Source organism: Cottoperca gobio, chromosome 13 (genome assembly GCF_900634415.1).
Source record: "Cottoperca gobio chromosome 13, fCotGob3.1, whole genome shotgun sequence".
Taxonomy (NCBI): domain Eukaryota; kingdom Metazoa; phylum Chordata; class Actinopteri; order Perciformes; family Bovichtidae; genus Cottoperca; species Cottoperca gobio.
Genome location: NC_041367.1, coordinates 5,523,788 through 5,584,735, shown reverse-complemented (window position 1 = coordinate 5,584,735; position 60,948 = coordinate 5,523,788). Strand labels below are relative to the sequence as shown.

General features: G+C 41.1%; 5 protein-coding genes, 2 long non-coding RNA genes and 1 pseudogene across 7 annotated transcripts; 5 read left to right on the top strand and 3 right to left on the bottom strand.

Annotated features, from left to right (window-relative positions):
• The first annotated feature begins 522 nt into the window (after nucleotides 1-522).
• On the top strand, nucleotides 523-6,853 carry mmp20b (matrix metallopeptidase 20b (enamelysin)). The gene is made up of 10 exons (XM_029446281.1): nucleotides 523-657; nucleotides 1,303-1,541; nucleotides 2,172-2,320; nucleotides 2,610-2,732; nucleotides 2,818-2,979; nucleotides 3,078-3,255; nucleotides 5,192-5,325; nucleotides 5,412-5,568; nucleotides 6,130-6,233; nucleotides 6,730-6,853. The coding sequence occupies exons 1-10, from the start codon at nucleotides 523-525 to the stop codon at nucleotides 6,828-6,830; spliced, it is 1,482 nt and encodes a 493-aa protein (XP_029302141.1). The 3' UTR covers nucleotides 6,831-6,853.
• Nucleotides 6,854-7,321: 468 nt separating this feature from the next.
• Nucleotides 7,322-15,813, top strand: LOC115017756 (uncharacterized). Its single transcript, XM_029446442.1, has 21 exons — nucleotides 7,322-7,441; nucleotides 7,908-8,155; nucleotides 8,260-8,408; nucleotides 8,546-8,671; nucleotides 8,930-9,105; nucleotides 9,235-9,326; nucleotides 9,419-9,561; nucleotides 9,779-9,935; nucleotides 10,035-10,138; nucleotides 10,454-10,510; nucleotides 12,273-12,355; nucleotides 12,577-12,693; nucleotides 12,840-12,967; nucleotides 13,081-13,229; nucleotides 13,332-13,457; nucleotides 13,723-13,884; nucleotides 14,251-14,449; nucleotides 14,538-14,668; nucleotides 14,780-14,945; nucleotides 15,083-15,186; nucleotides 15,696-15,813. The coding sequence occupies exons 1-21, from the start codon at nucleotides 7,322-7,324 to the stop codon at nucleotides 15,797-15,799; spliced, it is 2,841 nt and encodes a 946-aa protein (XP_029302302.1). The 3' UTR covers nucleotides 15,800-15,813.
• Nucleotides 15,814-17,689: 1,876 nt separating this feature from the next.
• Nucleotides 17,690-23,762, top strand: tbrg1 (transforming growth factor beta regulator 1). Its single transcript, XM_029446915.1, is given in 16 exon segments — nucleotides 17,690-17,835; nucleotides 18,034-18,165; nucleotides 18,630-18,687; nucleotides 18,804-18,886; nucleotides 19,021-19,057; nucleotides 19,422-19,484; nucleotides 20,247-20,483; nucleotides 20,676-20,746; nucleotides 20,907-21,148; nucleotides 21,252-21,388; nucleotides 21,548-21,694; nucleotides 21,905-22,002; nucleotides 22,103-22,213; nucleotides 22,807-22,952; nucleotides 23,525-23,565; nucleotides 23,567-23,762. Coding segments are annotated over 15 exon segments (1,638 nt in total). The 5' UTR covers nucleotides 17,690-17,835; nucleotides 18,034-18,046; the 3' UTR covers nucleotides 23,615-23,762.
• A 419-nt stretch (nucleotides 23,763-24,181) lies between these two features.
• Nucleotides 24,182-32,787, bottom strand: LOC115018101 (sialate O-acetylesterase-like). Its single transcript, XM_029446916.1, has 10 exons — nucleotides 32,634-32,787; nucleotides 32,324-32,485; nucleotides 28,602-28,756; nucleotides 28,175-28,313; nucleotides 27,791-27,953; nucleotides 26,743-26,825; nucleotides 26,528-26,661; nucleotides 25,695-25,849; nucleotides 25,124-25,310; nucleotides 24,182-24,987 (listed from the first exon to the last, which is right to left on the bottom strand). The coding sequence occupies exons 1-10, from the start codon at nucleotides 32,689-32,691 to the stop codon at nucleotides 24,730-24,732; spliced, it is 1,494 nt and encodes a 497-aa protein (XP_029302776.1). The 5' UTR covers nucleotides 32,692-32,787; the 3' UTR covers nucleotides 24,182-24,729.
• Nucleotides 32,788-33,561: 774 nt separating this feature from the next.
• LOC115018310 (uncharacterized) lies at nucleotides 33,562-34,245 on the top strand. The gene is made up of 3 exons (XR_003833348.1): nucleotides 33,562-33,636; nucleotides 33,783-33,819; nucleotides 34,184-34,245. It is a non-coding gene; the product is annotated as an uncharacterized LOC115018310 (long non-coding RNA).
• Nucleotides 34,246-36,988: 2,743 nt separating this feature from the next.
• On the bottom strand, nucleotides 36,989-44,768 carry LOC115017755 (sialate O-acetylesterase-like; annotated as a pseudogene).
• A 774-nt stretch (nucleotides 44,769-45,542) lies between these two features.
• Nucleotides 45,543-46,226, top strand: LOC115018309 (uncharacterized). The gene is made up of 3 exons (XR_003833347.1): nucleotides 45,543-45,617; nucleotides 45,764-45,800; nucleotides 46,165-46,226. It is a non-coding gene; the product is annotated as an uncharacterized LOC115018309 (long non-coding RNA).
• Nucleotides 46,227-48,937: 2,711 nt separating this feature from the next.
• On the bottom strand, nucleotides 48,938-56,390 carry LOC115017878 (sialate O-acetylesterase-like). Its single transcript, XM_029446589.1, is given in 11 exon segments — nucleotides 48,938-49,534; nucleotides 49,668-49,724; nucleotides 49,726-49,855; nucleotides 50,294-50,448; nucleotides 51,101-51,234; nucleotides 51,316-51,398; nucleotides 52,029-52,191; nucleotides 52,413-52,551; nucleotides 52,737-52,891; nucleotides 55,928-56,089; nucleotides 56,238-56,390. Coding segments are annotated over 11 exon segments (1,494 nt in total). The 5' UTR covers nucleotides 56,296-56,390; the 3' UTR covers nucleotides 48,938-49,276.
• Between the last annotated feature and the right edge of the window lie 4,558 nt (nucleotides 56,391-60,948).

The window sequence follows — 60,948 nt, the reverse complement described above, 5'->3', positions numbered from 1 at the left end:
TTTTTTCACGGTGAAAATATAAACATGTTTGTGCCGAACACACTCATAGTTACAGTACTGAGCACATCTTGCAGAAATAATCCTCTTCTGTGCCGTGTGTTGCCTCATGTTGTAGTCTCACCACTTGCTTGTGACTGCACGTGAGTCAGCACACGTCCCTCTAAAACTCCCATTGTACATGTGTCTCAATCTTACGCACATCACTTTAATAATTATCAAAACTATCCTGTCCTGAATCTGCATTGAATAGAACGTGTTGAAATTGACGTTATCCTCATCATTGGAGCAAACATGTCACATGACCAAAGCTGTTCACATGTCATTTCTTTCTTTTCTCGTTTTGCAGTCCTTGGCTTTCTGCAAACCCCTCCCTAATTCCATAGTACTGTCTGAAGCTTCCCTTGGATTTGCAAGTGGTATGAGTCACAATGACCATTTAAAAGGCTTTCTCATTAACCAGAACATCCTTCTCCATGTGTTTAAACTAGGTCACTACAATCCATGTAGCGTTAAGTCTGTGAAATGTATGTCATGCTGCTTTCTTGCTGTGTCTTGGTCCTGCTCATGCCCGGTCCGTGTTTTACGGCGCCCACACTTATGCCGGAGCAAGAGAGCTCTCCTTCCACAGAACCACAGGTTGACTTGAAGCTGGCCACAGTAAGTGCATAATTGCATGAGCTGTGTTACAAAAGTTTGAGTTTTGACTGCGTTTTACTGAATCTCTTGTACATTGCCAAAAACAAATACATTTGAAGGTATTTCTATTGAAAGAAGGAACTTGCAACGATGTGTTCTCTCCCGTGTGTGGGTGTTGAGATGATGGTTTTATTTATTTTATTCTTGTGTGGGTGGGGGGGCGGAGGTAAGTAACTGCACTGCCCTGGGAGTTCTTGTATCTGTTCAATTGCATGATTTAGCAGATTTCTTTCAGCAGATATTTCTCCCTTCATGATTTACTTTCATAAATGTGTTTCTTTATAAGACATTCTGCATGGGAATGGATTGCCAATGTTGCTTGCAAAGTTTATTGTTGTGACGAATTTAGTTGTAATGAGAGACAATTGACAGTTGATGCTGGGTGCATATTTATACAATTGTGAATAAGTTATAAATTAACCTAATGTGCAATTCGATGGATGTTACAAAATATGACGATTTTGTGTAATCTACTGTAATGCATGCTGCAGAAAAACGGATCCACAAAGGGAATACAACTTTGTACCGTGGCTTTAATTGCCAGTTCATTTACCTGGCTCTTCAGTGCAACACGACATCTGATTTGGACCTCGGATTTACTCATAGGAATACCTCCAGCACTACTACAACCTGCAAATAGAGCCTATGGGGCGCATGAAGCGGAGCGGGCCCCCCTTTGCCTCCAAGGTGAAAGACATGCAGATATTCTTCGGGCTCAATGCAACAGGCGTGCTGGACTCAGACACACTGGAGATGATGAGGAGCCCTCGGTGTGGCGTTCCAGATGTGGAGGAGTACAGCCACGTCCAGGGGACACGATGGAACAAGAATGTCATCACCTACAGGTATGTGGTTTTTTTAATCACGTCTTTTTACTTATAAATTGGAGTAGAATTACAGCGTGAAAGATACATCTGTATATGAAAGATATGAGCATGTCTGCTTCGGACTGCACTGGACAAATCTATATATATATATATATATATATATATATATATATATATATATAATATAACCGTCTGGATGTCTGTAAATTGCAGACCTCGCCAATACGTGGGAAACATTTTGAGGCAGAAGGCAATAAAACCTTTGGCAGAAATAGGGAATAGCAGCTGTCACAAATCATTGTGGTTCAAATATTTTTGGGTTTGGGACTCCTGCGTCTGAGAGTTATTATGGGCTTGTTAGAGTGCCAAGGTTACCATACATGCTTGAATCCAATGTAACGCTGTCTGAAATGTCCTTATCCATTCTTTTGAGACACGCCTGCTGGATTACATGCACATTAGATGTATCATTAAAAAAGAAACTAAGACAGGCAGCTATTTTCAAAGACTATACACAGTATATAGTACATGTTGTCATCTATGTGTGATGTTGTGCGATCAGATGTATGAGATTGACATTTATATTTAGACACTGTGTCTTGACACTATGTTCGTCAACAACATGACATGTACTCACCGCTGTTGCAGAATTGGCAGGTACACCAGAGATTTGCCTCGCAACACTGTGGACTTTCTGCTTGAGTCAGCTTTCAGCGTTTGGGCCAGAGCCAGCAGTCTGACGTTTGTCAGGTCGCACACCCGCAACGCTGACATCATGGTGGAGTTTGTGACCTATGGTGGGTTTGTGTTCTTCACACAGGACAGGTATAGATCTGGTAGTACATTGAACAGCTCGAATCCCAGAACAAAAAAGAAAATGATATATGCCACGCACAATCTCATGGATAAACACATGGGGAGCTTGAGTAGTAATTTAACTGCTAACCATGACAGCGTCACCTGACAACTGATCGCTGTACTCGACAGACTCATTTAGACGACGTGAACAGAGGCCTGTAATTTTCTCTTGTCATTTTGTTCTCTGTGGGTTTCTGTTTCATGCTTGGCCTGGATTATATTGTAAAGAACACGGTGACTTTTATCCATTTGACGGACCCAGAGGCACACTGGCTCATGCTTTCGGACCAGGGCTGGGTGTTGGAGGGGACACGCACTTTGATGACGATGAGCACTGGACAGCAGGAGAGAACAGGTGCTGAACTCACACGGGCACTTGACAATGAATACTGAAATAATTGAATATTAATTTAGATGCCTTTTCTTTGTACTATTGCAGGTATTAATCTGTTTGTTGTGGCTGCACATGAATTTGGCCATGCGTTGGGCCTGAAGCACTCCAGGAATCCCGAGTCATTGATGTACCCGACCTACAAATCCTCCCGTTCAGCCGACCTATTATCCAGAGAGGACGTAGTAAATATCAACACACTTTACAGTAAACTTTCTATCTACATAAAACATATTGTACTTGAAGTACAGTAACATTGATGACGTATAGTTGCACTTTTTGAATCCTGATTGTTTTTATTCAAGTGGAATCTCATGTGTCTCCAGTCAGCGATCGTCCAAATGACTTTTCGAGGATCTCTCAGAACAACTTCCAGATGTCGGGCTCGTTGTTCCCTCAACTCATACGAAACAAATGTGCTTCGGATCTGACCTTTGACGCGGTGTCCACTCTTGGGGACGCCACCTTCTTCTTCAGAGAAAAGTATGTCTATGATTGTTCTTCCTGTCTTTAATGCACAGCTTGTATACATAAGAAGATACATTTCCTCTTGAGAAAAAGCAAAAATGTCAAAGGTCACCTTTTTGACCATCTAAATGTAGATGTGTAGATGATTCAGTCTCATACAGAAGGTTTACTAACATCCAATACATACAGTATATCTCAAAAGTGAGTACACCCTTTAGATTTTTGCAAATATTCTGTTATATCCTTTCAGGGGATAACATTATCCTACTGAAACTTTGATATAACTTAAAGTAGTCAGTGTGCTGCTTGAATAACAGTATAGATTTATTGTCCTTTGAAAATTACTCAGTACACAGCTGTTAATGTCTAAACAGCTGGCAACAAAAGTGAGTACACCCCATAGTGAACATGTCCTAATTGTGCCCAATGATGTTGTTTTCCCGCCCTGGTGTCATGTGACTCGTTAGTGTTACAAGGATTCAGGTGTAAATGATAAGCAGGGCTGTTAAATTTGGTGTTTTGGGCACAATTCTCTCTGAATGCTGGACAACATGGCACCTCATGGCAAGGAACTCTCTGAGCGGCTGAAAAAAAGGATTATTGCGCTTCACAAAGATGGCCTTGGCTATAAGAAGATTGCCAACACCATGAAAATGAGTTGCAGCACAGTGGCTAAGATCATACAGCGGTTTTCCAGGACAGGTTCCACTCGGAACAGGCCTCGCCAGGGTCGACCAAAGAAGTTGAGTCCACGTGCTCAGCGTCATATCCAGAGGTTGGTTTCCAAAAATAGACGTGCGAGTGCTTCCAGCATTGCTGCAGAGGTTGCAGAAGTGGGATGTCAGCCTGTCAGTGCCCAGACCATACGCCGCACACTGCATCAAATCGGTTTGTATGGCCGTCGCCCCAGACAGAAGCCCCTTCTGAAACCGATACATAAGAAAGCCCGCAAACAGTTTGCTGAAGACAATGAATCCAAGAACATGAGTTACTGGAACCATGTCCTGTGGTCTGATGAGACCAAAATAAACCTGTTTGGGTCAGATGGTGTCCGGCGTGTGTGGCGGCACCCTGGTGAGGAGTACCAAGACAAATGTGTTTTGCCTACAGTCAAGCATGGTGGTGGCAGCATCATGGTCTGGGGCTGCATGAGTGCTGCCGGCACTGGGGAGCTGCATTTCATTGAGGGACACATGAATTCCAATATATACTGTGACATCCTGCAGCAGAGCATGATCCCCTCTCTTCGGAAACTGGGAAGTAGGGCAGTTTTCCAACATGATAATGACCCTAAACACACCTCCAAGATGACAACGGCCTTGCTGAAGAAGCTGAAGGTTAAGGTGATGGACTGGCCAAGTATGTCTCCAGACCTAAACCCAATTGAGCACATGTGGGGCATCCTCAAGAGGAAGGTGGAGGAGTGCAAGGTGTCCAACATCCGTGCGCTCCGTGATGTCGTCGTGGAGGAGTGGAAGAAGATTCCAGAAGCAACCTGTGCAGCTCTGGTGAATTCCATGCCCAGGAGGGTTAAAGCAGTGCTAGATAACAATGGTGGTCACACAAAATATTGACACTTTGGGCACAATTTAGACATGTTCACTATGGGGTGTACTCACTTTTGTTGCCAGCTGTTTAGACATTAACAGCTGTGTACTGAGTAATTTTCAAAGGACAATAAATCTATACTGTTATTCAAGCAGCACACTGACTACTTTAAGTTATATCAAAGTTTCAGTAGGATAATGTTATCCCCTGAAAGGATATAACAGAATATTTGCAAAAATCTAAAGGGTGTACTCACTTTTGAGATATACTGTACATGTTATCGTCTTTTTGTCAAGTATCAATACATTTATAAGGTTTTGCATTCTTCCAACAGATGGATATTTAATTTTTTATATATAACCTTTAATGTTTCAACCTAACCTAACAATGTTTTTACCACAAGATACCTCTGGATTAAACATAATCAGCAATATGACATCAAAGAAGGTCCCATCACCAACTTTATGCCAAAGATTGAAACCAGCATAGATGCGGCGTTCTGGGTGCCTCGTAGATCCGCCGCTTACCTCATTCATGGTAACGGTTTTAAATAATTCAGTACGTGAAGGTAAATCATTTCCTCTTTGATTTATAAAAAACAACACAATCTTTGTTTTCAACAGAATCCATGTTCTGGACAGTGAAAGGCTCTCTTATAAGGGGGAAGCCTCGAGCACTCAGCCACTTTGGATTTCCAGTCTGGGTCCAGGACGTTGACGCAGCTGTGCACATAGTGAAAACAGGACGCACCCTTTTCTTTATGCATGATATTTACTGGAGGTGAGGCAACGACTGATCAACATGAATCCATTGGTTAACTTATTATGACTGTTATTACATATCAGTTATGCCAATTATCTAGTATTTTATAGACCTGTGACCAGTATGGGCTCAGGTCTCAGGTCATCTGAGGGGAGCTGTTGCGGTATTTATTTTGCAAACATTTGGGCACCATGTTCTTGTGACACAAATTAGAATCAGCCAAGACAACAATTCCCTCACTTAAAGGCACACTGCAGGACTGGATAATTTCCAATATCATGCATTAGCAAAAGCGTGCATGTGTGCACTACAGACTTAAATAATATTAAATAAAATCACGTTTCGTTTTGTAAGCATTAATATGCGACAACTTCTTTGAAAGTACGTTATATGTGGTATAACCCAGAGGGAGGGAAACATTGACTCGGATCTGACTGAAAAGATTTTGTTTGTCATTTGGACCTCACACACAGAGCAAAGGGCTCACCAGCCATGAACAAATGTTTTGTCTCAGTTTTGAAAGAGATGATCATGAGTCACGACTTCTGACGAACGTTGTTTACATCATGTGTTTTTCAGTTACAATGAAAACCGAAGGGTTATGGATTTTGGTTACCCAAAGTACATCAGCGAGGACTTTCCTGGAGTCAACACGACAATAAATGCAGCTGTTCATAAAGACGGTGAGCCATTATGCTTATTATTACTCATTGTGATGTAAGTTGTTTGTTCATCTCAGATCTAAAAGTGTTCCACAACAAGCCACGTAATATAAAGTTCATATCTTGATTGGGAAGTGGAGAAACCTTGTCTACAGTGAGGAGGTTGTATATTTCTGTCTGTAGCCTGAGGAGGCTTTTGAAGGTTGTATTATAATTAGTTGTGCAGGAATGCTAATTTACATGCAACATCAGCTGTTGCAATGTTGTTTTTACAGAACATGCAGTTCCTACCTACTATACCACTTAAGGACTTCATTTGATATACTTTCAGATTTCAACTGTGAGCAAAAGTGGATATTACAGTTCAGAAAGATACTCATCATCACCATCATCATCATCATCATTATTATGAGCAACAAACAGCACAAATATTCCAGAAAACACAAAATGATAAAGGATGAATATGCGAATCCCTTTGTTTGCATCTTGAACATATGATTTCTTCCCCTCATCTCAGGTTTTATCTACTTCTTTGACGGACCACAAGTCTACAAATACGACTACGCCCACAAACATGTTGTCGGAGTTGAGAAAGCAAATTCCTGGCTCGGATGTTGAAATACTGTAAATCCTCGAACATGCAGAAAGGAAATTACCTGAAAACCTTGAGTAAATTAAACATCGAGAAGAAAACTAAACACTGTGCTCTTTTCAGAGTTTTATTTATAGGTCATTTTTATTTGTCAAAATAAAATAATTATAATTCAAACCTGATAATATATGCGTGTGGTTTTTTATTTTATGTTTTTTATGCCTCACTAATGCCTACACGTTTTGACTTGACTGCAAAGAATCTACAAAACTCACAAATAACTGGTTCAGGTTCTGGTTCACGTCCCCGTTACAGACAGAAAGCCCAGACATATCATGTGAACGTTTCATTGGGAGGTTTTAACCACAAAAACCTCCAGAAAGATTGGGGGCAGGTAAACTACCAGCTGTTTAACTCCCAGGATTGTGCACTTTTGTGCCGTGTGATTGCCCAACAACCCCCGAGAGAATACTCCCATATAAAAAAGAGAAGCCTGGTGGAGATGTGCATTTAAAACATGGAGTTGCTCTGGCTGCGGATACACGCTTTGGGCTCTCTGATGTTAGCGGAAGTCTTATGGACTCTGCCCATCGATCAGGATCAGTGGCCGAGGCCTCAGGACGTGGAGCTGGCTGAGGTTTGTGGGCGGACGAGTTTATGTTAGACACAGATATCACAATGTTCACAGTCTTGCAGAATATTTTAAGTGAAACTATTTTAACCAAGTGTGTTTTTTATTTATTTGGTTCTATTAAAAAAGTGGTAGCTACAACATAATGCAGATGTTTTCTTACCTATAATACCTAAGAACAACCTAACCCTAACCCTAACCCTAACCATAATATACCTATATCTATTAATATATTTATCTGAACCAAATGTACTTTTTTTTACTTTAAAAAAAGCTGAACTACTTGTTAATTGGCTAACTGTCAATGCATTCTGTAGCATATTGTAGTTTTGTGCATCTAAAAACCCACCTTTAACCTCACATCAAACAGATTACATCGTATTCATAACCTGTACCATAGCAGAGACAAATCTATATAACACAGTTTGTTCAGAGACCTAAGCCTCCAAACCTGAACTCCTCTCAACAACAGGGCTACCTCACGAGGTTTTACAGCCTGAACCCCGGAGGCAGAGTGTCGGGAAGAAGGATCAGGTCCACGTCAGCCATGGAGGACAAGACCAGGGAAATGCAAAACTTCTTTGGTCTGAGAGAAACAGGTCGCCTGGACCTTCACACCCTGGATGTGATGAGGCAGCCTCGGTGTGGAGTTCCAGATGTGGAAAACTTCAGCTTTTACCCTGAAAAGCCTAAATGGAAGAACCACACCATCACATACACGTGAGATGTTGTTTTTACTCATTACTGTAATATTATTATATCATAAAATGCAACTGCAGCTGTAGAAGTTGCTCCTCCAACTGTCTCATGTGTGTGCACCGCAGGATTGCCAAATACACTCCGGACATGAAGAGAGAGGATGTAGAAAAGTCCTTTCGTTCAGCCCTGAAGATGTGGAGTGATGCAGCACCGCTGATGTTCATCAAAGTCAACCATGGCAAAGCTGATATAGTCTTCTCCTTTGCCCGCAGATGTAAATCTAAAATTCACTTCTGAAAAATGATTATGTTGGTTAAAAGAGAGTTCCCAATTATATTGGAAAGGATTAAAACATTAGATTCTAAAGACCTGTTTAATTCAAAGTGTGAATAAGCACCCTTTCTGTTGCAGCTCATGGAGATTTCTTTCCCTTTGATGGACCCCGGGGTGTGCTGGCTCATGCCTTTCAGCCCGGAGACGGGATAGGAGGAGACGTGCATTTTGATGAGGATGAAACATGGACGGCGGGGAGGCAAGGTTTGTCAGAATGAAACCCAAAGTACGATCCTAGAAGCTAAGAATAAGAAACCTTTTCAAACGCTGCAATCGTCGTCCTTTAGGGCTTCCTGTTGAGGATGATCAATATTTTCTTGCAAAGTAAAAGAACGCCTGAACAAAACAAAAGGTAAATTCTTAGTGGTGAAAGTTTAAGTGCGTAACTCAAGGTCTGTATTTGACGACAGAGGACTTGACGTTAGTATGGAGGAATAACACTTGTGTGTTGCTGTATTTCAGGTTACAGCCTGTTCGCTGTTGCAGCTCATGAGCTCGGTCACTCACTGGGTTTGACTCACTCAAAAGACCCCGCTGCCATCATGTACCCCAATTACAGATATCACAGCGGGACACAGCACTCTCTATCCAAAGATGATTTGCTTGGGATCCAAACGCTGTACGGTGAGGAGCACAAAGTACAAACGTGGAGTGATTATTTGCACAAGATGGAAATAAAATAAGCAGAGAATAGTGCACATAATGTACAATTCCATATTTAATATATTCTGTTCCAATGTTTCTTAGGAAAACAAGCAAGAAAAGAGGAAACACAAGCCGCCCCCATAAAGTGTGACCCCTTCTTTTCTTTTGATGCAGCAGTCATGATTAGAAATGAGATCGTTTTCTTTAAGAACAGGTACAAAACATGTGAAACTTGTTTTATATTAGTGCAAAATAGCTTCAATATGTTTTCAGCTGCAACTCGGTCTGCTTATTGTTTCAACCCAGGTACATGTGGATGAGAACAACACAGACAACCTATTGGAATCGCCTGCGAGAGAGCCACAGCAGCACATATTTACCCAGCATCAGTTCTCACGTGGACGCCGCTTATGACATCCCTGCCAAAGGCGTGGCGTACATATTCACTGGTAGAGTAATGGACAGTGGGCAAAGCATCACTTAGGCTTTGTCAGCATGACATGGCTAGATTTCCAGAGAGGGAAACACAGTTCTCCCAAATTACACCCTTGTGTAACTTAAGTGTTGCAGTTCATGCAAGAGGCTCATTGAGTTTGGCAGCACTTGTGGTATGTTGCTGTTTTTCATGGTGTCCCGAAATGCAGTGACACGGCTGTGTTTTTCCAGGTCATAAGTACTGGGTGGTTCAACAACTTAAAATGAAAAGTCGCGCCGGCTCCATCCATGAGTACGGCTTCTCCTCCAGAGTCAGGCAGGTTGACGCTGCCGTGCATGTGAGCGAATATGGGAAGACAGTCTTCTTCACAGGAGAGGTTTATTACAGGTATAAATTATTTTAATAATCTTGAACGATTATACATGGACATACTGACATTCCCACACTGATACAAGAACTCAATGCATTTGAATGGTCCAACATCAGGTACGATGAGAGCAAGAGGAGGATGGACCCCGGCTTCCCCCGACTCATCCAAACAGACTGGCCTGGAATCCCGAGAAGGGTCGACGCCGCCTTTAAATTAGACGGTAAACAAAAAGGAAAGAAAACTGTGACAGTTTATGGTCATGAACTTTGTATAACGTGGGCCTGAGCAGCATGACACAAATAGAAAACTACTGAAATAGAAGTTGTACTTTCTTGTTTAGGTGGCAGACGGGTGGGGTTTAACCGCACTGGACACTTTTATACTGAAACTACCGTTCATCCCAGTGTTAGAAGAATGTGTTAGTGCAACTAGACAATCTGGTGTTTACAGATTAACTTTGTTGTTCACATTTCATCTAATCTGCCCTGAAACAACACGAGGAAATAACACCTTTTATGTGATGCTCTGTTGACAGGTAACATCTTCCTCTTCAGTGGGACAAAGTCCTACCAGTATGACTTCAGACAAAAACGTGTGGCGAATATCATTTCAGCAAATTCTTGGCTAGGTTGTTGATACAATGGTGGGAAAGTTACTGAGAACACATCCCTTATATGTTTAAGAATACCTCTTATACATGCTAAACTGAGATAAGTATGGAACAACAGATTTATATTGTTGGGGCATGTCTGTACCTGTATGTAAATCTCTGACATCCCTCTTGGGCTGTTTATACACCGACATTTATACTCCTTATGTGCAAAGATGTACGGTACTGAAAACTTATATGAATATCAAATGAAAAGAATAATTGTGGACTTTGTTTTGGGATGTTTGTCTTCAGATGTGCATTACAAATGTACATTCACTACTGAATGCCACTTAAACCTCATGACTACATGCTGTTAGTGTTAACATAGCACATCACATTTGCTCGTCAAGGCGAGGGCGGAGGACGTGTTCAGATTCTTTAAAACACTCCACGACAATTAAAAGTCTTGCATTCAAAATTCAACTTGAGTATTAGTAGATAAATATCATTAACAAAATGCACTTAATAGTAAAATTACAGGTGCTCAGTATGCAGAATGCAAAATGGCCCCCGTCTGTGTTTTTCAGCATTTTTCTTAATTATACAACTGGATTGTTAAAGATGCGTCAACATGTTGATTCGGTGTTATAGCTGGTTTGGGTTGGAGTTTATTTTAACTGCTGTATGTACTATTGGGTTGTTTCATTTACTTTATAACAATGTGATATATTGTAGATGTTCAATAAAATGAAATACTACCATAAGTACAGTACTTAGGTAAACCACTATACCTCACTAGTTTGTTTTCTCTTTGTAAGCAATAAAAGGTGCATTTTTTATTACACAAAGAGACGTATACGTAGACAGGTAGGTGCAAATATTCAGTTTCTGTCGACTCAGTCAGTTGTAACATGAACCTAAGTGCCTAAAAGTTGGTGAGGTCTGTGCAAGGCGACTTTGGAAATATTGGCATCCCCAAAATGTCAGTGAGAAGTAGATCCAGCCTGAACTTTAGTGCTTATAAAATAAAGTCACATGACATGAAGTAACTGCACACATCCTGCTCTGTTTACCCAGCAAACTGGACTGTGGTCCCTGTACATCAAAGATTTAAAAACATGATACACGAGAACACATTTTCTTCACAGAGTTGCTGTTCAGGTGACAGTTTTATGTTTCATCTCATCACTTGGGATAAGCAAAAGTTTGCTTGTGTATGTTCCTGCGTTTTTGTTTTGCCAAAATTAAAATGGATAAACGAGGAACATCAGTGTAATCCAAATGAGACGCTCAACTGCAGCTCAGTGTTTGATTTTGGCTGATAAAACACACACATCTGCAGTATATTTACTCAATAATCGTGCCTAGTTTCCTGCACAGTGCACATCTGACAAATGATACAAACAGAAGGTAAATCATAAAGATGTGATGAAACGGTGTAAGGGGCACATGAACGCATCTCATTAAAAGAAAACACTAAGGTGACAACGGAACAAAAACACAATTAAACTGCTTCACAGACGTTTCATGAGTGAAGTTAAATTGATCTTATCATCTCCTCCCACTGTGTTATCAGAGGGGCCACTATTTACTCCCCGCCCCCCAGAGGGACTTGTCTTTATACTAGAATACACAAAGGGACACGGCGTACCCTCAGAACAATACGAACCTCAGGCTGTCAACGCTGCCCTTATTGGGGTCGAGTGAACGGACAGAAGAAAACATTTTAACAAGATGACTCTCGTTTACTTTTTTTGCATAGGGCTGCTGGGTTGTTTAGCCCTGTGTCACGCAGCACCTACCATTGCTCCAACTGTTTCACCAGAGGAGGAAGACTTGGCAGAGGTAATGTGGTATTAATATTCTGTATTAATATTGGAAACTAGGAACTGTCTGAAACAACCAGGCGATCGCAGGTAAACATCTCGTATTTAAAGACACTGTAGAGATCAGGGAAGTCAAAAAGTCTTTACATTCAGATTGTTTCGACAGGAAATAGACCCTGCCATAGTCAAATGAAATATGAATCACATGCAATAAAATCACGTTCCTTCTCCTGGTATCAGGGATACCTTTCTCGGTTCTACACTGATGTTGGGATGACAAACTCTTCACTGCGAAGAATGTCTAAGAGCTCCATCGACCAGGATCTACTGTCCATGCAGGCGTTCTTTGGCCTGGAGGTAATTACAAGAATGAAAGCTTTGATTTAATTATGACAACTAATAACTGACAAAAGGATTTATACTTGTGATCTTATGGCAAATGGCAAAATGCTAACTTTTTTTATAAGCTCTCATATGAAATGTATCATCATCTGACACACCAGGTGACTGGTGTCTTGAATAACGAGACTGTGGAGGTGATGAAGGCGCCCAGGTGTGGAGTGTCTGACATCAGCCGATATGGACACTTTTCTGGAAAACCCAAATGGGAGAAAAGGCTGATTACATACAAGTAACTGGAAATGACAAACTGTAGGAGCTGTAGTCACTTAGTTGCATGTTTGGCGGTTGAATATATATATAAAGATGATGATGATAACATACTGTTTAATATGATTTGACCAGGATCACTCAATACACTCCAGATCTGACCCAGAGTCAGGTGGATGCAACCATTGGTAAAGCCTTCCAGCTCTACAGTGACGTCATCCCGCTGGACTTTAAACAGGTCACCAGCGGTACAGCGGACATCTTGATCATCTTCAAGGGAGGATGTGAGTCTGGATTGAACAAGAGATTCATAAACAGCCAGTTGTTTATAGGAATCCTTTTATAGACTAACACTAGACTACATTGTCTTCTTTGTCCTGTTGCAGATCACGGGGACTTTTACCCTTTTGATGGGGCGGGTGGAGTCTTGGCTCATGCTAACTCTCCTGGACGGGATCAGGGAGGGGACACACACTTTGACGATGATGAAACCTGGACTCTAACCCAAAGAGGTAAATACATTTTAGTAGAGCTGAAGCTGCCCTGTCCACTGGGGAAAACAAGTGTAATCTCTGGATATCAGTTTAGTTCTCAATAAGAACTGAAAACTGTTTGGTGTGTGAGGAAAAAATGAAACCTAGCCTGTATATTCAGAAGAATGTTCCTAATAACTGGATTTATAATTCCATATAGAACAGACATTAATAAATAAGTACATTTAATGTATATAAAAATCTAATTTGTCTGATTTACTACATTGTGATTTGTTGTGTTGAGGTGTGAATCTTCTGCTGGTGGCGGCCCATGAGTTTGGCCACGCTCTTGGCCTGGATCACTCCAAGGACAGACGTGCACTAATGTACCCCACTTATCGATACGTCAACACAAACAGATACAGGCTGCCAGATGATGACACGCGTGGAGTTCAAGCCCTTTATGGTGAGCAAAAACATCAGATTAATGTTGCACTTAATTAAGATGGGACAATCCTACATTACAATGATCAGTCTGGATATTGCAAATAAACTAAAAGATTGTTTAACTTTGGTTTTATCTGAGCTACATGAATGAATGAGTCCTTTGTGCTGTAGTTTGGAATGAAGTTCAACTGCATGATAATAAAATTCATTGTATATTCATTACGGTTAGTATGCTTGACAGTCAGGCTGAACATGAGCTTAAGGCCCACGCATAAATGAATGTTTATTAAAGTGCATCTTTTAGTTATTTATGTTGATAGGTCGTTTGCTTTATGATAAAAGGTCATAAATTAGTCAATTTTGATTTTGCTAATCCATCTCTCAGGCAGCCGTACACCAGTGCCTACAACAGAACCAAAACCTAAACCACCTCCTGGCCCGGACCCTGAACCAGAGCCAGAGGATCCGACAGAGGATCCAAACCCAGACCCGCTGCCCAACCCCCGGGATGAGCAGTGCAGCCGCGAGCTGGTGTTTGACGCTGCTACCTCCATGAGGGGAGACCTGTTCTTCTTCAAAAATGGGTAAATTGTGAATATTTAATCATCTTGTTTATGTGGGACACATGCAAACACATCTTTTTTTACATTTTTAATTCAAAATCCTTACTAGATACTATTGGAGGAAGAGTTCAAATGTCAGAAGAATCCGTTTAACGAAAGTGAGCACTAAATGGCCACGAATCAACTATGTCGACGCTGCCTTTGAAGTCCCGTACAAGTCTGTGGTGTATCTGTTTGAAGGTAATGTTCACAGGGTTTGGAAGGTCTGAATGTTGAATATACTCAATACAATGAGTTCTGTTAAGCCGTCCAGGTAACTCTGTGATATGATAACCTCCTGTTTCTCTACAGGTCGTCAATACTGGGGCATTAGGGCTTTGTCAAAGACAATCCTGCCAGGCTATCCAAAGTCTCTGACCAACGTCGGCCTACCCTCCTCAGTCAGTAAGGTCGATGCAGCCGTCTATGTGCCAAGCACTGGAAAAATACTCATTTTTGTGAACAGCCAGTATTGGAGGTGAGTGTTGGTCAAGTCTTTATCTTTTTGTAGATTAAAATGAATATTAACACATATCACTGAGATATTTAGTTTGGGTACGGCAACAGTACTTATCTACAAAGTGTTTCTAAGGGTCTCTCTGTTCTCCCTCGCAGCTATGATGAGAGCACAGACCAAATGGACCGCGGATACCCACGATCCATCACTCAGGATTTCCCTGGCATAGGCTCCAAAGTTGATGCAGCTTTTGAGAATTATGGTGAGAAATGTTATTCACTTCAACCCATTTCAAATGCCACCTTTGGTGAGACTGACAGAACATGATCATCAGTTTCACTTTTACGCTTCCTTGCTGAGAGTTGGAGCTGTAGATTGTTACCACTCTCATGTTCCTTTATATGAATATATTTATTAGATATGAAGCTACAGCTGGGAGATGGTTAGGTTAGCCTACCGGACTGAAAGTAGGGGAGTCATAAGAGAGTTATGTGTACTATTCCTTGGCTGGACATCAAACTAGTCCCTTAATAAAAATGTATAAAATGACCTGTGTAATGAGAAAAGTCTCGTAGAAATCTGCTGGATGTGTAAGTAGGTAGTTATTCACTATAACATCTTTATAAGGTGACAGTAATTTGTCTAATCTAATATGCCAATATGTTTTTTACAGCTTGTTTTCTTTGGCACTACATTCCCAAATAAATCACCAAAAATGACGACTGCCTTAAGTTCAATACTTGCATATAAACGGAATCTTCCTTTCCACAGGATATCTATATTTCTCAGATGGCCCGAGACAGAGCGAATACAACCTGCAGTACAAGACAGTGGTACGTGTACTGCTCAACTATGGCTGGCTCAACTGTTACTGAGAGCTCGCAGACACAACGTCTCAACGTCTCAACGTCTCAACGTCTATGTCCAAGATGTGACTGTAGTTAGCGTATCATAAAAATCTAAAAAACTAAATCACATGAATGACAGTATTATTATTTGTTATGAAGTGGGGAACAGTTCTCAGAGACAGTGTAACTTTGTGTTGGCTGTTGATGGACAGCAAATAAAAATGATCAAACTGAGTCCAAGGTCAGTGAGTTATTATTTAAAAAGAAATGTATGTGGAGATTGCAAAGGAATGTCATGATGGTGAAAGTATTGAATGATGTTTACTAATTTCAGTGATGTTAAATTGCACAATTGTGGGTTAAAAATAAGAGGTTTAAAGTTAAAGTTTTATTACAAATAAAGAGTTCCCCTGCAATTTCACTGTCCCCTCTCGCCCTAACAGGGCCACAATTGCACAGAAATTATATTTGGATACACCAACTTGGGTTACACAGAAACAAAATTAGCAAACAATGTCAGCCATTAGTTGTTCTTGATCTTTTGAAAAACTCCTGTCTGTTGCCTGGATGCTGCAATTTTAGAATTAGGATCACAGGGGTTTGTTTAGTGCAACTTTGGCCACATGAGAGGAGATCCAATAAAGAAAGAGAGCGGAGTCACTACTGGTTTTATGAACACGGATAAATTAAGTATTTTATAGTTTAGTGTTCGGATCCTGGTTGAGGAACAAAATAAACCAAGGGGGTGTTTAAGTGCAGATGATACAATCAGTAAGAATAGAGGAGATTTAAAGGCTGTGTTTACCAAAAGTATGACATCTCATGGTATGAGGATATCTTTGGGGTTTATTTTCCCAGGTTTTGATATATCTCTAAAGTTAAAGTTCTGCTTCCACCCCATTACAATGAATATAATTACATTTGTGTCATCTTCACAGAACTACACACTAGCAAACTCTCTTTACAGACACAATGTGCCATCATGCTCTATTCTAGATAATCCCTAATCCCTGTGCCAGAATGACAGAAAATAGGCAATAATTATACTTTAATTTAGTTTGGAACAGTTCGTTTCTCAGTACACAGCAATCAGCTCAGTTTGTCCTCATTTTTGACAGTCAACCATGAATTTAAAGAGCTTTTTAGTTTGTCCTGGTTGTAGCTGTGGTATATTTATGCTCTGCAAGATTTGCTGCCTGTATCTGTACATTTTAAGTGTTTGCTAGGTTATGTAATGCTGTTTATTATAATTGTGTATTTGTTTCTCTATGAATGCTATTTCACCAAGAGTCCGTGTGTTTAAGCTGTATCATTTGACATTTTTCTTACCCTTACAACCTGCTTAAACTGTAATTAAAGAAAATTCAACCATTCAAGTGTATTCTGACAACCTTGAGTGTACATGTCAATAAATAAGCAGCTAAACATTATGTTAAAGCCTGATACAATTGTGCAGAAAGAATATCAGGAGATTTATTAATTTTGAGATGATCAATTGCATAAAAAAAACTTCTTCTATGTTTACAATTTTATCAAAAAGCTTTCTATCTTTTTGATTAAAAAATGCTGTTATTGATTATCTAATTTGATTTATGTAGATTACTACAGACATTCAAGTCAACATTAAGTTGTTGGATCATATTATTTTCATAAATCATTTTAAATGCCCCAAAACTTGTAGCAGCTTTTAAAAATATATACATTTGTGGACATTATTTCCTAAAAGCATCCAAACAAACTAAACCGGATATTCCGTACAGAAATGACTCCCTGGAATAATATCCGGAAGCCACAGACTTTTGTTCCACTATCTACCTACATATTTTTCCCGTCGACACTCACGTTTTGAACCATATTACGTAGATGTTTCTTCATTACAAAGCTATTTACTTTAGTTTTATTACGACAGAAGCTGCTGCTGAGGGTTTAACGTAAGCCTTTAGCCAATCTGTACGTGAACAATGCGATGAAGGCGACTGAAGGTTCCGGTTAACACACGGACATAATCAAACCGGAGCACAAACTGAAAGAAGTGAGTTTGCTGGTTTGCTGCAGTCACTGAGGTTTGTGTTTGTTTCTATCTAACTGCTACTCTTGTATTAATGTTATTAGCAGCTGTGAGCTGCTTGCAAGTTGTAGCTACACTATGACCAGATTTCTGTGTGCGCATCCTTGTTTACAGTCTCAATGCTGCTTATGTTATTGTGTGTGAGGTACCTGCAGACAGACAGAGACGCTGTTTATGTGTCTTCTCTCTGCAGGTCCCGGTCTCTTATGGATTCACTCAACACTTTTGAATCCGAGATGGAGGCTGATGGGCAGGGGAGCTACTCTCTGTTTCCTGCTCTGGACAGCATTGCAAGTCTATCGGGGACCGCTGAGACTCTGGAGAGGTTGTCATTACGGCGTCATACTTTAAGAAACGTCCTGCGTAGACTCACTGCTTTTATAAATATAGAAAATACACTGTGCAAGATTTAGGAATGTATTTAGATTGCAGAGTGGGATTGCTACAGAGAAAAGCATTGCATCCGTGTAGGTTCGTGCTCACAGGGAATCAAATCGTAATGCAAAACAGATGTGATGCCATGATTTAATAGTGCTTTGCGATTCAGGTTGTTTTTTTCCCACATAATCTGATATCAAGCAATCTGTATCACACATCTTGAGTTAAACATATACACAGTTCCTCCCACGGGGCATTTGCAGTTGCCAACATGATTAATTCAGTAGTGCCATTTTATAACATTTTGATATTCAATAAGTAATGATTTTCAAAATGGCAATATATACTGATAATAATATTAATAATAAAAATACAAATAACTGGATAATACTAAACTATTTCTACTTGCAGCGAACCACCAAATGAAATTGCAGAGAAGCCAAACCTCACATGGCTTGACGCTGCACAGGTATCTGCCATTTATTCATCATATTTCAGTTTGGTGTTATTAATACCATTCACCACAGTTTAACTGCTTTTTAGAGTATTTGGTAAATATTTTTATTTTAATCCATTCTCATGTAGATTGTTTTGGAAGAAGCCGGACGTCCCATGCACATAAAGGAGATTAAGCAGAGAATCATCGACAGGGGACTTGTTCAATCCAAGTAATCCTCTCAATTTACTACACATATTATTGTCCAATGTGCTTGCATGTTAAGCCAAATCATGAGTCATTCATTTCTTGAGTAAACCGCAAACTTGTTCCACTCTGCTTCTCCTGTTGCTCTCTGCTCGGCAGTGCAAAGTCAAGCCTGGAAGCAGTCATGTACCGTGAGGTAAGGATGATGTTTGAAACGCAGTCTGACAGCAACCTCTGCTGTTGAGCATAATGACTTGCCCCTCCAATTAACATTTGTGTTGGTTCAGTTGATACAGTACATGCATCATCTGTATTTCTGTCACAATTCTTTTTCTTTCTTCACGTTTTCCCATCCTGCTACTTTGTGCTTATTTCACGACTTTAAAAAGAGGCAGACATTTCTGCGCTGTAGTCAGCACAAAGGATGCTCTGTGATCGGATGCAGAAGCCTTAAACCTGCTGTATCTAATAATGGTGGAATTATTCTAATATGACTTTTGGGAATCAAATTTGGCTATTCCAGCTCCGTGCATTGGCTTCAGTCTCGCATTATGTTTCAGACACAAAAAGGCAGCAGGAGATTCAAGAGGATTGAGAACAGAAACGGAGTCTTTGCACTGCTGGTGAGTTAAATGGGACACTATTGCCAATTTCACACAAAACCCAAATATCTAATGGGATACTGAAAATGCATTTGACCTTGGACCATGGATAAATACTGTCCACACAAGATCTGGGTCCAGAACTGGGGTGTGTATAATATAGACACAATGTATTCCTTAACATCGGTAGAATAGCTATCTTGAACTCTAATAAGATGGTATAATGTGATAGGATATCTACAATTAATTTCCAAACCTTATTAAAATGTGATTGAAGGACATGAGGGGTAATGTAGATCATGATCTGGACGTGCATAATTTTAACCACTAGAAGTCACTCCTAATATCTAGTTACCAATTATAATTGGTACAGTACCAATAAGCCCTTCATAACCTACAACATAGAGACTGAGCTCCAAAGTGTCAGACCACTCATTGTGTCTAATGCACACCTGGCAAATGTGCTTCAGTATGTAAAGGGTTATAAGAGGGACATTCTCCTGGAGGACCTCTGAGATAAATTCAGAGTAAAAAATAATATCTTTCTTTAAATCTTTTTTCTTTTTTTTAGTTTTAAAGATCTTGTGCACATTTTTTTTTTTGAGTTACATTGTCTGTCACACAGCAGCTTTTAAATGTAAGCTCCATCAGCTTTGTTTTGTTGTTTACATGTTAGTCTGTATTTTCATCCATCATCCTGAAGGTCACACAAGCTTCAGCCTCAGGTCCACCTGGTGCCCATGAACACATCTGTCTTTCTTTTGCCCTTTGTTTTCCTCACAGACTGATGAGGAGAGGCAGCAGGCCCTGCAGGCCTTCACTGCGCAGTCTTTCCTCGGCTCTCCGCAGCACAATACTCTCTCCAGTTCTGGCTCAGGTGCCTCGGCACACACCTTCCCATCCCCCACCAGTTCCTCAGAGCACAGGACCAAGATGAAGAGAGGGCCACGGAAAAACCAAAATGAAAAGTACCAACTCAAGTACCTTAGACTGCGTAAAGCTGCACGCGCCATGATATTTGTGAGTAAACTATTGACTCTTGAAAAAGCTAGTTTTATTTAAGTTGTCTTTCACACCATGTGGTTTGGTATGATGTTGTAAAATATTGTTAGAATGTTCTAATTGTTATCGGTGAGAACAGTTTTTTCCTCGCAGGACCAGTTTAGATATGCAGCTCTTTAATTACCAGTGTGTATACTGTTTTACCCACAGGAGAATGCAGCTCTCTGTGATGAAGTTGCCCACATAGAAGATAAGTTTCTGAGAGCTAAGGAGGAGCGGAGGTGAGTGGTCATGTTTCAGCGATGTTCCTAAAAATGTGTTCAGCAAAGTACCTTTTGTTATTCATCCCACTTCATCCATTTTTATGTAATCTTGTGATGGATGTAGATGAGCTGTTGGGATTCTAGTCAAGTGCCATTTTTTGCACATTTTTCTTGTCAGGTTTTTACTGAAGTCATTGTTGCAGTACCAGTCTTTGTCAGAGGGGGAGATACTGCCAACACCTAGCTCGAGCTCTCATCCACCTGTGCCGCCTGCAGTATTAACCTCCGGTCCTGCAGGGGCTTCAGGCCTGTCTGGGGGGCAAAACCTGGCGTCCGTGGTGTCAACAGGGGAAGAGGGATCTCTTAAAAAACCCAAGAAGGAAAGGAAAGAGCGAGGCAGGGAAAATGGAAAGGAGGAACGTGAGTGCTATAGTCAAGTATTAATGCACATGCATAATGGAACATAGATGTGATTTGAACGGTTTGCATTCATTATTTTTAATTTGATCTCATGTTTCTTTAGTTCCAAAGAAGATGTCCAAGAAGAGAAAGCTAGCAGACGGGTCTCGAAAACTGGTGCAGCCCATCTCTCTGGACTCTTCTGGTCGTCCCGTCTTCCCCATCGTACTGGGAGGTTTAACAGTCTACAGCCTGGGAGAGGTTAGTGTCTGACTCGCATGTCGTGTCTTTATTATCACCGTGGTTACAGTCATGGTAAGCCTCTGAACTCCAGCCTTCGTCTATAACAGCTTCTCTAAAATGTGACACGAACCACAAAGTGCGTTTTACCAAATGCAAACTTTTTTTATTGCTCTCCAGATCATCACGGACAGAATGTTGTTCCACGATGAATGTGCCATCTACCCTGTGGGCTTCTGCAGCACTCGTGTCTTTGCCAGCATGAAAAACTCTGAGCAGCAGTGCCTCTACACCTGCCAAATCAAGGACGGGGGAGCAGGTCCACAGGTACTCGCAGTTGCCATTGAAGTCAGAATTTGCCAAATGTCCATCATCGTTCTTCTCAAACTCGTCTTTAGAAGAAAGAATTTTCTCTCTAATAGAACCAAGTGAACACAGCTGTACTACCTCGTAGATTAAGCTGTGTTCAGTTCAGTATGAAATGGTATGAATGTAATTGTTTACTGGTAAATGCAATCCCAATATTGTTTCCCTTAGTTTGAGATTGTGCCCGAAGAAGATCCTCAGAATGCCATCGTGGCCACCTCGGCCCTGACCTGCCACTCTAATCTACTGAAGGCCATCGCGGCCGTCAGGTACCAAAGTTCACCGCAAAGGCTCGGATCGATTGTGATCGATTTGGTATAACTTTTTCAAGTATAATTATGAACTGTTTCAACACGTCCTCTGTCTTAGTTCCAAGCCTGTGGTGCCCGTCATGCCGTCAGGAGCGGACTTCTTCGGCTTCTCACACCCCACCATCCAGAACCTCATCCAGAGTTGTCCCGGCGCACGCAAATGTAGCAAGTAAATATAATACACAACATGCACTTAACATGCAGAAGATCATTTAAGGATATGAATGAGATGTTTTTACAATATGTTAGACTTGGTAATGTTTTTATTTACTATAACAAGAGTGTGTCTCCCCAAATAAGTGAATTTTACAGATGGGTCATTTCATTTAAAGACTGATGATGATGATATTTAAAAGTTACGTGTATGATATTGAATATTTTAGAACTTTCCTTTACATTAAAAAGTCACGGGTAACATTGTGAAGTCATGGAAATATGCTGACTTGGTTGTAGTGTGGTGGAAAGAGTGCAAGCAGTCTGCGTGAGGAAGGGGGGGGGAGGGGTGGAGAGTTCACACAGTTGCAGGTGTTAGATAGACAAAATAATAACAGTGAGTAGAGGGGGGGGGGAGATTCACCCATTTGGGATAGACACAAGAAGAATATGGTGGGAAGAAATAAAGTTGCAGAGAAAGACAGTATTAAGTATTAAACAATAAAAATATATATATTCTACACACGAAGATACAGCCAGTTTATATTCACTATGGATCTAGATTTCTTAATAAAACAATGTTTTTCTTTTTTAACTTTGGTTATTCAGCTACCGATGGATACGCTTTGAGGTGTGTCGCCCTGGCGATGGCCAGGTTCCTCACAGCCTGTCGGAGGACGATGCCTCAGTCAACTTTGAGGCCTACCAGAGACAGCAGGGCTTTGACGGGGACATCAAGATGGAGCACATAACAGGTTGTTTAAACTATCTGTTTTCTAAATTGGTGATGTTTTTTAGTTTAGCTGTATTGTAGTTTTGTTTGTGCCTGTTACATTTAAAGGACCTTGATTATTACGTGTACTGTACAAGCAGTACAGGCTACCCTACTTCCTGTGTGTCCATCCAACATATGAAGCAGGGTAGCTGGGCTTGATGCTCGGAGGTCACAGGTTAGAATCCTTTGGTGGGGAAACAAACACAAACTGTCTTATTTCTTGACAACTGCTGTCAAAATGTCTGAGCAAAGCAGTGGAGCCGCTCCAGTGGAGCTGCTCGGTTATACTTTGCTCTGCTGGAGCGTGTGTGAATAATCCTCCTTACCCTACAACTGCTCCTCCAGGGCTCTGCTGTACTTTTCTTTTTTATAAATGTAAGTGGCTAGGTTAGCTGAAAAATAAAAGTGTACTCCTTTTACGGGAGTCGTAGTATGTTAGGTTTTAAAATAAAAGCGAGAGTACTTGTTTGTTATCCACTGCATTTTCTGATGCCAACATGATGATGCTCCCTAAAGCATTGACAGTGACTCTATCCATTTGTGTTTCCCCAGGACAGGCACCGCTGTCACCTGGCTCCTCTCATCAGCACCATCCTGACCTCGCCCACCATGAAGCCCTCCACCTCATATTTCAGCTCCTGATTCTGAAGTACAAGGTGTTACATGGACACAAGCCTTGTGATCAGTGTTATTTACAAAGCCTATATTGTTTTTCCTCCCTTTTTAAAACACAGGCGGACAGTAAATCATACCGATGTTATTTATTGTCGAGGAATCATTGAGGGCTTGTCTGTATTTTCAACGACGTCGAGAGTAAAATTTAGTTAGCTTTGTGCTAAACGTGCCAATAGCAATATAAACCCAACATCGCTGTTGAGCATTGCATTTCTGTATAGTTACAGTTAAAGTCTTTTATTTTACAGAATAAAGTTTATTATGCTTTCCAATATACAAGTTGTTGGTACAGTTAGCATTCCCCCCCCCAGTTGAAACAGCAGATATTGTTTGATTAATCAATCATTTAATTTCCATCCGTTTTAAATCGAGTTAAAAAGCATTTACTTTGAATGTAACACCCCCCCCCACTTAGTTGATTTGACATTTATCTGTGCAATATATGTGAAGTCATAAAGACTCATTTGTGTTGTAAACTTGAAAATCCAGAGATTTGTTCAAATAAAAACATTTGTCATGCTTTTTCTACATACAGTCCAGCAATTATTAGCAGTAGTTGTAACGGCATAGATTGTATACAGGATAAACAAAATGATATACACACCAATCTGCCACTTTTAAACTTCAATAATCACTTTCAGTGTTTCAGAGAATCTACAGAATAATCCCCACAGATAAATAAAGCAGACGGCATTGGCCGTAACAACCAGACAGACTAATAATCTCTATTAATCTGACACTGCACCACTCTTAAAACATTTTATTTATTACTTTCCAAAATGTATTGTGTAGTGTCAAACCAATCAAGAAGAAATCAAAACAAACTGACAATAATAATAAAAACATTCTTCCCTATAAAATGCTTTCAGTGCCTTTTTACATCTGAAAAAATACAAATATTGGCAAAATTCAACTTTGTCTCAGTAACAATCTACTGTCTGTCATGTTGTCAGGTCGTCATTACTTTCAGTGTCATTAATTCTCTTGTTTAACTTTATTAAAACACTAGTTACATATCTACGCAACCAGCTAGTTTTGACCTAAAGAAGCAAAAGCCACATGTTTTTCATCACTTTGTCTTCTTACAGTTCCTGGATTCCTTCTGGAGGACGGTTGACAATAAAAGGAGGCGCAGGTAAAATCCCACTGGCACTGTAGATCGGACATGCTTTAAAGTCACAGGGCCAGTCTCTCCATGCATATCGAAGAGCGGTTACTACGTCAGTAAGCAGACACGCACTGGCAGATAACTGGACACTGGTCGGACCCCACTCCATGATGGGAGCTGGAAACCAGCGAGACTTAGGCCCACATGGAGTATGAATGTTGGAGCAGCAGATCTTGAAAAAAAAAGGAAAAAGGTTTAGTTAAAGAAATGATCACAGCAAACATCAGCTATATGTGATGGTAAAGTGATTTTATGTTAGCATTGTTGACAAAGTTAACTCACACCGACTGTACCGCTGCCAGCCTTACCTCAAAGATGTCTTTAGACGGAGTGACGGAGACTTTCTGGTCGTAGTGAACCTTTAGATACTTTTGAGTCGACAGGACTTGGTTGGGGAAAGGTCCAAGAAAGGCCACATCCTTCTCATTATAAGCCACTGCCATTGCTCCCAATGTCAGTCTGTAGGCTACATCCTGCTTGTCTCGGGGATGGAGCCTGGAAAAAGAAGAAGTTTTAAAAATAAACATCACTGTAGAGTCTAGTCAACAAAACATGGTTGAGCCAGTTGGTAAGAACTGATAGGGAGGTTGAAAGTAAATACAGTACTCAAAGATAGAAGAACAGCAGTAAGCTGTTTCCCTGTTGGTCTTTTAGTCTTCAGTACATAAGAAAGTCTGTTGATGTGAGAATTATTCCAGGGACTTGCTGTGTCTTGGCAGCATTTTGGGCACGTCTTTGAAACGTTTCTTAGGCGTTTGTAAGGATCCTAAAATCTATCCAAAGTCTAACTGGAAGCTAGAGCAGAAACATATCAACATGTGTTGCCCCCTGGTGTTGTACAGTTCACACGCTATGAGAATATACAAACACGATACTTACGGAGTATAGGGAGACTTTTCATCAGGTAAATCCAAAGCTACAGCCATGAAGGTTTTCTGCATCCGGGGATTTGGGGCAAAGCCGAAGTCTGCCGTCTGGTGCCAACGGATGTTCGGAATGCCGTCACTGGTCGATTTTTTAACGTTGGTAGACAGCTGCAAATATAAAGAACTCCTGGATTAGATCTACCAGACCTTCCCCGCCGGGCCAATAAATATATTTTAAAAATAACGCCAAATATACAATATTTATTGTGCAGAGGCCTACTGCCGTGTCTGCAGCAGAGTACTGCTGCGTGTGCCGTTTTGCCCTCATTGTTCTCCGTTTGCTGGGAGTGATGTAATGTAGCCCCGGCGCGTTTAATATACCTTTAATGCATTTGACTGTGTGATCCGATTTAGCATGCAGTTAACACACCAGCCATAAGTTTGTTTGGCATTCACTCCTGGTGTTCTTTACATTTTTTGGAGAAGGAAATAACGGGAGTAACGGGCAAACCAGATATTAAACTAGACTTATTTTCCTTTAAAGTTAAGTACGGGGTTCATGTGTATTTAGAAAGGTGAATGATAAATATTTGGAAAAGACAAGTTGATAAATATTGAAAGAAATTTATAGTCACAAATTTAAGAACATAATTTGGTGCGTTGTAATTGTGTTCGTGACCCCCTCCCCCTGCCTGTCAGTCTCTTCTTTCATACAGCCACAAAGGGGCGCCACATTCAGACAGTATTTATAAAAAAATAGACTATTTTGTTACATTTTCAAATGTTGTCTTATCTATACTTGTTTCTACAGTGCAAATTAAAACTAAAATATTTAAACGAACATACCTGGACAAATCCAAAGGGGAAGTCGTGAGCCGTTTGCCCGCCTGAGCCCTGGTGAAACGCCATCCTCCAGTCATCAATCATAGCAGGGAACGAACAGTTGTACTTGTCTTGATGATAATATGTATTTTCCTCAGCTGAAAGCGACACAAGGCTTATAGACGCATGACATACATGTGGCTATACTGAACATCTGATGCCTGTCCAGGTCGTCTTACCTTGGTACCAGATGGCTCCTTTGATGGTCATGTTGAGCAGCGGGTGGATCATCGCATTCCACAAGACTGAATTCCCTCTAGGACTGAAAGATTTGAATGTGCAAAAAATAGCAACAGTGCAATTAGTGCAAGCCAACGTTTCTTGCTTCTTACACAGACAGTTATTACACTTGCATGATTTAACAATTTAAATGTCTACTGTTTAAAAAATGTCCAAATAACATTACAAGTGATGATCTGCCTATTTCTCACTCTATGCATGATTGCACAACTTTACAAGTCCCCTTATCAAGCCAGGGTCAACTGCCGTTTCATCTTATATGGGTGGTGTCATTTAGAAGACTGGACACAGACAGTCCTCTCATCAAATTAACATCCTGATTAACTGATTAACTCACTGAGAAAGAATATTGAGTGTGCCACTTCCTTTAGTGTTTATATAACTGTTATAAAAGAAACAAAGTCAGGATGCTATGTTGCTCCGAGAAGCAAATGTCTCTGCATCTACATATATACCCAAAGATCAAAGGATTGAGTTCAAAGGACTGGATTCTTCAGATTGGAGGGAATGACCTTACAGACATCAAAAGGAACTAATCTAACAGAGAGATCGTCTTTGGTTTACTGCTTGTTTACAGTAAATAACAGATGTGCTGATCATTCACCTGTTGACTTTTGTTTTATTGTTCTATAGCTCATCAGCCGTTTGTCCCTTGTCCCCTGCTGTGTTTATCACTTAGTCACTAGAGTCAAGGGACCAAGTGTGCATAAAACCTCTGTGTATTCTCTTCCTCTTTGCACTCTCCTGCAGACTACACTGTGTTCTGTATGACTTGTGTCTTTGAGGCCTCAAATAAATGTTCAAAGACAACTCTGTCTCTATCACCATTTATTTGACTTTATATATATCTCTCCAGAGTAAAGCAGGAAAACTTCCACAACAGAACATTGTGTCACATGGCAAAATTAGAGAAGCATCCAGAATCAGTTAGCAAACATATTGTAATACGATACTGTATCTATATTTCCTTACACCCCTCATATTTACCCGTGGTTGTCAAGTTGTCCACACTGCTGCAGTGCTCTTGAAGAGGACCAGGCTTCGACAGGTGTGCCTCCCCAACAGGACTCCACCAGTCCTATGGGGTACTGCAGCCTCTTGTACAAGTAACGTCCAAAGAGCCAGCACACTGCAGAGAACTCTGCCACATCTGGAAATACACCTGCCTGTTAATCAGCCGTTTACTTGATACACCTGTTTGCTGTAACCATAACAAAACACTAGATTGGATTTAGGAACATGTCCAATGTATGCATGTTTCTATTACACGGCATTAAGAACAGGCACAGTTGCACTTAAATAACTCACCTAAACCTTTAGCTGTAAACACGTCCTTAAGCAATTTTATGAATAAATGAATCATCGACTTACGTTCTGGTGGCACAGACCAGGGAAGTTCCACTTGAATCAAATCAGTCTGCTCAGTTTCACTCTGTATCAAGGATGCCATGAAAGTCCTCACATGAGGATACTTCGCTGCAATAGCCAGCTCCTTTGATGCATTGAAAACCTATTAGATAATGAATAAATAAAAGGGTTCATTAAACAATAAAATATGAATAAATGCAAACATACATATCAAATAGAAAGTTATTTATATCCAAAATGCTCCATGCCAAATTTTCTGACTATTACAGCAATTCTGTTGCACGAAACCAGAAATACGAACTTCCACTGTTTTGTGTGTAGGATAAGTGAAAGGCTTTTTCTTTTTACAGACTGACTTCAAATGCACATCTCTGTTACCGGCAATGGGCTGATCAGAGAGACAGACAAGAGTTCACGTGGCTCGGCCTACCTCAGAAGTTGGAAACAACATGTTGCTCTGCCCTCCACACAGCCAAATATCTCCAAACAGTACATCCGTCAGGTTGGCTGTGCTGCTCTGACAGGCTGCTGTCACGATGTAGGGACCACCAGCTTCAACAGCGTCAAGGGTGACTCGCCAGATACCTGGAAAAAATTGTCAGTGAATCTTGGGGCTCTCATTTCTTGTTTTTTTCCGCCAATTCCTAAAATGCATCTCAAGGAGAGACGAGCAAGGGGGCTTGCTGGAAGAGCTATGAGCGAGGATACACCGGTGTTCCCTTTGCTTTAAGTCTTTCGGCACCGGTATACAGTTAGGTCCATAAATATTTGGACATTGACACAATTTTGGCTCTGTACACGACCACAATGGACTTGAAATCAAACAATCAATATGTGCTTTAAGTGCAGACTTTCAGCTTTAATTGGAGGGTATTTACATCCAAATCAGATGAATGGTGGAGGAATTACAACACATTTTATACGTAGTATCCCCTTTTTAAGGGAACAAAAGTAATTGGACAATTGGCTGTTGAGCTGTTCCATGGCCAGGTGTGAGTTGTTTCCTCGTTAGTTCATTTACAAGGAGCAGATAAAAGGTCTAGAGCTCATTTCAAGTGTGGTATTTGCTTTTGGAATTTGTTGAGGTCAACTCTCAATATGAAGTCTAAAGAGCTGTCACTATCAGTGAAGCAAGCCATCATTAGGCTGAAACATCAAAACAAACCCATCAGAGAAATAGCAAAAACATTAGGTGTGGCCAAATCAACTGTTTGGTGCATTCTTAAAAAGAAAGAACGCACTGGTGAGCTCAGCAACACCAAAAGATCTTGAAGACCATGGAAGACGACTGTGGTGGATGACAGAAGAATTCTTCTCCTGGTGAAGAAAAAGCCCTTCACAACAGTTGGCCAGATCAAGAACACTCTCCAGGAGGTCCAGTGGGTGTATCTGTGTCAAAGTCAACAATGAAGAGAAGACTTCACAAGAGTAAATACAGAGGGTTCACGACACCATGTAAACCATTGGTGAGCTTCAAAAACAGGAAGACCAGATTAGAGTTTGCTAAAAACGCATCTAAAAAAGCCTGTAAAGTTCTGGATCAACATCCTGTGGACAGATGAGACAAAGATCAACTTGTACCAGAATGATGGGAAGAGAAGAGTATGGAGAAGGGAAGGGAAGGAACTGCTCATGATCCAAAGCACACCACCTCATCAGTGAAGCATGGTGGTGGTCGTGTTATGGCGTGGGCATGTATGGCTGCCAATGGAACTGGTTCCCTTGTATTTATTGATGATGTGACTGCTGACAAAAGTGTTTCGGGCAATATTATCGGCTCATATTCAGCCAAATGCTTCAGAACTCATTGGACGGCGCTTCACAGTGCAGATGGACAATGACCCAAAGCATACTGCGAAAGCAACCAAAGAGTTCTTTAAGGCAAAGAAGTGGAATGTTCTGCACTGGCCAAGTCAATCACCTGACCTGAATCCAATTGAGCATGCATTTAACTTGCTGAAGACAAAACTGAAGGGAAACTGCCCAAAGAACAAGCAGGAAGTGAATACAGCTGCAGTAGAGGCCTGGCAGAGCATCACCAGGGACCAAACCCAGCGTCTGGTGATTCTATGGGTTCCAGACTTCAGGCTGTCATTGACTGCAAAGGATTTGCAACCAAATATTAAAAGTGACAATTTGATTCATGATTATGTTACTTTGTCCAATTACTGTGTTGTAATTCCTCCACCATTCATCTAATTTGGATGTAAATATTCATACATACTCAAATTAAAGCTGAAAGTCTGTACATATTGATTGTACATGTTTAATTTCAAGTCCATTGTGCTGGTGTACAGAACCAAAATGATGAACATTGTGTCAATGTCCAAATATTTATGGCCCTAACTGCAGTGGCGGGCCGTGCATTTCACGCCTAGGCCTTCAGTGATGTCCTACACAGTCCTACCTGAATTATTCCACCTCTTAATACCATCATTATGACGCCATGGCTCTCGAAACTATACATTTACACAGAAATGCAGTATAACCGGGCGTTGCATCACCTTAACATAGTCAAGTACAACAGAGTTATATAAATATTTCTGAAACATTTAGTTGTAAATAGCAGGCATTCCCAGCAGTACAATGTGCAGTGCCTCTCGGAGGCTGTGAGCCGGGGGTACCGCTCGTAGTTAGTGGTTTGAAAGTGTCGGACAAACCCTTTTCCCGGTTGTGATAGGCTCACTAGCGTCGGGGTTGGCCGTTCTTTTCTCACGATGTCTATCTTTTCTTGAGAAGTTCGTCTTGAAAATGGCGTAATTATATCTGCGACCAAATTGATCTCTTCTCGTTCTTCAGCCATTGTGGGTTGAAAAAAACCAGCTTGTAGAAATCTAAATTAGCTCGTTCAAAGTTTGCTAGCTCTGCATAGCTCTGCCTCTCAATAGTGCGTATCCAATCAAAAGACGTGGACGTGCTGACGTTATCGTACGCCTGCTAGCTGGCCCCGATGTCGCCAACTCGAAATCCGATTGGTTAACGCCACAGTTTTGTTTCCGTTCAATTTAAGCGACAGGCGCAACACATCATGGCTGAAATATGATTTGATAAAAGCTCTAACATAAAGGCCAGACCTCCACATCTCAATCTGAGGCTGGAAGCAGCGCAACCAAGAGGAAAGCTATGAAATGAAGAGAATAGACTATGGGGAATAATTTAATACATATTTGTGGAAAAAATATATAAAAATTACATTTATATCCTGATGATGTTTAGGCCAGCAGAGAAGGCCTTGCTGGCCCTGACGGCCCACCACTGCCTAACTGACTGTATGTATGTATGTATGTATGTATGTATGTATGTATGCATGTATGCATGTATGCATATATATATATATATATATATATATATATATATATATATATATATATATATATATATATATATATATAAAATGTGTTATAGATAACACATTAATACATCTGTACATTGTTGTCACATTATGTGTGTTGTGAAATAAATTAAAATGAAATATACAAGTTGTCATGAAAACTGTTATGCTCATCTGACAGAGATCATAAAATGCAGCAGTAGGCTATAAAAAAAACAATGGACAGCTGATGCAGCTATGCCACATGTCATATTTAATTGATATTGCTTTAAAATGACAGCTCCTGAGCACAGAATAAATGTATGTTACCTTGACTCCTCTCTACTCGAGTCTCTTCCTCGCCTCCTCCGCTTGCATCTCTCATGGACTAAGACGCGAGGAGAGGAGACGAGGAAACGAATCGAGGATGTACAATCTGGTAATTGAGATAGACTTTTGGAACGTAAACAGAATAACATGACTGTCCCGGGTTACTTGGCCAACCTGACAGGAATGTCGTCAGCTGAGTCGGCTCATCAGGAGCCAACTTGCTCTTGCACCTTTAACACCACCGTGACACACGTCCATGCACTACTGATCTACATTGTTGGTTATGCGTTAACCGTAGTTATAATTTACTTTTTCTTTTAAGTAAACGGTTATATGGTATGTGGTGTTTACTGAAACATGTAACCAGGAAACATCTATGATGAATGGTTGAGGAACTATCTTCCATATCTGCCATATCTGTCACTGTCAGAATCGCTCCCTTTGACCTCTTTAGTGGCCCCCCGTGGTCGTCAGCATAAACCTCCCACCTGACAGAAACGGGCTGTACTCACCTTCCGTCACAGTCACCGGTGAGAGTTTCTGTGTCCCTGGTCCTGACAAGGAGACGGTCACCTGTGCACCCTCGGGGCCGTAGCCCCACAGCACAGCTCTCTCTGGAGACTTCTGCAGCACCATGTGGTCTCCATAGTAGGAAGCAAAGCGCAGGTCCCCGTCTATATACAAACAAACACATGTTCATAGTGAGAACAAGTGAGACACATGACAAGGCAGCAATAGAGTGGCTTTTTGTTTTAAAATATTAATGTATTTCCAGCACACTGCAGTTTAATGCAGACAAACATTTTGACACACGGTACTTACCACAGTCGTGAATAAAAACTGCTACCAGTATTAAAACAGCACACACTGTTTTCGCCATGACAAGAAGACAACCGACGTTTACATTAAACTGAAAACTGTCAGTCAAACGAGTTGAGCGAGTTTTAACCGACGAGACGTTAAGTCCCAATTTTAATGCAGACTTTCAAAATAAAAGCACAATAGCTCAAAAGTGCCAACATGATAGATTTCCTCTTTAAAAATGTTGATCTAATAAAAAATGAAAAAGATGTTTCAAATATTGGGTTGGATACTTAAATACAACATGTATTTAATTATCTAACCCAATCGTCAAAACATATTTTCTAGGCTTAGGCCTTATCTTTGAATATAATAACACTATAATTGTCCATTCACTTTATTCATGATTAAAAACAAAATCGGAATTGTTGGTGGATGTTGATTACTGGAAACTAATATTCATTTAAAAAAAAAAATACAAATCGGTCATACATGATTGGTGGGCCTGCTGCCCTCTAGTGGCCTCTACTACACAAAAAACAAAAACTGGAGATACACACTATTATATTGGTTCAAAAATAGACCTTTAAGCTATGTGTTGGAATCAGTGAAAAAAAATGTTTGAGTCATTTTCTCAAACATAGACAACTTGAGATGTTTACACACTTTCTGAAATGTTTTTGAATGGATAAAACTCATAACCTTCCAAACATTCAAACCAATTTACTTCTAACTCCGCATCATGCTGTCAGTTACATAATGAATCACCAACACCAACAATAAGATAAACAAAACAAAATAGTGAAGTACAATTTTTCACACAAATAACAAATGTTCTTTAAAGAGCATTACATATACAGCATACCACCACACCATTATGAACACGTGCAACACTTTAATACTGGCTAACATAATTGCATAGTTTCTTAAATCTCATGTAGATTGTTTAGGAAGAAGCCGGACGTCCCATGCACATAAAGGAGATTAAGCAGAGAATCATCGACAGGGGACTTGTTCAATCCAAGTAATCCTCTCAATTTACTACACATATTATTGTCCAATGTGCTTGCATGTTAAGCCAAATCATGAGTCATTCATTTCTTGAGTAAACCGCAAACTTGTTCCCGAGTCTACATTTAGACTCTGCTTATCCTGTTCTCTCCTCGGCAGTGCAAAGTCAAGCCTGGAAGCAGTCATGTACCGTGAGGTAAGGATGATGTTTGAAACGCAGTCTGACAGCAACCTCTGCTGTTGAGCATAATGACTTGCCCCTCCAATTAACATTTGTGTTGGTTCAGTTGATACAGTACATGCATCATCTGTATTTCTGTCACAATTATTTTTCTGTCTTCACGTTTTCCCATCCTGCTACTTCGTGCTTATTTCACGACTTTAAAAAGAGGCAGACATTTCTGCGCTGTAGTCAGCTCAAAGGATGCTCTGTGATCGGATGCAGAAGCCTTAAACCTGCTGTATCTAATAATGGTGGAATTATTTTAAAATGCCTTTTGGGAATGAATTTTGGCTATTCCAGCTCCGTGCATTGGCTTCAGTCTCGCATTATGTTTCAGACACAAAAAGGCAGCAGGAGATTCAAGAGGATTGAGAACAGAAACGGAGTCTTTGCACTGCTAGTGAGTTAAATGGGACACCATTGCCAATTTCACACAAAACCCAAATATCTAATGGGATACTGAAAATGCATTTGACCTTGGACCATGGATAAATACTGTCCACACAAGATCTGGGTCCAGAACTGTAGTTTTATAATATAAACTGTTTCCCATGTGTTTGATTCCCTGGCTTCCTCGATCCTGTTTCCGTGACCTGATTCCCGCTCTGCCTAATACTTGTCTGGTGAGCTGCTACACTGAGTATCTGCCTGTGTATCAAACCTTTCCCTGACCTGACTCTGCCCCTGGATTCTCCCTGCATGTTTTGTATGTTTGACTGCATGCACGTGTACCGACTCTACTGCAAAGTTTCATTCTACATTGTTCTGCCACTGAATTCGTGCTATTAAGTCCCACCCTCCTTGTGTATTGATCGTACCGTTACAGTACAAACTGGCCAAAGACATGGACTCAGCCAATTCAGAGAAAGTTCAGGCGGCGATCCCTGCTCAAGGCGCTCCTCTCCACAATCTGGATGAGCAGCTGGCCGGGCATCTCCAACAGCTGAGGACATACTTCCAGTCATTACGTCCCTCGATCTCCACGCCTCGACGCATTCAGGAGTGGACTCTCGGATCGCATTAAAGATCTGCTAGCGCCATTGGAATTACCCACAGGTCTGGATTCGCTTATTGCCATGTGTATCCGAATCGACAACAGACTCTGGGAGAGAGAACGGGAATGAGGACTGTCGACAGTCACAGCTCGCAGATACGATGGACAGATTGGTTCCGGTCATACTTCTGCGCTGGGTCTGGGGATTTCTCAGACCTCATTATTTAGCGGCAGTAACCGAACCAGAAGAGGAAATGCAGCTGGGCCGCACCAGGCTATCTCAAGCAAAGAGACAACGCCGGGTGAGAGAGGGTCGTTGCATCTATTGTTCTGAGTTGGGACATTATGTTAATAGATGTCCAGTAAAAGCCCAGGCTCACCAGTAAAGAGGGCACTGGTGAGCCAAACAGTTTCCGGAGGAAGAACCTCTCAAGCTCTGACACCTAACAAACTAATTTCTTCGTCGAAAACCATTCTTTATCCGGTGCTGACTAGAGCTTTATGGATTAAGGAATGGCGAAAAGGATGGGTTTGAGACGACACTCATTACCCGAGGTGTTGGAAGCCAAGGCTCTGGACAATAGATTACTGTGTCGGGTCTCTCATATCACTCAACCTGTGTAACTGATCATGTCTGATGGACATTCTGAACAGATTGAGTTCCATGTATTTGATGCTCCCACACACCCGTTAATTCTCCGTATTAAGTATCCGTGGCTCGTCAAGCACAAACCACACATGGACTGGGCCAGAGGAGAGGTACTGAGATGGCACCAGAGGTGTTCTACCATGTGTTTTTCAAGCAGCGAGAAGCAAGATCTTGGGATTACTACTGTGGACAAGAGACCCAGTGGAAGATCAGAGATGGACTTCCAGATTTAGCCACGGTGCCGGCGTGATAAATCCCTACAACCCTGTATTGATTATCGTGTAGTAGGAGCCGTAACCTGGGGAATCGAGGTGAGAAGGGCCAATATGAACATTAAAATTCCTGAGGTTCTCAATAATCGTCTGTTTGTGCCAGAGCAGTTGTGTCCACAGGTGATTCATTGGGCCCACACATCCCTTGTTTCTTGTCATTCCGTGGTTCAGAGGACCCTGTTAGTCATCCGGCAGCATTTCTGGTGGACATCCATGGAAAAGGCGGTCAGGGAGTACGTGGTGGCCTGTCCAGTATGTGCACGCAATAAGTCCTCACGTCAACTGCCATCGGGTCTTCTACGGCCCCTTCAAGTACCACATGGTAGATGGGCAGAGATGTCTATGGATTTCGTTACTGGACTCCCCATTTCGGGGGGGGGGGGGAATCCACCATCCAGACCATGGTCGACAGGTTCAGTAAAATGGCAAATTTCATTCCTACCCTCACCTATGGTCATGAAGGCTGGGTCATGACCGAAAGAATGAGATCACGGGAACAAGCGGCCAAGATGGGTTTTCTCAGGCGGGTGGCTGGCGTCTCCCTTAGATAGGGTGAGAGACTCGGAGTAGAGCTGCTGCTCCTTTGCATTGAAAGGAGCCAGTTGAGGTGGTTCGGTCGTCTAGTAAGGATGCCACCTGGGCACTTTCCTAGGGAGGTGTTCCAGGACTCGGTGAAGAGATTATATCGCCTCACTGGCCTGGGAATGCCTCGGGATCCAGCAATTATTAGCAGTAGTTGTAACGGCATAGATTGTGTACAGGATAAACAAAATGATATACACACCAATCTGCCACTTCACTTTTTAAACTTCAATAATCACTTTCAGTGTTTCAGAGAATCTACAGAATAATCCCCACAGATAAATAAAGCAGACGGCATTGGCCGTAACAACCAGACAGACTAATAATCTCTATTAATCTGACACTGGACCACTCTTAAAACATTTTATTTATTACTTTCCAAGATGTATTGTGTAGTGTCAAACCAATCAAAGAAGAAATCAAAACAAATTGACAATAATAATAAAAACATTCTTCCCTATAAAATGCTTTCAGTGCCTTTTTACATCTGAAAAAATACAAATATTGGCAAAATTCAACTTTGTCCCAGTAACAATCTACTGTCTGTCATGTTGTCAGGTCGTCATTACTTTCAGTGTCATTAATTCTCTTGTTTAACTTTATTAAAACACTGGTTACATATCTACGCAACCAGCTAGTTTTGACCTAAAGAAGCAAAAGCCACATGTTTTTCATCACTTTGTCTTCTTACAGTTCCTGGATTCCTTCTGGAGGACGGTTGGCAATAAAAGGAGGCGCAGGTAAAATCCCACTGGCACTGTAGATTGGACATGCTTTAAAGTCACAGGGCCAGTCTCTCCATGCATATCGAAGAGCGGTTACTACGTCAGTAAGCAGACACGCACTGGCAGATAACTGGACACTGGTCGGACCCCACTCCATGATGGGAGCTGGAAACCAGCGAGACTTAGGCCCACATGGAGTATGAACGTCGGAGCAGCAGATCTTGAAAAAAGGAAAAAGGTTTAGTTAAAGAAATGATCACAGCAAACATCAGCTATATGTGATGGTAAAGTGATTTGATGTTAGCATTGTTAACAAAGTTAACTCACACCGACTGTACCGCTGCCAGCCTTACCTCAAAGATGTCTTTAGACGGAGTGACGGAGACTTTCTGGTCGTAGTGAACCTTTAAATACTTTTGAGTCGACAGGACTTGGTTGGGGAAAGGTCCAAGAAAGGCCACATCCTTCTCATTATAAGCCACTGCCATTGCTCCCAATGTCAGTCTGTAGGCTACATCCTGCTTGTCTCGGGGATGGATCCTGGAAAAATAAGTTTTAAAAATAAACATCACTGTAGAGTCTAGTCATTCTAACTTGCTGTGTCTTGGCAGCATATTGGGCAAGTCTTTGAAACGTTTTATAGGATCCTAAAATCTATCCAAAGACTTACTGGAAGCTAGAGCAGAAACATATCAACATGTGTGATTTGAGTTATTTGCCTTTTTAATTTAGAAATAAAATCTCAATAAAGTTCAAAACTGACCTTCTGCAACACTTCTCTCAAAATTAGAGTTGGATTTTACATGGTATTCTTACATGTAAGAATTTCTGATCGAAGCTACATGAAGGAGTTGCACAGTTCCTGATGTGGTACCATTATTACTCTCACACAGGTATAAACAAATACCTGTATAAGTGTAATGCTCCCTGGTGTTGTACAGTTCACACGCTATGAGAATATACAAACACGATACTTACGGAGTATAGGGAGACTTTTCATCAGGTAAATCCAAAGCTACAGCCATGAAGGTTTTCTGCATCCGGGGATTTGGGGCAAAGCCGAAGTCTGCCGTCTGGTGCCAACGGATGTTCGGAAAGCCGTCACTGGTCGAGTATTTATCGTTGGTAGACAGCTGCAAATATAAAGAACTCCTGGATTAGATCTACCAGACCTTCCCCGCCGGGCCAAAACAATTAATTTATTTAATGCCAAAAATAACGCCAAATATACAGGGTTCCCCCCAATATTTATTGTGCAGAGGCCTACTGCCGTGTCTGCAGCAGAGTACTGCTGTGTGTGCCATTTTGCCCTCCGTTTGCTGGGAGTGATGTAATGTAGCCTCACGTTTAATATACCTTTAATGCAATTGACTGTGTGATCTGATTTAGCATGCAGTTAACACACCAGTCATATGTTTGTTTGGTGTTCTTTACATTTTCGGGAGAAGGAAATAACCAGAGTAACAGGAACACCAGATTTTAAACTTAAGTACGGTGTTCATGTGTATTTAGAAAAGTGAATGATAAATATTTGGAAAAGACAAGTTGATAAATATTGAAAGAAAATTTAAAGTCTTACATTTAAGAACAAAATTTGGTGCGTTGTAATTGTGTTCGTGACCCCCTCCCCATCTGTCATAGTCTCTTCTTTTATACAGCCACAAGGGGGCGCCAAATTCAGAACAAAAAAGAAAATACAATTGTTTTGTTAACTTTTCAAATGTTGTCTTATCTATACTTGTTTCTACAGTTAAAATTAAAACTAAAATACTTAAACGAACATACCTGGACAAATCCAAAGGGGAAGTCGTGAGCCGTTTGCCCGCCTGAGCCCTGGTGAAACGCCATCCTCCAGTCATCAATCATAGCAGGGAACGAACAGTTGTACTTGTCTTGATGATAACCTGTATTTGACTCACCTGAAAGTGACACAAGGCTTATAGACGCATGACATACATGTGGCTATACTGAACATCTGATGCCTGTCCAGGTCGTCTTACCTTGGTACCAGATGGCTCCTTTGATGGTCATGTTGAGCAGCGGGTGGATCATCGCATTCCACAAGACTGAATTCACTTGAGGACTGAGAGATTTGAATGTGAGAAAATAGCAACAGCGAAATTAGTGCAAGCCAACGTTTCTTGCCTCTTAGACAGAAAGTTATTACACTTGCATGAGAACATGGTGTCACATGGCAAAATTAGATAAGCATCCAGAATCAGTTAGCAAACATATCCGGTGGCAGGTTAGCTGGATTGTGTCTTTTCATATCTTTGCTTGGCCTGTGTATTGACAAGAATCTGGAGATACGATACGCATCATGATACAGGGGTTACAATTGCGATATATCGCGTAACTGTAAGCAAGAGATATATTGCGATTTTTCAAATCAAACTTTAGGAAAACTGTCATAATATAAAAAGGACACACCACCAAATGCATAAAAAATGTATTTCCTTTTTTTTTTACGCTATAAGAAGAGTGGGATCTGCATTAGAAATGATCAAAGTTTCTGCAACATCCAACATCATAGCACTACTTTGAGAGGGCTCATACACTGAGAAGGCGCATATCTTTGCTAATGAAATAAAGTATTGACTCATTGAGTTCATCTTTGCATGTAAACTATTAATAAAAAAATCGATACAGGATCACCAAACATAATATTGTAATACGATACTGTATCTATATTTCCTTACACCCCTCATATTTACCCGTGGTTGTCAAGTTGTCCACACTGCTGCAGTGCTCTTGAAGAGGACCAGGCTTCGACAGGTGTGCCTCCCCAACAGGACTCCACCAGTCCTATGGGGTACTGCAGCCTCTTGTACAAGTAACGTCCAAAGAGCCAGCACACTGCAGAGAACTCTGCCACATCTGGAAATACACCTGCCTGTTAATCAGCCGTTTACTTGATACACCTGTTTGCTGTAACCATAACAAAACACTAGATTGGATTTAGGAACATGTGCAATGTATGCATGTTTCTATTACACGGCATTAAGAACAGGCACAGTTGCACTTAAATAACTCACCTAAACCTTTAGCCGTAAACACGTCCTTAAGCAATTTTATGAATAAATGAATCATCGACTTACGTTCTGGTGGCACAGACCAGGGAAGTTCCACTTGAATCAAATCAGTCTGCTCAGTTTCACTCTGTATCAAGGATGCCATGAAAGTCCTCACATGAGGATACTTCGCTGCAATAGCCAGCTCCTTTGATGCATTGAAAACCTATTAGATAATGAATAAATAAAAGGGTTCATTAAACAATAAAATATGAATAAATGCAAACATACATATCAAATGGAAATGCCAAATTTTCTGACTATTACAGCAATTCTGTTGCACGAAACCAGAAATACGAACTTCCACTGTTTTGTGTGTAGGATAAGTGAAAGGCTTTTTCTTTTTACGGACTGACTTCAAATGCACATCTGTTACCGGCAATGGGCTGATCAGAGAGACAGACAAGAGTTCACGTGGCTCGGCCTACCTCAGAAGTTGGAAACAACATGTTGCTCTGCCCTCCACACAGCCAAATATCTCCAAACAGTACATCCGTCAGGTTGGCTGTGCTGCTCTGACAGGCTGCTGTCACGATGTAGGGACCACCAGCTTCAACAGCGTCAAGGGTGACTCGCCAGATACCTGGAAAAAATTGTCAGTGAATCTTGGGGCTCTCATTTCTTGTTTTTTTCCGCCAATTCCTAAAATGCATCTCAAGGAGAGACGAGCAAGGGGGCTTGCTGGAGGAGCTATGAGCGAGGATACACCGGTGTTCCCTTTGCTTTAAGTCTTTCGGCACCGGTATACAGTTAGGTCCATAAATATTTGGACATTGACACAATTTTGGCTCTGTACACGACCACAATGGACTTGAAATCAAACAATCAATATGTGCTTTAAGTGCAGACTTTCAGCTTTAATTGGAGGGTATTTACATCCAAATCAGATGAATGGTGGAGGAATTACAACACATTTTATACGTAGTATCCCCTTTTTAAAGGAACAAAAGTAATTGGACAATTGGCTGTTGAGCTGTTCCATGGCCAGGTGTGAGTTGTTTCCTCGTTAGTTCATTTACAAGGAGCAGATAAAAGGTCTAGAGCTCATTTCAAGTGTGGTATTTGCTTTTGGAATTTGTTGAGGTCAACTCTCAATATGAAGTCTAAAGAGCTGTCACTATCAGTGAAGCAAGCCATCATTAGGCTGAAACATCAAAACAAACCCATCAGAGAAATAGCAAAAACATTAGGTGTGGCCAAATCAACTGTTTGGTGCATTCTTAAAAAGAAGGAACACACTGGTGAGCTCAGCAACACCAAAAGATCTTGAAGACCATGGAAGACGACTGTGGTGGATGACAGAAGAATTCTTCTCCTGGTGAAGAAAAAGCCCTTCACAACAGTTGGCCAGATCAAGAACACTCTCCAGGAGGTAGGTGTATCTGTGTCAAAGTCAACAATGAAGAGAAGACTTCACAAGAGTAAATACAGAGGGTTCACGACACCATGTAAACCATTGGTGAGCTTCAAAAACAGGAAGACCAGATTAGAGTTTGCTAAAAATGCATCTAAAAAAGCCTGTAAAGTTCTGGATCAACATCCTGTGGACAGATGAGACAAAGATCAACTTGTACCAGAATGATGGGAAGAGAAGAGTATGGAGAAGGGAAGGGAAGGAACTGCTCATGATCCAAAGCACACCACCTCATCAGTGAAGCATGGTGGTGGTCGTGTTATGGCGTGGGCATGTATGGCTGCCAATGGAACTGGTTCCCTTGTATTTATTGATGATGTGACTGCTGACAAAAGTGTTTCGGGCAATATTATCGGCTCATATTCAGCCAAATGCTTCAGAACTCATTGGACGGCGCTTCACAGTGCAGATGGACAATGACCCAAAGCATACTGCGAAAGCAACCAAAGAGTTTTTTAAGGCAAAGAAGTGGAATGTTCTGCACTGGCCAAGTCAATCACCTGACCTGAATCCAATTGAGCATGCATTTAACTTGCTGAAGACAAAACTGAAGGGAAACTGCCCAAAGAACAAGCAGGAAGTGAATACAGCTGCAGTAGAGGCCTAGCAGAGCATCACCAGGGACCAAACCCAGTGTCTGGTGATTCTATGGGTTCCAGACTTCAGGCTGTCATTGACTGCAAAGGATTTGCAACCAAATATTAAAAGTGACAATTTGATTCATGATTATGTTACTTTGTCCAATTACTGTGTTGTAATTCCTCCACCATTCATCTAATTTGGATGTAAATATTCATACATACTCAAATTAAAGCTGAAAGTCTGTACATATTGATTGTACATGTTTAATTTCAAGTCCATTGTGCTGGTGTACAGAACCAAAATGATGAACATTGTGTCAATGTCCAAATATTTATGGCCCTAACTGCAGTGGCGGGCCGTGCATTTCACACCTAGGCCTTCAGTGATGTCCTACACAGTCCTACCTGAATTATTCCACCTCTTAATACCATCATTATGACGCCATGGCTCTCGAAACTATACATTTACACAGAAATGCAGTATAACCGGGCGTTGCATCACCTTAACATAGTCAAGTACAACAGAGTTATATAAATATTTCTGAAACATTTAGTTGTAAAAAGCAGGCATTCCCAGCAGTACAATGTGCAGTGCCTCTCGGAGGCTGTGAGCCGAGGGAACCGCTCGTATTTAGTGGTTTGAAAGTGTCGGACAAACCCTTTTCCCGGTTGTGATAGGCTCGCTAGCGTCGGGGTTGGCCGTTCTTTTCTCACGATGTCTATCTTTTCTTGAGAAGTTCGTCTTGAAAATGGCGTTGTAATTATATCTGCGACCAAATTGATCTCTTCTCCTCCTTCAGCCATTGTGGGTTGAAAAAAACCACCTTGTAGAAATCTAAATTAGCTCGTTCAAAGTTTGCTAGCTCTGCATAGCTCTGCCTCTCAATAGTGCGTATCCAATCAAAAGACGTGGACGTGCTGACGTTATCGTACGCCTGCTAGCTGGCCCCGATGTCGCCAACTCGAAATCCGATTGGTTAACGCCACAGTTTTGTTTCCGTTCAATTTAAGCGACAGGCGCAACACATCATGGCTGAAATATGATTTGATAAAAGCTCTAACATAAAGGCCAGACCTCCACATCTCAATCTGAGGCTGGAAGCAGCGCAACCAAGAGGAAAGCTATGAAATGAAGAGAATAGACTATGGGGAATAATTTAATACATATTTGTGGAAAAAATATATAAAAATTACATTTATATCCTGATGATGTTTAGGCCAGCAGAGAAGGCCTTGCTGGCCCTGACGGCCCACCACTGCCTAACTGACTGTATGTATGTATGTATGTATGTATGTATGTATGTATGTATGTATGCATGTATGCATATATGCATACATATATATATATATATATATATATATATATATATATATATATATATATATATATATATATATATATATATATATATACAATGTGTTATAGATAACACATTAATACATCTGTACATTGTTGTCACATTATGTGTGTTGTGAAATAAATTAAAATGAAATATACAAGTTGTCATGAAAACTGTTATGCTCATCTGACAGAGATCATAAAATGCAGCAGTAGGCTATAAAAAAAACAATGGACAGCTGATGCAGCTATGCCACATGTCATATTTAATTGATATTGCTTTAAAATGACAGCTCCTGAGCACAGAATAAATGTATGTTACCTTGACTCCTCTCTACTCGAGTCTCTTCCTCGCCTCCTCCGCTTGCATCTCTCATGGACTAAGACGCGAGGAGAGGAGACGAGGAAACGAATTGAGGATGTACAATCTGGTAATTGAGATAGACTTTTGGAACGTAAACAGAATAACATGACTGTCCCGGGTTACTTGGCCAACCTGACAGGAATGTCGTCAGCTGAGTCGGCTCATCAGGAGCCAACTTGCTATTGCACCTTTAACACCACCGTGACACACGTCCATGCACTACTGATCTACATTGTTGGTTATGCGTTAACCGTAGTTAAATTTACTTTTTCTTTTAAGTAAACGGTTATATGGTATGTGGTGTTTACTGAAACATGTAACCAGGAAACATCTATGATGAATGGTTGAGGAACTATCTTCCATATCTGCCATATCTGTCACTGTCAGAATCGCTCCCTTTGACCTCTTTAGTGGCCCCCCGTGGTCGTCAGCATAAACCTCCCACCTGACAGACACGGGCTGTACTCACCTTCCGTCACAGTCACAGGTGAGAGTTTCTGTGTCCCTGGTCCTGACAAGGAGACGGTCACCTGTGCACCCTCGGGGCCGTAGCCCCACAGCACAGCTCTCTCTGGAGACTTCTGCAGCACCATGTGGTCTCCATAGTAGGAAGCAAAGCGCAGGTCCCCGTCTATATACAAACAAACATGTTCATAGTGAGAACAAGTGAGACGCATGACAGGGCAGCAATAGAGTGGCTTTTTGTTTTAAAATATTAATGTATTTCCAGCACACTGCAGTTTAATGCTGACAAACATTTTGACACACGGTACTTACCACAGTCGTGAATAAAAACTGCTACCAGTATTAAAACAGCACACACTGTTTTCGCCATGACAAGAAGACAACCGACGTTTACATTAAACTGAAAACTGTCAGTCAAACGAGTTGAGCGAGTTTTAACCGACGAGACGTTAAGTCCCAATTTTAATGCAGACTTTCAAAATAAAAGCACAATAGCTCAAAAGTGCCAACATGATAGATTTCCTCTTTAAAAATGTTGATCTAATAAAAAATGAAAAAGATGTTTCAAATATTGGGTTGGATACTTAAATACAACATGTATTTAATTATCTAACCCAATCGTCAAAACATATTTTCTAGGCTTAGGCCTTATCTTTGAATATAATAACACTATAATTGTCCATTCACTTTATTCATGATTAAAAACAAAATCGGAATTGTTGGTGGATGTTGATTACTGGAAACTAATATTCATTTAAAAAAAAAAATACAAATCGGTCATACATGATTGGTGGGCCTGCTGCCCTCTAGTGGCCTCTACTACACAAAAAACAAAAACTGGAGATACACACTATTATATTGGTTCAAAAATAGACCTTTAAGCTATGTGTTGGAATCAGTGAAAAAAAATGTTTGAGTCATTTTCTCAAACATAGACAACTTGAGATGTTTACACACTTTCTGAAATGTTTTTGAATGGATAAAACTCATAACCTTGCAAACATTCAAACCAATTTACTTCTAACTCCGCATCATGCTGTCAGTTACATAATGAATCACCAACACCAACAATAAGATAAACAAAACAAAATAGTGAAGTACAATTTTTCACACAAATAACAAATGTTCTTTAAAGAGCATTACATATACAGCATACCACCACACCATTATGAACACGTGCAACACTTTAATACTGGCTAACATAATTGCATAGTTTCTTAAATCTCATGTAGATTGTTTAGGAAGAAGCCGGACGTCCCATGCACATAAAGGAGATTAAGCAGAGAATCATCGACAGGGGACTTGTTCAATCCAAGTAATCCTCTCAATTTACTACACATATTATTGTCCAATGTGCTTGCATGTTAAGCCAAATCATGAGTCATTCATTTCTTGAGTAAACCGCAAACTTGTTCCCGAGTCTACATTTAGACTCTGCTTATCCTGTTCTCTCCTCGGCAGTGCAAAGTCAAGCCTGGAAGCAGTCATGTACCGTGAGGTAAGGATGATGTTTGAAACGCAGTCTGACAGCAACCTCTGCTGTTGAGCATAATGACTTGCCCCTCCAATTAACATTTGTGTTGGTTCAGTTGATACAGTACATGCATCATCTGTATTTCTGTCACAATTCTTTTTCTGTCTTCACGTTTTCCCATCCTGCTACTTCGTGCTTATTTCACGACTTTAAAAAGAGGCAGACATTTCTGCGCTGTAGTCAGCACAAAGGATGCTCTGTGATCGGATGCAGAAGCCTTAAACCTGCTGTATCTAATAATGGTGGAATTATTTTAAAATGCCTTTTGGGAATGAATTTTGGCTATTCCAGCTCCGTGCATTGGCTTCAGTCTCGCATTATGTTTCAGACACAAAAAGGCAGCAGGAGATTCAAGAGGATTGAGAACAGAAACGGAGTCTTTGCACTGCTAGTGAGTTAAATGGGACACTATTGCCAATTTCACACAAAACCCAAATATCTAATGGGATACTGAAAATGCATTTGACCTTGGACCATGGATAAATACTGTCCACACAAGATCTGGGTCCAGAACTGTAGTTTTATAATATAAACTGTTTCCCATGTGTTTGATTCCCTGGCTTCCTCGATCCCGTTTCCGTGACCTGATTCCGTCTCTGCCTGATCCTTGTCTGGTGAGCTGCTACACCGAGGATCTGCCTGTGTATCAAACCTTTCCGTGACCTGACTCTGCCCCTGGATTCTCCCTGCATGTTTTGTATGTTTGACTGCATGCACGTGTACCGACTCTACTGCAAAGTTTCATTCTACATTGTTCTGCCACTGAGTCGTGCTATTAAGCCCCACCCTCCTTGTGTATTGATCGAGCAGCGGCACCACGGCTACTCCTCATCCGATGATTCATCTCTCCAGACCAGAACGCTTCTCTGGAGATTCAGAGAATTGCAGCGCGTTCCTAACCCAGTGTGGTCTGCATTTCGAATTATAAGCCGCTTCATTCCCGACAGAGCGTTCCAAGGTGGCGTATGTGATTTCTTACCTGTCAGGACGGGCGAAGGCTTGGGCTACGGCAGAATGGGCCAGGGAGGCGCCCATTTGTCAATCCTTAGGAGCTTTCACAGAAACTTTAAGGAAGTCGAGAGGCTGCCCGTGCACTCACCAGCATTCGACAGGGGAACCAGCAGATTTCAGATTATGCTGTGGAGTTCTGGACATTGGCAGCCGACAGTGGATGGAATGATCAGGCGTTATTCGACGCATTCAGGAGTGGACTCTCGGATCGCATTAAAGATCTGCTAGCGCCATTGGAATTACCCACAGGTCTGGATTCGCTTATTGCCATGTGTATCCGAATCGACAACAGACTCTGGGAGAGAGAACGGGAATGAGGACTGTCGACAGTCACAGCTCGCAGATACGATGGACAGATTGGTTCCGGTCATACTTCTGCGCTGGGTCTGGGGATTTCTCAGACTCAGAGACCTCCTTATTTAGCGGCAGTAACCGAACCAGAAGAGGAAATGCAGCTGGGCCACACCAGGCTATCTCAAGCAAAGAGACAACGCCGGGTGAGAGAGGGTCGTTGCATCTATTGTTCTGAGTTGGGACATTATGTTAATAGATGTCCAGTAAAAGCCCAGGCTCACCAGTAAAGAGGGCACTGGTGAGCCAAACAGTTTCCGGAGGAAGAACCTCTCAAGCTCTGACACCTAACAAACTCATTTCTTCGTCGAAAACCATTCTTTATCCGGTGCTGACTAGAGCTTTATGGATTAAGGAATGGCGAAAAGGATGGGTTTGAGATGACACTCATTACCCGAGGTGTTGGAAGCCAAGGCTCTGGACGATAGATTACTGTGTCGGGTCTCTCATATCACTCAACCTGTGTAACTGATCATGTCTGATGGACATTCTGAACAGATTGAGTTCCATGTATTTGATGCTCCCACACACCCGTTAATTCTCCGTATTAAGTATCCGTGGCTCGTCAAGCACAAACCACACATGGACTGGGCCAGAGGAGAGGTACTGAGATGGCACCAGAGGTGTTCTACCATGTGTTTTTCAAGCAGCGAGAAGCAAGATCTTGGGATTACTACTGTGGACAAGAGACCCAGTGGAAGATCAGAGATGGACTTCCAGATTTAGCCACGGTGCCGGCGTGATAAATCCCTACAACCCTGTATTGATTATCGTGTAGTAGGAGCCGTAACCTGGGGAATCGAGGTGAGAAGGGCCAATATGAACATTAAAATTCCTGAGGTTCTCAATAATCGTCTGTTTGTGCCAGAGCAGTTGTGTCCACAGGTGATTCATTGGGCCCACACATCCCTTGTTTCTTGTCATTCCGTGGTTCAGAGGACCCTGTTAGTCATCCAGCAGCATTTCTGGTGGACATCCATGGAAAAGGCGGTCAGGGAGTACGTGGTGGCCTGTCCAGTATGTGCACGCAATAAGTCCTCACGTCAACTGCCATCGGGTCTTCTACGGCCCCTTCAAGTACCACATGGTAGATGGGCAGAGATGTCTATGGATTTCGTTACTGGACTCCCCATTTCGGGGGGGGGGGGGGGGGGGAATCCACCATCCAGACCATGGTCGACAGGTTCAGTAAAATGGCAAATTTCATTCCTACCCTCACCTATGGTCATGAAGGCTGGGTCATGACCGAAAGAATGAGATCACGGGAACAAGCGGCCAAGATGGGTTTTCTCAGGCGGGTGGCTGGCGTCTCCCTTAGATAGGGTGAGAGACTCGGAGTAGAGCTGCTGCTCCTTTGCATTGAAAGGAGCCAGTTGAGGTGGTTCGGTCGTCTAGTAAGGATGCCACCTGGGCACCTTCCTAGGGAGGTGTTCCAGGCACGTCCAGCTGGGAGGAGACCCCGGGGAAGACCCAGGACTTGGTGAAGAGATTATATCGCCTCACTGGCCTGGGAATGCCTCGGGATCCAGCAATTATTAGCAGTAGTTGTAACGGCATAGATTGTGTACAGGATAAACAAAATGATATACACACCAATCTGCCACTTCACTTTTTAAACTTCAATAATCACTTTCAGTGTTTCAGAGAATCTACAGAATAATCCCCACAGATAAATAAAGCAGACGGCATTGGCCGTAACAACCAGACAGACTAATAATCTCTATTAATCTGACACTGGACCACTCTTAAAACATTTTATTTATTACTTTCCAAGATGTATTGTGTAGTGTCAAACCAATCAAAGAAGAAATCAAAACAAACTGACAATAATAATAAAAACATTCTTCCCTATAAAATGCTTTCAGTGCCTTTTTACATCTGAAAAAATACAAATATTGGCAAAATTCAACTTTGTCCCAGTAACAATCTACTGTCTGTCATGTTGTCAGGTCGTCATTACTTTCAGTGTCATTAATTCTCTTGTTTAACTTTATTAAAACACTGGTTACATATCTACGCAACCAGCTAGTTTTGACCTAAAGAAGCAAAAGCCACATGTTTTTCATCACTTTGTCTTCTTACAGTTCCTGGATTCCTTCTGGAGGACGGTTGGCAATAAAAGGAGGCGCAGGTAAAATCCCACTGGCACTGTAGATTGGACATGCTTTAAAGTCACAGGGCCAGTCTCTCCATGCATATCGAAGAGCGGTTACTACGTCAGTAAGCAGACACGCACTGGCAGATAACTGGACACTGGTCGGACCCCACTCCATGATGGGAGCTGGAAACCAGCGAGACTTAGGCCCACATGGAGTATGAACGTCGGAGCAGCAGATCTTGAAAAAAGGAAAAAGGTTTAGTTAAAGAAATGATCACAGCAAACATCAGCTATATGTGATGGTAAAGTGATTTGATGTTAGCATTGTTAACAAAGTTAACTCACACCGACTGTACCGCTGCCAGCCTTACCTCAAAGATGTCTTTAGACGGAGTGACGGAGACTTTCTGGTCGTAGTGAACCTTTAGAATACTTTTGAGTCGACAGGACTTGGTTGGGGAAAGGTCCAAGAAAGGCCACATCCTTCTCATTATAAGCCACTGCCATTGCTCCCAATGTCAGTCTGTAGGCTACATCCTGCTTGTCTCGGGGATGGATCCTGGAAAAATAAGTTTTAAAAATAAACATCACTGTAGAGTCTAGTCATTCTAACTTGCTGTGTCTTGGCAGCATATTGGGCAAGTCTTTGAAACGTTTTATAGGATCCTAAAATCTATCCAAAGACTTACTGGAAGCTAGAGCAGAAACATATCAACATGTGTGATTTGAGTTATTTGCCTTTTTAATTTAGAAATAAAATCTCAATAAAGTTCAAAACTGACCTTCTGCAACACTTCTCTCAAAATTAGAGTTGGATTTTACATGGTATTCTTACATGTAAGAATTTCTGATCGAAGCTACATGAAGGAGTTGCACAGTTCCTGATGTGGTACCATTATTACTCTCACACAGGTATAAACAAATACCTGTATAAGTGTAATGCTCCCTGGTGTTGTACAGTTCACACGCTATGAGAATATACAAACACGATACTTACGGAGTATAGGGAGACTTTTCATCAGGTAAATCCAAAGCTACAGCCATGAAGGTTTTCTGCATCCGGGGATTTGGGGCAAAGCCGAAGTCTGCCGTCTGGTGCCAACGGATGTTCGGAAAGCCGTCACTGGTCGAGTATTTATCGTTGGTAGACAGCTGCAAATATAAAGAACTCCTGGATTAGATCTACCAGACCTTCCCCGCCGGGCCAAAACAATTAATTTATTTAATGCCAAAAATAACGCCAAATATACAGGGTTCCCCCCAATATTTATTGTGCAGAGGCCTACTGCCGTGTCTGCAGCAGAGTACTGCTGTGTGTGCCATTTTGCCCTCCGTTTGCTGGGAGTGATGTAATGTAGCCTCACGTTTAATATACCTTTAATGCAATTGACTGTGTGATCTGATTTAGCATGCAGTTAACACACCAGTCATATGTTTGTTTGGTGTTCTTTACATTTTCTGGAGAAGGAAATAACCAGAGTAACAGGAACACCAGATTTTAAACCTAAGTACGAGGTTCATGTGTATTTAGAAAAGTGAATGATAAATATTTGGAAAAGACAAGTTGATAAATATTGAAAGAAAATTTAAAGTCTTACATTTAAGAACAAAATTTGGTGCGTTGTAATTGTGTTCGTGACCCCCTCCCCATCTGTCATAGTCTCTTCTTTTATACAGCCACAAGGGGGCGCCAAATTCAGAACAAAAAAGAAAATACAATTGTTTTGTTAACTTTTCAAATGTTGTCTTATCTATACTTGTTTCTACAGTTAAAATTAAAACTAAAATACTTAAACGAACATACCTGGACAAATCCAAAGGGGAAGTCGTGAGCCGTTTGCCCGCCTGAGCCCTGGTGAAACGCCATCCTCCAGTCATCAATCATAGCAGGGAACGAACAGTTGTACTTGTCTTGATGATAACCTGTATTTGACTCACCTGAAAGCGACACAAGGCTTATAGACGCATGACATACATGTGGCTATACTGAACATCTGATGCCTGTCCAGGTCGTCTTACCTTGGTACCAGATGGCTCCTTTGATGGTCATGTTGAGCAGCGGGTGGATCATCGCATTCCACAAGACTGAATTCACTTGAGGACTGAGAGATTTGAATGTGAGAAAATAGCAACAGCGAAATTAGTGCAAGCCAACGTTTCTTGCCTCTTAGACAGAAAGTTATTACACTTGCATGAGAACATGGTGTCACATGGCAAAATTAGATAAGCATCCAGAATCAGTTAGCAAACATATCCGGTGGCAGGTTAGCTGGATTGTGTCTTTTCATATCTTTGCTTGGCCTGTGTATTGACAAGAATCTGGAGATACGATACGCATCATGATACAGGGGTTACAATTGCGATATATCGCGTAACTGTAAGCAAGAGATATATTGCGATTTTTCAAATCAAACTTTAGGAAAACTGTCATAATATAAAAAGGACACACCACCAAATGCATAAAAAATGTATTTCCTTTTTTTTTACGCTATAAGAAGAGTGGGATCTGCATTAGAAATGATCAAAGTCTCTGCAACATCCAACATCATAGCACTACTTTGAGAGGGCTCATACACTGAGAAGGCGCATATCTTTGCTAATGAAATAAAGTATTGACTCATTGAGTTCATCTTTGCATGTAAACTATTAATAAAAAAATCGATACAGGATCACCAAACATAATATTGTAATACGATACTGTATCTATATTTCCTTACACCCCTCATATTTACCCGTTGTAGTCAAGTTGTCCACACTGCTGCAGTGCTCTTGAAGAGGACCAGGCTTCGACAGGTGTGCCTCCCCAACAGGACTCCACCAGTCCTATGGGGTACTGCAGCCTCTTGTACAAGTAACGTCCAAAGAGCCAGCACACTGCAGAGAACTCTGCCACATCTGGAAATACACCTGCCTGTTAATTAGCTGTTTACTTGAGACACCTGTTTGCTGTAACCATAACAAAACACTAGATTGGATTTAGGAACATGTGCAATGTATGCATGTTTCTATTACACGGCATTAAGAACAGGCACAGTTGCACTTAAATAACTCACCTAAACCTTTAGCTGTAAACACGTCCTTAAGCAATTTTATGAATAAATGAATCATCGACTTACGTTCTGGTGGCACAGACCAGGGAAGTTCCACTTGAATCAAATCAGTCTGCTCAGTTTCACTCTGTTTCAAGGATGCCATGAAAGTCCTCACATGAGGATACTTCGCTGCAATAGCCAGCTCCTTTGATGCATTGAAAACCTATTAGATAATGAATAAATAAAAGGGTTCATTAAACAATAAAATATGAATAAATGCAAACATACATATCAAATAGAAAGTTATTTATATCCAAAATGCTCCATGCCAAACTTCAAATGCACATGTCTGTTACTAGCAATGGGCTGATCAGAGAGACAGACAAGAGTTCACGTGGCTCGGCCTACCTCAGAAGTTGGAAACAACATGTTGCTCTGCCCTCCACACAGCCAAATATCTCCAAACAATACATCCGTCAGATTGGCTGTGCTGCTCTGACAGGCTGCTGTCACGATGTAGGGACCACCAGCTTCAACAGCGTCAAGGGTGACTCGCCAGATACCTGGAAAAAATAGTCAGTGAACCTTGGGGCTCTCATTTCTCTCCACCAATTCCTAAAATGCATTTCGAGGAGAGAGGAGCAAGGGGGCTTGCTGGACGAGCTATGAGCGAGGATACACCGGTGTTCCCTATGCTTAAGTCTTTCGGCACCGAGTGTTTATAAAAAAAGGCGATTTTTAAGATGATCAAATCCGTGATCCAACTTTCTGCTCTTCAGTTTGTGTAGAGCGGTTCTACACGCTTTCATTAATGACATCTCACCATCATATTATCTGTGTTTTTATCGTTGAATGCACAAACATTTGTAGTGCTTCACACATTAAAATATATGAAGGCTATGTGCGTTAAATAATAAAAACAGATTGATACATCCGTACATTGTTGTCACATTATGTGCGTTGTGAAATGAATTAAAAGTAAGGTAGTGAGGGTGAACTGGGAACGTCTGGAGCAGGGGTCAGCAACCTTTATGATACTGAGAGCTACTTCAAGAGTATGAATAATACGAAGGGCTACTTGTTTGATACAAACTTCCTGAATAACATAGTTGCACGTTTAATGATAAAATCATTAATAATAATAAATACTCATATATGTTTAGAGACTGTCTGATCACATGTTAATGTTAATTATTCTTCACAATGATTTAACAGATATATTTAAACATTATTTATTTATGTTCTCAATCTATTTCAACATGTGAAAGTCAGAGTCATCACATTTTTGTAAATATCTTTATTGACAGTTTTGAGCACATTTGTAGCATTTTGTTCAAAATTACACCGGTTATATTTTAGTACAAAGTATCACTTCTGTAAAAACATTAGGAACTCATTAACTGTCACATCTTCAAATCATATCCTAAACACTAACTTTGTAACATCAGAGAGAGTGGAGATGACATCGGAACCTTTCTTCTCGTCTTTGAACAGTGTTTTCAATAACATCATTGCACCTTTCAAGACCTCTCCGTCCGAAAAGGCTTTCTTGTTCTTGATTTTAAATTGTGCAGCTCTAAATGAAGCTTCCGTTGCTTTCCGTGACTTGTTCACCGGCCTCGTGAGAAGAGATGCTGCTGCTCAAAGCTTTAACTCTCGGCTTGTTCTGCCCGCAGTGCTGCAGCTGGTAGTTAGTTAGTTAGTTAGCATGGTAGTTTTGTGACACGTATAGAAGTGTCTCTACAATGTGCCGCTTTGCCGTCGCCCCACAAATGAGACACTTTTCTTTCACTGTTGTAAAAAATAATTCTTCCTCCCAATCATTGTGAAAATAGTTAGTTTTCTTTCGCTTTTCTGACATGTTTAGCGTAAAAAACGCACCTCGCGCCCCACCGTAGCTGCTCCCGCTAGCTTGTATGGGAAATGGAGATTTAGTTTATAGATCGTGTGCATGTGACGTCACACTTACGTCCCAACCCGTAAATCAGCCATGTTGGATGATATACACAACCAAGACGGCGCCCGTCCGCGTGCGAGTTGCTGCAACGCTTCGTAATTTTCTTTGTATTTAAACGTCTAAGATTGAAAGAAATGCCAACCTTGTGCGCAGTGTATAATTGTGATAATAACGCTACTCGTGACCCAGAGAAACGGTTCTTTAGATTTCCTAAAATCATCAAAAACAACGATCCACAAAAGAGGGATGACTTGCTGTCTACCGAACGCCGTAAGCTGGTTTAGCAACATAACTCGTGAGGATTTAACAGAAGAAAAAGCACAATTCACCCGTGTGTGTGGCGTCCACTTTATATCTGGTAAGAGCTCATGCTAAAGCTATGTTTTCAATGTTTACGTTAAACACTTTAAACCCGAACACTGTAAGACCTTACTTCTCCACATCGCTGACTGGTAAATAAGGCACTTTTCTTCTGTGCATGTTTTTGTTTGGCTTATTCTTGAGACTACTTCACTTGCGAAAAGCAAAGCACTAATGTGAGAACATGCTTCGCTTAATCCAGCCATACAATCACAGTGTGCGAGGATAACATCGCCGCTCTTCTCACTCACAAACCACAGCTTGAGCGGTGTATCTCGAGCTCTTTGAGAGTGATTTACACGGGCATGGACGAGCACCATGTCATCTTTCACTGGTTTGGTAAGAAGACTACCAACCCAGCCAGAAACAAAGACATTATAAGCATCTAAGCTCTTGTATGCCTTCATTTGTGCGTTGGTTGCCCACGCCGTTTGTAGCACAAGGTAGTTCACAATATCTGGATATTCAATCGGCGGTAATGAATCTAAATCCTCAATATAATCCGACGGCTTTAGCGTGTACACGGCCGCAAATTTGGACTTTTTCCTCTGAATCTTGCCTTTGCAGAGGACTCCAGAGAGTCACAATACTTTGAAGAAGTCGGAGTTGTATTGCTGTTGTTCGCTTTAGACGCCATTGTTGATTTGTATATCATCCAACATGGAGTCCATATGTCACACAGATTTGCCACGTGTTTGCACACTATCTATAGGGTAAAAGTTCATATATACATAAAACATTTGTTTTTTTAAATTCTATATTCAATATTGTCATTTTAAAATAAAGAATAATTCAAGTGCTATCGATAAAAAAAACAAAAAACAAAACAGCAAAACGATTAAATACACATTTTATGGTGACTAGTGCTATTTTTAGAACATGCTCTGCGGGCGACTCACGTGGTGCCCGCGGACGCACCTTGCACCTTGGAGTGGAGACAGATTAAAGAAACATTGCTATCCTTTCAATACATACAAGTTGGATTCAAGTCAGTATAAAGAGAGAAATCCTGATGATTTATATGATGATGAATTATAACGGTTATATGGTATGTGGTGTTTACTGAAACATCTATGATGAATGGTTGAGGAACTATCTCCAAACTTCCACTTTTTTTGGGCCACACCCTAACTTTCCTAATAGTGGTTACAAAACAAAAGCTCCGATTTAAAATGTGGTCTCTGCCATATCTGTCACTGTCAGAATCGCTCCCTTTGACCTCTTTAGTGGCCCGTGGTCGTCAGCATAAACCTCCCACCTGACAGAAACGGGCTCTACTCACCTTCCGTCACAGTCACAGGTGAGAGTTTCTGTGTCCCTGGTCCTGACAAGGAGACGGTCACCTGTGCACCCTCGGGGCCGTAGCCCCACAGCACAGCTCTCTCTGGAGACTTCTGCAGCACCATGTGGTCTCCATAGTAGGAAGCAAAGCGCAGGTCCCCGTCTATATACAAACAAACACATGTTCATAGTGAGAACAAGTGAGACGCATGACAGGGCAGCAATAGAGTGGCTTTTTGTTTTAAAATATTAATGTATTTCCAGCACACTGCAGTTTAATGCTGACAAACATTTTGACACACGGTACTTACCACAGTCGTGAATAAAAACTGCTACCAGTATTAAAACAGCACACACTGTTTTCGCCATGACAAGAAGACAACCGACGTTTACATTAAACTGAAAACTGTCAGTCAAACGAGTTGAGCGAGTTTTTACGTTACATCCCACTTTGAAAGCGGATTTTCAAAATAAAAGCACAATAGCTCCAACATGATAGATTTCCTCTTTAAATATGTTGATCTAATCAAAATTAAAAATTCAAATAAAGGCTTATCTACCCAATCGCCAAAACATTGTTTTAATTAAATTATTAAAGAAGAAAAATACACACATTATGAACCATTTTAATTAAAGCACAATATTATTGTTTCTAGTCTTAGGCCTTCTCTTTGAATATAATAACACGATGGTTGTTTCCATTCACTTATTAGAAACTAAATCAGAATTATTTGTGGATGTAGAGTCCTGGAAACTTCAAATTAATCATAAATGATCGGTGGGCCTGCTGCCCTCTAGTGGCCTCCACTACACACAATCCCAAAAACTGGAGATAAACAATATTATATAATAATTTGTGAAGCTGTGTGATGTTCCAGGTCTGTCCTGTCCGGCTGTTCTCTTTTTTGTGTCTGTGTGAGTGAGTCATCTTCTCAAACAGACAACTTGAGATGTTTACACACTTTCTGAAATGTTTTTGAATGGATAAAACTCATAGCCTTCCAAATATAGAAACCAAATCACCTCTAAGCCCGCATCATGCTGTCAGTTACATAATGAATCAAACTTGGGTAACACCAACAATAAGATAAACAAAACAAAAATAGTCAATTACAATTTTTCACACAAATCACAAATGTTCTTTAAAGGGCATTACAATCCATTCAGCATACCGCCACACCATTGTGAACACGTGCAACACTTTAATACTGGCTAACATAATTGCATAGTTTCTCAAATCTGCCTCTCAGATGGGAGGAGAATCCTTATGAAGGTCAAAGTAATTAACATCTAGAGACTAAAACAACAGCATGAAAAATGAAAAGCAGGTGTAACATTCATTATCCAACAGTTTACCAGCCAGGTGTTTATTTACCAAAGTGTTTTGTGTTTTATTTGCCTGTAGTAAAGATAAATGAACAGGCCGGGTTCTGCTGGCACGCTATTTAACACAAAACTTCAACACGCAGAGATTCAGAGACAAGTGATGGATAGGCAGGGGAATGGGAACACTGTTGGTTGGAGCATAATGTAACAAGGGAACTGTAAAGTGAGGAACAGAAATGTGGTCATGGAGTATAGTGAGATGGAGGGCAACTACATACATGAGCGAGACATGAAATGATTTCCCTTTTCCCTGCAGCTTCCCGTGTGCTCCTAACCGTGTCAATTACTTACCCCTTCAAAGGCCAGTGATAACATTATACATTTAAAATTGCACATATCTTAAAGTGAGCCCAAGGCTCAGGGCGTACTCTATATGTTCAGCCTCTGTGTGCCAACCACTACTTATACCTCCCACAATGGCTGTATATATAAGATATACACTGCAGAGTTGATGCTTTTTTTTGTACCATGGATTTACTTTTTAATTTCAGTTCCCTAGTCTAGCCCACACCCCCCCACCCCGTCAGCTCGACTGCTAATTGACACAGCCATCAAATCCTACCGCAGCCTCCTCACAGCCTCTGTGAAACAGCTTTGAACAAATGCCACTTTAAGACGTGATGAAAAGGAAACAGAAAGGGAATCATCTCTCTGAACTGACTGTTGGGAGAGATATGTCTGAAAGATTCAATATGGAATGTAATCCTTTTATTCCATTAGCATTAGCATACACACACACACACACACACACACACACACACACACACACACACACACACACACACACACACACACACACACACACACACACACACACACACACACACACACACACACACACACACACACACACACACACACACACACACACACACACACACACACACACACACACACACACACACACACACACACACACACACACACACACACACACACACACACACACACACACACACACACACACACACACACACACACACACACACACACACACACACACACACACACACACACACACACACACACACACACACACACACACACACACACACACACACACACACACACACACACACACACACCTTGTTATGTTATTCAAGGTTTCAAACTGGAGATACAAAATACAGACTTGAAGTGTGTTTTTGGGACTATATTTGATGTATTGAACAGCTTCAATATAGTGAACATTTTAAAACTTTAATTATTTATTTCCTCGGGTAAATCAGAGTTTAAGTTCCTCAAAAGCTTATTTTCCAACCGTTTGAGATAAAAATAAGTTGGCTACATCAACTCAATTTCTCCTGACCCTGAAACCTGCTGTCAGCTGTTAAAAGTTATTTACTGAAAACAAACATGTGGCCACTGTTCATTTAGCTTGGATGGTTTCAGAACAACCAACTTTTTTTTGCAAGTTATAGCAGGGTAAACAGATCCACAGCGGGATGATAATAATCCACAAGGACAAACCAACAGGTAGCAGACAAGGGGTAAATCGGGGCCGGGCAGAGGGTCGGGAAACAGGCGAGGCAGACAGATCAGGGGCAGGCAGGGTCGGCAACGAGAGATCTGTTTACGGAAGAGCGCTGGACAGATTTGCATGATGCAGATTACAATCTGGCAGAGAATGGGAGGCCAGAGGAGGCTTAAATACCAACTAGGCTTAATTGCTTGCAACAGGGAGAGTCAGCTGAGCTGCAGAGGAGGTGTGGCCAATCAAAGTAAGCATGTATTATATCATTTGAAAGGGTTAAGGACAAGTGAAGTGAGTAGGAGATGGAGCTTTGTGGCCACTTTCATATGAAAACAACAATAACATCACAAAAATAATTAACTCGCACATAGATATGGAATAAGACCAATACCACAACAATTATGGTTGGCAAGCAATATCACATATCAAGAAGACAAATGGCATTAGGAAAACAGAACATATCAATAGAGATACACACATTTCTGAGTCCCTCTCTGAAATGAAAAAATGTGTCATCGTCAGCACCTCCAGATCTGTAATTTACTTATCATGTTTCTGTACATGCAGACCAAGACAGCGTCAGACTGATGTGACAGTGCATTTCCGTGTGAGTAATGCTTCAATATTACTGCTCCACTTCAGAGTCCAAGCCAGTGCTGAAATTAGATTGCAGAAATTGGGTTGAAAATGGCCATCCCTCCTCTAGTGATCCGTGGAATGGGCTCTGGTCGGTTCAATCGCATTTTACAGCTAATTTCACGTGGTGAAATGAGAGATGCAATGCAAATATGTTTGTGGTTTCAAGCATGAACCGAGATTTATGACTGCTGTCTAGGGCTCTCATAGGTCTCTTAAGACATCAGCTCCCATCAAGCGTGTGATAAATCCCTCAAATTAGTTACCTTCCCTATAAGTCACTCGGCGGCTATTAGGTGCATGAGAGGAGTCTGAGCGTCATCTGATCTCCCGCAGCTTACGTTGCGTCACGCTTTTACACTTTCACACTCGCTGCCACCTAAATCAGTTTGCACACGAGCCTCGCCCCATTTATTGGAAAACAAGCTGCTGAAGAATAGATGTTCAGGCGACTGTAAATTCACTTCCAGTAAAGTCAATTCCAGAAATTCCAGAAATTAAATATGTAATGAAGTCATTTGAAATTAAGGTAATATATATATTTTATATAATAGGCTTATTTGTACGTACGATTTGTACGTATATGAATCTACCAACAGCAGCCGATTAGCTTAGCTTAGCATAAAGACTGGAAACAGTTGGAAACAGCTAGCCTGGCTGACTAAATAACACATATCTTGTTTGTTTAATTCAGACAAAAGTGGCGGGAGTAAATGCACGCTATAATTATTAGCTTATTACCTGGACCTTTCATCTGCTTTATTTTTTTAGAGTCTCAGATGTTCCATCCCTGCATTGTATTGCATCTAGAAAACCGAACGGCTCGTAGAAATGTGAACTCTTGCCTTATGAGTTGTACTCCTATGTGAAACGGAGAAGTAAAACACATATTCCCAGTTACATCCAGCCTCACATATCGCTCCTGCTCTCTGCCTCCTACTCAGATCTAAATTGGTTCACGGCTTCATGATTGGTTAAGGTATTGCAGCATTACTTAAGAATGCTGTTGTTGCAGGAGGAAATGTTTCTACTTACTGATCAGGAGATAAGTGCACAGGTACGTTTGACACTATTTCTCTTTGCTGCCGAAGCTTACATATTAAATAAAGCTTTATGAAAAACAACGGGGGGTAGATGGTGAATGAAAATTCTCTCACTGATGGCGTGCAATGTCACACAGCAGCAGAGGAAGGAGAGCTCTTCGCCCTCGTGTTATGATTTGTAATCTCAGACGTGGACTCCTTAGTATCACAAACAGAGTGAATAACCAGAGGAGTAATATGAAAATGACAGCAAAGCAAAATGCAAATACTGTAACATTATTAATGACCTTTTCTATTTCAGTGGCAAGCCATTAGATCATAAACCGAAGCACACATTGATGCAAGCCTGGGAGGAACAAACCTGAGTGTCACTTTAATAAATGGGATTTGGTTCATCAGCTATTGTGATTTTTGCTTTGTAGCAAATAGCACAAGTCAATATGCCGCACTCATTTTTCAAGTAGCAGTGAAAGAAAGCATTAT

Bases quoted from the DNA above. Each gene is read 5' to 3' on its own strand.
- mmp20b (XM_029446281.1), top strand. From the start codon at position 523: ATGTATGTCATGCTGCTTTCTTGCTGTGTCTTGGTCCTGCTCATGCCC. The intron at 658-1,302 runs GTAAGTGCATAA...ATTTACTCATAG, and splicing joins TTGACTTGAAGCTGGCCACA to GAATACCTCCAGCACTACTA. The intron at 5,326-5,411 runs GTAACGGTTTTA...TGTTTTCAACAG, and splicing joins CGCCGCTTACCTCATTCATG to AATCCATGTTCTGGACAGTG.
- LOC115017756 (XM_029446442.1), top strand. From the start codon at position 7,322: ATGGAGTTGCTCTGGCTGCGGATACACGCTTTGGGCTCTCTGATGTTA. The intron at 13,458-13,722 runs GTAAATACATTT...TGTTGTGTTGAG, and splicing joins CTGGACTCTAACCCAAAGAG to GTGTGAATCTTCTGCTGGTG. The intron at 14,669-14,779 runs GTAATGTTCACA...GTTTCTCTACAG, and splicing joins TGTGGTGTATCTGTTTGAAG to GTCGTCAATACTGGGGCATT.
- LOC115018101 (XM_029446916.1), bottom strand. From the start codon at position 32,691: ATGGCGAAAACAGTGTGTGCTGTTTTAATACTGGTAGCAGTTTTTATT. The intron at 27,954-28,174 runs GTAAGTCGATGA...GTGTATTTCCAG, and splicing joins CTGGTCTGTGCCACCAGAAC to ATGTGGCAGAGTTCTCTGCA. The intron at 25,311-25,694 runs GTAAGTATCGTG...TTCTTTTTCCAG, and splicing joins GAAAAGTCTCCCTATACTCC to GCTCCATCCCCGAGACAAGC.